Consider the following 72,089-nt stretch of genomic DNA (forward strand, 5'->3'; position numbering starts at 1 on the left):
GGCAATATTAGTATTCGTATTAATGGTCATTGTCCTCATCATGATGATAATGTATGTGAACATAGGTTACTATTAGAATGAATTATTTCTCTTCATTATGATCATCTAAACGAGAAAAAAAACTATATACAGAAGTGTATGCATGAATGATACTGTTGACAACATCGTTCCTTATTCTTCATTATTTGATATCATATTTATCGTTTTCTTCATTGATGGTCAATGAACGGTCAGCCGGCGAATTCAGTTCCGTCCTATCTGAATGCTCTGCAATGTTTTCTCCTGCTGGAAACTAATAAATGGCGTCATTTTGGCACCCGAAAGGTGATAGTTAAAGCAAACGATGCGTTGCGTTTGTTTCTACGTATTTATTTGCCTTGTATACTAGCTTTTTTCCTTACTTGCCAGCTTTATTTACGCGCCTTCGCAGCCCATGCTAGATCGCTGCCTCGGCTCGGCCAAAGCAGCGCCTCGCGGCGAAAACGCTTCCCCACTCAGTCGAGTAGTCAAATGGTCCAGCGTTTCATATCGAAGAAATCTGCTACGCTCCACGCGATCAATCTTTATTTGTGTTCAGAAATCGTCATCGGAATGGGTTTGTGTTGGAGTGAGCTGTTGTTGACTGGTTGAATTGTTATCGTCGGTTGTGTTGTTGTTGCTTTCGCGTTTCTTACTGCTGAGGTCGTCAGCTGCAGGGGAAGGCGCGACAGGATCGATGCGTACGACCTCGATCGAGTCACCGAGAAGACTGCCCAATTTTTCTTTCGCTGCGCGCAAATCGTTGGTCACACGGCACACCCCATTGATAATCAGCTCCGGCTCATGTATGTCGTGCTCGTCCTGTTCGCAGTCATTCAGTCCCGGATCGATCCACTTGGGCATGGCTGGTTTCCTGCGTGATGAAGACGTTTTAGCCTGAGCAGCGCCGTCAAGCGAGTCGCGATCGCTACCTTCTGTTGCTGTCGGCTCCTGACTATCGTCATTGTCGTTGTCATTGTCGTTTTCGTTATCGCTCTTGTGACCCCCCGTAGCCATTGATAAGTCAAGGGTGCCGTCGTCATTTGTTGACGAAGGCGAGTAACTGTTGTACGAGATGGCTGGTGGAGTCGAATTGCGAGACGTCGATCGATCGCTAGACTGCAGATCGCGTAAACGCTGGACAAGCGCTGCGCGGAAAGCAACTGGATCAAACGTATTACCTTGGTCGCGCATCGCCGGATTGAGCTCAGGTGGCCGGGGATCGTCGGGGTTGGGCGAACAGTGCTGCTTCAGCCGCATTCGATGGTTATGGAACCAATTGGTGATGGTACGCACCGAGAGGTTCAACTCCCCTGCAAGGAATTCGATCGTTGACGTTCCTGGGTAGGGATCCATGGAGAAAGCTAGACGCAGAGCCTCCTTCTGTTCATCGGTGAACAGCACCCGAGGCTTCTTGGCGGCCGGGAACGGTGAATTTGGCGAAGGGAATGGAAAACCTGGTAGGTCTATCCTGGGATAATCGGCCTCCGGGCCCCTTCGCCGTTTGTTGGCCGCAAACAGACGGAGGTCCTCGCGTCGCTCGTTCTTTAAAGCCTGCAACTTCTCCACATTGAGGGGGTCGTTTAGCCATAGCTGCATGCGTATAAAAGGCTCTCGACCCTTAATCGATAGCATATGCCAAGGCTTGGGCTTGGACAACAGTTCGCTTACGGAGCCCTGTGACAGACCTAGTACGGCCTCTCCGAAGATCTGTAATGAACATAGGCAAGTAAGCAACCAATTTAGTATTTTATGCTTATATGAATAGATTGTTTTTGGTATCTTTTTCGTATGTATATATATACTGTTGTAGTAATAGCCTACTGTTGCAATATGTATCGCAAACTATATCCGTAACCAATAGCCGATGTGTCATATGTACGGAATTATTAACAGTAATAATAATTACTTGTGTTTTACGAAGTGTTATTATTTTCCTTACCTTCTGACCAATGTTATGTGCCATCAGCGTCTCCTTGATGCGAGCGGTTATGACCTGAGTGTCGAGGTCCGTGGTAAGAGCTGCCATTTCGTAGACTGATGGCTGTAAATAAGGTACGCGATTGTTGCTAATGGCCGCATTATTCTTGTTGGGAGTGGTGTTAAGTGAGTTTAGGTTGCCAGCGTTCGCAGTTGGGGCGGCTGTAGTGGGTGTCGGTGAAGGTGAATGACTGGGTAGGGGAATCTGCCTTTGAAGCGCGGCCAATGCGACCGCGGGAGGTTGCGCAAGATTGAGGTGGACCTGCTCCTTCATGGCGGCCTGAAGGGACTCAATGGAAGAGTTCTTCGGCATGGCTTGGGCTGCCGCCGCTGCTGCGGCTGCTGCCGCCGCAGCGGCGTTATGCTCAAATGGCATGGCGGTTGAGTGGTGGCGTACAGGTGGTGCTTTTGGGATAGTGGCAGCGGTAAATCCCGAGGTGCGCATAAGTTTCTCAGGGGCAATCTTGTACTGTGATGCGACGAGCTTGTGCACGGCTTGTTCGTCCTCCAGGAAGATCTTCATACGGATAAAGGGCTCCCGACCCTTCTGAGTGAGCATGTGCCACGGTTTAGGTCTCGCGAGAAGATCAGAGACCGATCCCTGGGAGAGTCCCAGTACGCTTTCGCCGAAGAGTCTCTGCGAAATAGAGTACTGAGAAAGCTGCTCCTTGACCTTCTTAACAATCTCTTCGGTGTTTAGGTTGTTGTATTTATCGAACTGCTGCTGCGTGATGGGGGGTAACACGGCTTTGGCCTGACGTGGGTTGGGTGTTGCCAGAGCCGGCATCGCTGACTGCGTCAGGAGTGAGTTGGTAATGCTCTGCATCCGCTGCAAGGGGTTGCTGCTGCTGTCCTCGGCAGTGGATGTCTCGGGCACGCTCAAGACGGCGGGCGGGCTTTGCGCCGGATATTTTCTGGGTTGCTGCTGTTGCTGTTGAGCCTGAGCCTGCTGCTGAGCCTGTACCGCCTGCGCAGCTTGTACCATCGAGAACGCGCTTTGCTGTTGGCGCTCGAGCGCTTCCCGACCGCGCGGGTCGGCGATGGCTTGCAGGTTGAGACCATTGAATAAGGCGCCTGGTAAAGCAGCGCCGAAGCGGGCCAGTTCGTGGCCGGGCGCCAATGCCAGCGACAGTCGCGACAGCTCCTGGTGATAGATCGATAAAGCTTGTCGAACCTCTTCTTGTTTCATGTCGTAAGCTGGCGCGGGGTTACGGAAACTATCCTCGACTCGCTGACCCATTAGCTTGGCCAGTTCTTCATGATAGAACCGAGCAATGTGGTTGATATCTTGCGGTAGATCAACACCATCCTTTTCCTTGTCATCCTGTTTCTTCTTGCTGAGATTCTGAGGGCTGTCGGCATTGTCGGAGTCGGGCTCCTCCTTCTTCGGTGTCATAGGCGTGATCATTGCCTGCTGGGCCTCGGAAAGGATCTGAACGATTCGGTCCTCAGCAAGGTCTTCATGACGGAAAGCACCGACCGGGGTGGACGGCGTATCCTTCGAGCCCTTGCGTGGCACGAGTGCTTTGAGGATCATGATACAGTTCTCATCCGTGGCCCACGCATGCATTTTTCTGTATGAGTCGCGGCCTTTTTCGGTCAGCTTGTCCCACGGTTTTGGTTTCGAGAGAAGTTCGCTCACGGTGCCCTGAGACAGACCCAGAACGTACTTGGCAAAAAGCCTCTGCCCAATATTATGCACGCTGAGTAGCTCTCTGACGCATCTAGCAATGTTGCCCGTATTTAACGCTTCGGACTGATACTTGTCGACGTTCTGACGTAGGCATTCCTGGAGGCGCTCAAGACTGGCGGCGTGTTCCTCGCCGAAACGCGAGCCGGAGCCTTCGGTCCCTGACGACATGTCATCGTGTGACTTCGGTGTGGCAGGCGGACTTGACTGTCCACACGGAAGTGCCGGCTCTGAGCCTTCCCGTTTGAGCATTCGAGAGAACGTCGAGACGATCTCCTCCCCCAAGAGCGACCCAAACGCCTCAACGTTTTGTTGCAGACTTCCGCGCTCTTTAATAAACACACATACACAAACATTAAATCGTAACTATGCTATACACTGTATGTTATTGAACGGTACGCCAGCGTTTGTTTGTACTAATTGAGACAGGTGTAGCTAGAGTTTGAAATGCACGATAAACAGTATCTTCATATATTCTGCAACAATTTACTAACCATACGATAGAGGTAAATAAAAATACAATAATTAATATAAACATCTTTCGTGATCATCAAGTACTTTTCGAAGAGAAAGTCTTCGGAGTACTCGTTAAAATATTAAATGTAATTTTTAATGTAATACTTTAACTTTATGCAACACGCTTATTATTATTCTTTCCTCTGTAGAATTCTCTCTAATAATACTCACATATATAAAACGCATTGAAGATAGGATACCACCTAACGTTCTATAGCTAATCTCGTTATCTTCCCCTTATCGTTTATGAGCTTACCATTTTCTTCGGCTTTATCGTCAACTAAGCTGTCGTGTAACCGCGGTGACTCTGCGCTGTCACGTTCACTTTTGACGTTGTTACTACAGCTGTTTTCTTGCAGCTGCTGCCGCTGCTGCTGCTGCTGCTGTTGTATTTGTTGCAATTGATCAACAGCAGCAGTGCCATTATGCAACTTCCGTAGTTGCGTCTTCAAATCATCATAGTCCTTTTGTCGCTCGAGTTGCTCTTCGAGCTGCTGGATTGTGCGGCTCTTCTCTTTGACCAGCCGCTCGAGCTGTGAGATCTGTTTAGCGCTGGATTCGCGCAGCGCCTCGACAGTAGCCTGTAAACGGCGGATGTCGTCGAGCAATTGGGCTACCTCGCGATGTTCCAACGATGGCGTCGAGGGCGTCGTTGGCCGCGAACAGGGGCCCTCCATCACAGCAGCTGAGTAATCTCGAAGGCGTACGGACTCCCTTTGGGCAGGCGGGGCACGCTATAACGTATACAGACAACAAGTCTCTGTTAGTTGAAATCATAAACACAAATGTGACCTCAATGCCTATTAATATTATTGTCTAGTGAAAGATTTAAGTTAGCAGAGGTAACGAACTTAGATCGCTACGTAAAAATAGTTATTTCCAAGTTATAGCCAACTTGCTATATATGTATAGTAAGAGTGTTCCTGCTACAGTCTCTGACAAGGATCGTCTCTCTTGTTTAGTTGCAGAGTTTTAAACGCTTATTGCGTATCGTCTAAGACGGACTCAAGTGCGATTAGTTCTGATCCAGCCCGTTCGTTTTGAATTTGCACACGCTTTACTGTTGTGCTGCTTAAAGCAATGAGCCCAATTCAAGAATATAAGTGCGGCAATGCAACTGACGAATGCATCGGTAATCTAGGCTATCCCTTTTTATCGGCTGATACGATTTGCCCCGTTGTCCGCAGCTGCTGGGTGCTTGAGATGAGGTGATATGTATAGTCTGACCATGCAACCGTTGACTGGCCATGTAGAACGGCAAAAAAGCTGCCACCTCTACACTTCTCTTAGCTTTCGTTCTCCGTCGCACGCGAGATCATTCGACTGACTCTGCCTTACTCAGAATTCACTTCATACGTTACAGGCGAATGCTGAGCCATCTTATGTATGTATATATATATATATATATATATATATATATACATATATATAGAAGTTGTAGGAAATGCTGCTCGCGCTCGTGCAGCTTTTCCTGTCTCTTCGATCGCTAATTCCTCCTTCTCTATGCTACCCCCTGCTTTTCACTCCGCGAACGCAAAAAAGTTCATCAGGCAAGCATGCTACGCTAACGCCCTCTAGAGGGCCTGGAGGAAGTACCCACTAGGCCGGTAGTTATCCATACAGCAGTGGAATTCACGTTCAGTACGTTCGCTACAGTTATTGGGCGGCAGTTACTGGGATGTCATTGGTACGTACTGCTACTGCTGCAGCTGTTGTTGCCATAGGCGTAAAACTACTTGGGCCAGCGTCGGTGTGTGATCGGACTAGCATCGCATTCAACGTAATGTCGGTTAGCGGGAGCCTTCTTGTTGTCGATGCGCGAAGGCCGAATTGCTTCCGCGGACACATACACACACAGATATTCACACAACACCCATTTCCTGCAGCAACGTTTCGCACAAAGCGAGCGAAGCCCTCCCAAGCGTCCCTGACTGACCCAGGGCCCTCCCATCGGGCCTGCCCTTTCTCAGAAGCACCGTACTTCCCTTTCTTCCGCAGCGGGAGGCATCCAGCTATCGCTGGGGCCCGATGGCCAATCAATGTTCGATCTTTGGCGCCTCGAGCCTTCAGGCGCTCGGTCTCCGTATCGCGATACGTACGCCGCGATCGAAGGGCCGGCACGCGCGGCGACTCCGCCCCCCGAGAAACAGCCGCCGAGGTAGGCCACGCGAAGACTTATTGCCATACCATTACAGGTATACGAGTAAACGGCTGCCTTCCATACAGTTCCCAAGAGGGCTGATCTTTTTGATGGTTCGACGGGAGCTGTTTGACGGCCTCAGGGAAAGCGACAAACACGTTAGCCGAGAGGCCGCAACAGGTGTCTTCGTTCAGTTGGTGTTGCACAGAAAGTTGTTGTCGAAACAGTCATGTTGGTACAAAGGAGCAATCATTTTGGTGTCAGAAAAAAAATTGACAGTTTTTTGGATAAGGTTAAGAGGGATAAAGTTTAGAGAGAAGACAGAAGAAAATTATTGTGGGCTTTAAATAATACATTGAATGTCAACTAAAGTATTTTCCAATATTCGCACAGGGCTTGTATTGCGTAACAAGTGTTCATGTCTTTGCGGTCTTGTCAATAATGATTAGAAGTACAGCTGACTGGTATCCTAGGACTGGTATCCTTCTTCTCTTTTATTGATTTGAGTTCGGCCCACAAGTTCGCTTGAAATATCGGCTATCTAAGCTCAATTCGAGGTCGGCCACGGTAACAATAACGTTGAAGGTTTAGGATAACGCTTGAAACAATGGCGGCGTCATCGTTTTGTTTATCCAGTGACCTTGAATTGTTGTTTGGGCTCCAACTATCATGCCATAGCCCCCTTTTTTCGTGTCTTTTTAATAGAATTGGATCAAACTATTGCCTTAGAAAGCTATATGTGGGCGTTCATGTATCTCATCTATTCTACCGAGTCCGATCTGAGGTAATTGACTATTGTTGTGGATGACAAGCGACCAACGACGTATTTTGAATAATCGACCATTTTTTTCGACGGTTCCCCCGGTCGATATAGTAGCCAGCTAGAAATCAATGGAGGCAGAGAGCCGCTGCTCGTAAACCAGGCCGCACAGGACAAAAGAGTCGAAGTAAAAGCGACAGTGCGTAGGAATAGAAGCGCGTTACAGGAAAGACAGGCACTTTACTCTTTGTAGGGTACACCACCTAAATTAGGATGTCCTCTCACGTTTTATTCCTAACACTTAAATAAAAACAAATCTTTCAATGATTTTTTTTCCACATGTACTCTAAGTGTAATTTTTTTTTATTTACAGTGATATTTATTCAATATAAGTACCCTTCACCACGGTTACAGATTCGACTCGAAAACGACTGACTCACTAACCTTTTTTAACTCAACTCGCAAACAACTATTTAAGGGTAACGGTGTGTCAAACGACATTACTGAATATAAACCTGTAGGAGTTTTGCTTAAATACGCCATATGCAAAAAATTCTTGCTAAGAGTCTCAAAAGTGCCACGGCTCAAAACGGTCGCTAAATACAAAATGTCCACAAAGACACAACAGGTCTCAAAAAGACTAACCGTTGGAGTTTACCTGGACACTTGACAATTATTATGTTCCTCTCCGAAACCACCATTGGTTCCTGTATCAGCAATTCAGATGTCAGACAAAAATAGCCTTTTGAGCCATTCTCATGAGTTTTTCGAACTCTTTAGTTCTAAAACCTATTAAGAATTCTGCGATTTCCCTCACGAAAATTTTCCTCGGATACCTCAGAAGCCGCATGACAGCTAGGAACCATATAAATAATTTCGATTTGAAGTAAAAGAAGAATGTATTGACTTTGGTCGAGGCTCGTTCAGCGCGAAAAGATTGGATATTTTGCTCACCCTTTGTACCTGTATAAAGACACTCACAAACGGAACACGATCAAGCAGACAGTCACCTATATACTGCCATGAGATATTCAGTTCAACCGTACAAACAGCGGCTAGGCCTTCCTCTTGTTGCGACGGTCGCATATACACACATACGTACAACCACAGACGACGAAGGCGTTCCGAAAGCTATTATATTGTCCAGGTTTCATGGAACGATCGATCTCCACCACGTTAAGCTACCCGTTCCCTGCAAATGGTCTCGTGTCCCTTGTTCCCCGCCCCATATTTTCTACACCGAATTTTCCCGAAGAAATATACAGTAAATGTTATCGCACAACGATCGTTGCAAATTCCAAATAAGATAAACATGCTTACTAACGATTTTTGACGTTTGCTCGTTGTCACCGCCACAAAAAACAGCGTTGTCCAGACATATGGCACAGTCGACGAAAGGACTAGGGGCCCTTAGCTAGTATCTAACAACACGGGTTAATCGAAACTGGTCTGCGCAATCATTTTTCACGCTATGTATATGGCAAAAAAGATTCTCTCTCTACGAAAATCTAATTATTGAGATGGACATGATTAGCAGTGCCCGATAATATTCAGCTATAATGTACTCCTTACCCTATCCATATAGCGAGGGTCGTATCAAATGAGAAGGTGCGTTGTCTAACCGGAAGGTGTGGTGATCTTAACTAGTGTATTTTACATAACATTTTAATTAACGAAAAGAGATATTTTTGGCTTTTAATATTTTCTTTACTTACTTACTTCTGTTCTTACTACAAGACGTTTTGTTATCATTGACCAGCGCCAGGAAAAGCCAGTGATAGGCGGTGTTGATCTATCGCGATGACTTTTTACCGGTCGATGCTAGTCTTATTTTGAAAGACAAAAGCAAGAACTAGAGTGACAACAATGCCCGCTTAGCGATGGCAACGGCTGGGTCTTACTGCCGTTACCACAATCGCATACTAAAAACACCATAGGAGAATCACGACTCTGTGCCCGCTATTTCTGTTGGGTGATGCCGTTCCTGTTGTTGCTGCTGCTGCTACTGATGATGATGATGATGATGACGTGTTTGTCACAGGGCAAAATCGAGTAACGCCATCGAAGAGATCGCCATCTGTGGCCGCCGTGATTTGCCGCCACCGCCAGCCTGGCCTCATCAAAGCCCAGTCGGTAAGTAAATAACCTTTGCTGCCTTTCTGGGCGACGCTGAGGGAACAGGGAGTATTTGCTTGCTTGTATCCCGTAGCAGTAGCAACAAAAGCAGCAGTGGCGTTCGTTGCATCGCCATCGTATCGAGATTTGTTCTTGGCTGGCCGTAGTAGCGCAGGCGCTGCTGCCGACGGCGAACTCTGGTAACTGGCCGGTGCTCGATGCCGAGATGGCCACAAGAATCGCGGACGCGAGTGGTGATCGTCACTCGGTGTTCAGCGACGTTCAGCGTTTCGGTTCAGTGTTTTTTGTCGTAGAGATTCGGCGGTCTCACTCACCCCGGTCGGTCCCCCGATACAGCAGTTGCGGTAAGAGGCCTACCAGCGAAATCCGACGCCGAGTGAAGAATTAATATTGGCAACGACAACAGCTAGAGCGAACTCGACGCAAAGCAACGGTGCAAAGGTCTCCAAAATGAGATAGAGATCAATAGAAAAAACATCGCGACGCCACGCATCAGCATTTAACTCCCCATCCGTCCCCCATAAACCTGCCTATATCGACGTCGTCGGCCGCGTCTATATAGACTGGCGTCGTTGACGGCGCCCTGGAACGCTACCGCAGGCGGCATCTGCCTCTACTATTGTTATTTTTGCTTTGATTCCTGCAATGCGAGACGTAAGAGGCAATGAGCCTAAGAGTGCCTAATTAATTTAGAACGAATTAAGTAATTGAGGACGCACTGAAATGTTTTTTTTTCTCGAACATCGCTCTCACATAATAGAATAGCAGTCAGCTGCATACGCGTGTGATGAAATCTTTAACAGCACATTCCTCCGTATTCATGGCTGAACCGCATTCAATTCTCTCCCTTCCGCTTGTCTTTGGAAAAATGATCATTGGAACTATGCTACAGTACCTATATAACGATTTAGTTTGACATAAACGAGCATTTAGCGCGGCCATGCCCAACTCGCATTAACAGTATTAAACAGCGATATTCCTTTCACATTCCTTGTCTTTACGAATTGGCGCCTGGTCCTATTAGTCAGAACAACAATGGTAGGACAGCAGCAGCTTTCAACTAGCTGCACACGAGAGGCCTCCAAAAAACGACACACTTTCCCACCTCGATTCGCTTGACGTTCCCTTTAAAGTGCCCCTTTAGCATGCAAGCCTCCGTGCTCATACAAGATGCACCGCATCGCTCTCCTATTACAGACCGGCGATTGGCGATTTATTAAATTTGAAAGCAGCAACCTCTTACTACACCCCTTTACACCGTTCTTCCTGGCCCCCGTGTCTTCCGCGACGACTGCGAACTAAAAGAACTGCGGCCCATGCTTCTTGTATGGTAGGAAGATGTATGGAGATTTTCCTTGTTCGATATTTGACTCGTTAGCCTGCTCTGGTATAGACATGCACCATAGGATCACCCGGTGCTGCTGGTTGACTGGAAGAACCATCTTGCTGCTTGATCCTATTTGCTTCTCGACCACCAGCTCCGGCCATCACCCATCTGGCTGAAGCCTACGGCCTACCACATGACTAGGAACGTTTGCGTAAGTTCGTTCCTTGCCATCAGCGCCCCCAAAGCCAACCCTCGTCCACTCAACCAATCCAGTCTTGCTCTGTTCGATCCTGCTAGCACCATCGCTACAAGATGGTTAGTGGTTCGTACGTTTTTTCCTTTCATGCCTGCTTCGTGGCTGCCTGCCGGCCGAGCTGTGGGGCATCGGCGTCTACTAGAATTAAAAGAATGTTCCTTCTCCATTCTTTGTTTTTTTTTCGTCTCTTTCAAAGCTCTTTATGCCCCTGGGTAATAATATTAAACACTCTTTGCATGCCTTACGTCTATGGCAGTGGCTTTCAGTGCAAGGCTTACGGAGCAAGAAGGGCAAATGCAGTAGATGCAGCGTCGAATAACCCCGAACATACAGCTTTTTCGTAGGACAGCACTCGCACATATTTAAAGTCGCAGTGGTCGCTAAGCTAGCCAGTAGAGATTTTCACACTGATTAAGCGGCGTTAATAATACCAACTAGTATAAGGAAAAATAATTGTTCTAGTCCTTAAACATGCATTTTGCTGTTTTTGAAACATGATTCCACCATGGCCATTTGATTTCTTTAAGCGGCTATGAAGTTTCGATTCTCGACTTTTCTAGCTTTTCCTCAGTTCCTCTCAATTTCGGTCCGTCCACAACGATCGCAAATCCATGGATTCTGCCAATGCCCCCAGTCTCACCATTTGACGAGCAACGATTGTAGTATTTCGAACTATGTTACGCGTGTTTTGCTATGATCTTTCTTCCCCCTGATACCCCACCCCCACACAATTCTGATCGTTTTAAACGATCTTGTAATATTTATTATCCTTCGTCTTCAAGGCGCGTTCTTCCTTCAGCTTCGTTGTCGTCGTCCACTTCTGTGTGTAACTGTGTGCGCCTGTATATGAGTGCTAGCGTATCATCTTTGTCTTCTACTTTTTCCCTCTTGCCCCGCTAAAGCCATGATATGTATCGGAGCATTCGGCGACTGGCACGCGCGCGCGCGAACTAGCATGGTTCGCCGCTGTGGTGGCGGCGGCGGCGTCGGTTACGGTGATTGTTAATTGCCGATAATCGCTAAACAGAGCTAGGCCGCTGCGTAAGATTTGTTTCGGTTCTCGCAGCGGATATATCGTCGTTCAGTGTTGATGCTGTCTATTGGCAGATACGTTATGAGCAAGGTGTACACATGCGGACATCTGTATAGACGTACGCACATATCTCTCGGATATATATGTATATATATGAGTGTTTCTATTTGCGCGTTATTAAGAATAATACAGTGTAGCTAACGATCAGATTGTCAGATTGAGCGGATAGTTCGACTTCGCCGTCATCAGCAGGAGTCGACGCGAAACGACGCGCACGCCCGCCCGCCCGCCCGCCCGCTACAGCAAGCAGGCAGACAGCCACGGCAGGCTTCTGCCGTTGTTGTTGCTGCTGCCGATGATTTGGATGGTACTTTGGCTAAAGGCAATGCTGCGGCTACTGCAGTCATAGTCATAGACGCTAGCTGAGCGGGGCGCACCCAGCCCCGGCAAGTTACCTCCTGAACGCTGCTGTTGCCGCCAGCGCCGCCGCCCTGGTCACGAAATGGCTTGACCTCAGCGCCGCCATTACACTCCACTATTACTAATACAACTTCTATTCATTGGATCCATCCATCTATAGATGTATCTGCTAGTCGCTTAAGACCACGAAATGGCCAAAAGAAGTAGGCTACAGTAAAGGGATAGAGGAACCAGAGGAAATCGACAAAGGGAGTGAAGACGTCGTTCATTAACGGACCGCCGCTTCCCAACGGCGCACAAATATGCTCCCTTACGCACGATGCTTAGGCGCAACAAACCGTGCGGTGTCTCGTTCGTACAGGGATTCTCACAGACACCCATGGGCAGTTTCTGCCTGACAGGCGCGTAAGAGTTGGAAGCCTTACACGGCAAGCGAAGTGGACGTCAGATGCTTTGACACCGCTCCGAAGAAGCAGGAAATAAAAAAAAACGTACGTGATAGGACGTGACAGATACTCTAGCATATCGCAAATGTACATGATCATAAGCATATGCACTTAGCGTTGTTAATCGAGTTATCTGTACGTGCATACGTAACGAGCATCTGAACTATTACCATGTTCATCGTTATCATCGGACCGAATTTACCGAGGTCAGCTATTACCTTATGAGAATAGTTAAAGTAATACATAGAGCTGACCGCTGGCTGCCCATGCCCATGACCGACATTACGCGACGGCTACAACAACATAGATCGGTAAGACAGCTCATGTACGCGCACGGGGCGCCTAACTTTTTCTCTGACGGTGGTAGTAAGGGCGGCCGCCGAATTGGTCGTTGTGATCATCCGCTTGTCGCCGTCGTTTTGCTGCTGCTGCTGCTATTGCTGCAGTACTCGTATAGATAGTATGAATAGCTCAGAGTAGAAGCATCGGCAAAGTGGACTTCTTCGTCCGCCCCCACTGAAATAACAGTCGTCTCGGTAGAGGTTTAGAAAGGTGGGTCTGAGGCAGCAGAATTCTTTTTTTTTTTTCTTCTACAAATTACATTAAAATACAGCGTTGCGGTAGCAGTAGCGGAGGAATGAGCAGTGAGCAAAGATGAGGAAGATAAGGCAATTGCTATTGAACAGCTAAACGATAGATTGCCGGGGCATTGAACACTGACCGACTGCTGCCGCCAGCGCTACAGAGAAGGGTCATGTGGTCGGCTCGGTTACGTTGTTGTTCAGCTGGAATCGATCGAAAACTGCTTTCCTCTTGGCCGCCGTGACAGCTCTCCTTTACGCATGAACCACTTCATGAGCTTAGCCGGAGATTCAATGCTGTTTCGAGTAGAAGAACTCTATATATAAGCCTGTGTGCCTACCGCTGACTTGGGTAGCTACACCGTTTTGTACAGGACAACCTGTGCATTTGTTGTTGCCGTTATAGTTTTTGTTGTTGCGGTTGATGTCGTTACTAACGCTAGTGTTGCTGTTATCTACATCGATAATTTCTTTTCCATGCCCTTCTTAACAGCTCTAATGTTTCTCATTAGCAGCTTTAATGATTTGGCGTTTGCTAGACGATATCGACGTACGGGAGAATTGACCAGCCGACGGACGGATGGACGACCATACGAGCCGGTCATCTGTGGCAAGAGCGCATTTTACGAAACGACAGCATCCGTAAATCCGGAGACTGAAAGCGAAAAAGAAACGCATTCTCTTGTGGAAATTCTACAAGTTTCAAGCCAAATATAAGATCATTGTTTACAACTAGATAGAATTTGGTATTACAGGATTTTACGGCATCACTACCGACGTCTCAATGACTTTTGTCGTTTTGCGGCCGTGCACAATTGGCGAGTGCATGCGTACGTACGTACGTACATAAGTCTATTAGAGAGTCTATTAGCTATCGTGACAATGTTGCGCAAAAAATCATACATAGATTTATTGACAGATAACAATCGTCATACTTACTTGATTTTTTTAGGGGCGTTTTGGGTAAATAATTTTTATATGACATTCCCTATTTTATTCCGCCTAGTTACCAATCACTGTATTAAGGTGTGCGTGTGCATGAAAAGTGAATTTTCCTAAGGTTTAATTGGGCAAGCTCATACTACAGATGTATATCAACAAGCGTCTCATAGTGGCAAACGCGTTCGAAGTCATGACAATTTATGTTGCTGACGTCTGTCGCTTGGCTCAATATAATAGGCCCGCAAGCTGATGGTACACTTGCTGAGCGTGTCCGGTTCGGATTGGCAAATCAATTCAGCGATGGCACGTCCGGCCCAGAATACATGAGCACAGTTAGCTATAGCTATTACGATCACTTATTTTGGCTAGTAATTCGTTTTCACCGTAGCAGAATCTGACGCTGTTACACAGCACGCACGTTGGGCTGGGATGGGATGGGATGGGATGGGACTCGATCTGCGAAAAGAGGGCCAGGCATCTGAAGCCCTCCTTTGAGTGCGTGGGAGCCAAGGGAGGATCCTGATTAACGACGATGCCCTAATAGGATTCAAATCGGTATTTCGTCAAATAGACAAGAGAGCTAACAAGTTAGAGCCAGTGAGCGCTGCAAGAAGAGTGAACAGCTCCAGATGGACAGACTACTAGTCGATACGACCATTAGTATCAACCGAATCGCTAAGAACTACGGATCACGCCGGAACCAAAAGGGAGAGATAAAACGAGATCTGCTACATGAAAACAATAGCAGCTGCGTGCACATCGGTCCCATCCCGTCAGTGCCGCCATTGCTCATCTGAGGAGGGGTTGGATAATTTCAGTTTATTTAATTTCTTTTTCACGTTTTATGAAGGAAGCTCCGCATATATCGATGGATTTGCCTCTCTGCACTGACGTACACAGATAATATAATCAATACAACAAATATTAAAGTATTTATATTCAATTGCTTTGGGAGTGTGGGCGGCGATATCGACCGTCCTTGACAGAGGACGATTTGCAAGATTTACGCTCAACATCTAAACGTGCTCGTACGCTGATACGACACCCCTTGCAAGTCAAATCAATATTCATCTCTGTTTTTAGTTGACATTGCCCCAGCCTGAAATCCAGTCCTTGAGCAGTATTATAGATATAATCTGGATGTTCTGCCCCCGAACTTTACGAATATAAACAAATTAGCGGAAGTCATAATTTCGTCCTCTGCTCTCGGTAAACTGCACGATCAGCCTAACGCACGTGCGCCTAAAACCTGCCAGCGCATATTTTTTTCTAGAATTTCTCAGTGTCGTTCATGACGCTGACTAGTGCATACGGAATGGTTCACCGGTGCAGTGCATTTGTATACTATTGCCGTACACAAAGTGGCCGGCCAATACAGCGGTGAACAAAGACCTAGCTCATTTCGCGTTGGTGTGCCGTAGGGCAGCACCGCTGGCCAATCGATCGGTCAACTGGTGCCGACTTGTTCAGCAAACGATGCCTGTCTCAAAATGCTTCTTCTTTGTTCAAACGCCGGCAGAGCAGTAAACAGAAACGTACCATAACACAGTTCGACGTCGACCGTCAGGCAGGCCGGCGGTCCATGCTGGCCTAACGGATGACAGGCGAAGAGTGCGATTCGAACGGCTGCCAAGACGGCGCGAAGTCACCAAGGAACGCCTCGATAGCCATAGATGCCATTTATGGAAAGGTACCTGTATCACCATATGCCTCAGCCACGGGTCTGGCTTTTTTTGTTTCGACGACGATGTTAAAATGGTATCATTTCGTTGGCCCATCAAAAAATCGCCGACAACAACACCTTCTCTAGCTGCTGCGGCAGCTGCCCGTCAATCGGCGAATCTTTCACTATAGATCTATACTCCAATGCACTTCCTTACATTTTCCTGCGTCGTAGGGCAACAGTGAAACACAAGGGGAAGCAGGGCAGGCAATCCGAAGAGAAAGGTAAAATATAAAATAAAATCTTGCATTATTATCATCAATACCATCAGCATCAGCTCGACTATAAAGCCGATAAAATTTCGTTCGACAACGACGTCAATGGCAATAATGGTCTCGACAACGGTACGACGAGGAGAACGATGGCTTGTTGACGGAGCAGAAGCGAAAAATGTTGACCGCGCACGACGATCCAGCCGACGATAGCCGATGACGCCCGACGACTGATGGAAATAGCGCGCGAATCCAAAAAGACAATGCTGCGCTATTGACTTTTCAGCCGTTTCGAGAACCTGCGTTTCATGCACCGTGCACCGGGTCGAACCAGTGACGGGGTGGAAGGACCAGCGATTTCACTAGCGTCCGAAGAAGTCGACTGACTCGGACGGCCATCTCCACCTGCTGCGGCGACTGCTCGAACCAAAGCTGCCATCTTGCGTTGGCTTCTTCTTCTTCTGCGGAATCAGTGCGAGAAGGGGTTCGAGAACGCTTCGTCATATCCGCCGTCCCTGTGCGGCCCGCCGTTGATCGTTGCCATTGGCGGTAGCGACGCGTACAGGAGCAGCGTCGATTTTTCCGCAGTAGACTCACACCGTATTGATACTTATCGCGTTGGATATTACGGCCGCTCGATACTTGCGGACGCGATAACAATATCATGATTGCATTCATCGTGGCCATTCGTATTGCCTATTGCCAGTAGTCAATAGGCGGCGGCAATTGTGCATACTGAACCGTAAATACTGCGCAAGTAGCATATCAGAAGCAATCATGCAGACAGTTGAAAACAATCGGGACAAAATGACGGCGAAGTCAAAAGCGATGCCTATATGTAAAATGTGTCTAAATTCTTTTGGCCCATTTCAAAACACATTATACATATGTTATTGTTATACATACAAATTACGTGCTAAAGTCCCGATAGTGGAGTTTTTTTTTGTTCGCTTTGTCTTCTTCTTTTTCTCCTTTTCTTTTCCTCTGTGTTTTCGATCGTGTCAAACGTCACCGGCGCAGTCATGGACGCTATCACTGCCAATACCGCCAAGGCTGTCGAAGCAGGGCGGTCAGTTCCTTGAAATGGCCAAATTCATTTGTGGGCCATTGTATATATATATATATATATATATATACAATGTGTGTCATACGTAGCAACCAGCAGGCCAAGCTGACCGGTGCGCGCCCGACAGACGGACAAATGTAAGGGCTCGAAAAACTGAAGTTGCTGTGAACGCAGCGGCTGCACCAGCAAAACAAGCCGCCGCCCAGGGTGCCACCACAGCTTCAATGGTAAGTGAAGCGCCACGAGAAACTGATGTTTCGTAAGACTCGGCCTGGCTGGTTTCGACTTCGTATGTGAATATCTACGTACGGCTGCACGTAGTAATGTTTTTTTCAAAAAGAAGAACGACAAGAGCCAATCAACCATCATCCAAATGTATGATCCGATCCAAACGCCTCTTGCTGTACGCACAAAATCACAAATCAAAGACTCCAAAAACAACAGAACGTATAGCACGAGATCAATCTGCCTCGAAGAATACATTGTAGGATTACACTGCAAGTTACCCGAACTAGAGGTTGCGACTGTTGAACAAGAAAAACTTCACGGTAGGTATTTAATTAAAAAAAAACACAATGTTTTCCAAAGATCCCGTGAGTAGTGAAGTCTTCAAAAATACGTAGTAAAAAAAGATACTTTCACGTAGGCGTGAAATAGATGTCTCAGGTTATTCTGTAGGGTAAATGTTGAAGGAGCCAAGTAGAACGTACGTGCTACATAATCCATCGTTAATACTGTACATTGTAGAAGATTCGCAATTTTTAAAAAAAAAAACACACAATGTGGTTTTAACGACGAAGGAAACGAACAAATAATGTCTGAATTAGTTCACGGTATCTGGTGATAAGGACATTATGAAGTGAAGCAGCGAAAACCTCTTGCCTGCCAATAACCAAAATTGTGACAGCTGAGCACAATTCACACATTTGTGTATGATGTTTACGATACCATGGAACCATGTCTTAAAGGCAAACCAAATCCGTCTAAATCGAGCGAACAAATCGTTGGTTAAACGAAATCACCGGCAAATGTTTAGCGGTGGACGCTAGAAAAATCAAAGAAGCTCCCAGACTGACCATTACATAGCTTTCTTCTTCTGCTGCTTCTGTGCTGTTTACTTGTATGGTGCGTGCCTTATCTAGGCACCTATACTCTGACTCTAGCCAGGCCTCGCTCTTGGCTGCTCGTTACCTGTAGAAAAATCAGTCGTTTTCTAGGAAACTGTCCTGGCCTTCACCACACGAGTAGATGGCGAAGGGAAAGGGGTTTAATGTTTTAACGCCTCTGTATCGGTGTATTCGTGCAGAGAGCAGCACTGTAGATTTATCAGAGACCAGGTTTTTTCCCTATACGATGGCACCTTGGGCCCAAGCCGTCAGACTCTTTCACATCACACTTCTAAGCTACCTTCCCTCTTGATGCTCAATATGTGTAATAAACGCAGAGGCAGTTGCAGTTATTATTATTTGGGAATATGGTGTTCTTTTGCTACTAGTGCCATCCAGGGTGTCAGCCTCCACTGTTATCAAAGCATACCATAATTCTGTAACGACTGTTTTTGCCCCTATGTTACGCTCGCACAGGCGCCTGCGATTCCTAATGCTTACCAACAATTGTTTACCCTTTACTCTTCGAAAAAGTGTTAAATCTTCTTGATCGACAATCCTGCCATAGATTTACTTTGACAGTGTGTCAGCCATTGGAAGCTCGACGGGAGCAGTCCACAAGCGAAAGACTGAACGCTGAGGAACTATGGTTCGGGTGGACACACTTCCTCAGCTTCCTCTCATAGTGGCTGGGGTTACAGTTGTATGTTGTACTATCACAATCAGCGCCAATAAGCAGTTGCAACTGCTCGCAGCTGACGGCAGCGGTGTTCCTGCCGTAACCATCACCATTAAAAGAGGCCACCCGTGGCAACAATAACAGCAGGAAAATCAGCAGACAAAGCCAATATGCAGCACTATCTATTATGGTCTCATAGATTTGTCCGAGCGACACTGGCATGGAGGTCGCCTGCCTGCCTGCCTGCCTGCGCGACCGGCAACTCCCCAGTGAAATCGAGTTACGACCCTTTTCGGGCTCTTGCTTGAATCTGTCCTTCTCGATAGTTGCTCGTGCATCTCTGAGCCGATTCGGACACAGAGTTTCACCGATGCTAAAACCAACCTCCCCCAGACTTGTAGGTCTCCACGAACGATACTGGAGCTGGTTCTTGGCAACGCTGGGGCGCATGGGGTGCAAGTTGCAACTATTGGCATTGCGTCCAATGACAAGTGGCCCGCGAGCCAATAGTTAGAAGCGTCTCTGAGTCACCCATTCCCATTATACTGATGAGAATAACGGTAAGAATAGTACCAGCGGAAGCAAAAGCTACAGGAGATATAGGATACGGAGTCAATATGGAGACAGTCAACGTCGACAAGCTATAATTACTGGGTCGCTACAGCTGATTATCTCATAGAAAACATAAGCAACTGTAAGAACATTACTGCCTTGTACCTGTCTGGCGTCTCGGCAGAGAAGCAGGCATTGATTTATAAGCTGAGTGAAGACTCAATCTAAGTAATGACCTATGATAAAAAAAAGCACACCAAAGAAGAGTAAAAATGTTGTGACCCGCAGATTGCAGTATTGCACCGTACAATACGTACCTCATTAGGGCTACCTACACCGAATAGCGAAACGTACGATGGTTCGACTAACGGCAGCAGCAGCAGCAGCAGCAGCTCTATCAATAGGACATTTCCGACAAGATGCCAACAAGGGGAAACGGGCAAACATTTAAAAACTAGGCGAACTTTACAGTCTGCCGTACGCTTTCATTTTCCTAAAAAAAAAAACCAGACGCACACACGCGCCCCTCAGAAGATAATGAAGAGAAGGAAAAAGCTTCGGCTGCATTGCTGCTGTCAGAAGCAAACACAGTTAACTGGCGCTGTACCAGTGAACTTCGACCATCAATAACTACTTATTTAGTAGCGACCAGTCGGTCAATGTCTTCAGCGGACCGCTAATCTAGTGCATAGATATAATTCCCTATCCAAGAATTGTTTGGTATCAAATAAATAACCATATAGAACCAGTGATAGCTAGTACAGTCAATCATGAAAATATATTATAATTCATATTATTGATGCAAACCAGTTCGCCGCAAGACCGGACAGTTTCTGCCTGTGCAATAAAAGGGCCTTCAAATCAACAAACGATAGCCCGCCTTTATCGGCTACTAGCCTACAATGTGCGGTCATGATGTGGATCCGCCAGTGAAGCAGAACGCTTGCAAGGTGTAAAAAAGACAGTCCACCCCATAAAAACAGCTCAATTTCAACTTTTTAACTTCCCTACTACCATATTTTTCTGACAAAGTCAAATAAGGTTTTGTTTCTGCTTTTCGCCCACACGTAATTAGCCAATGTATATATATATAACAAACTAATAATTATCTCAAGTGGCAATAGCCCGTAATAAACAGGCCATTTTGGGGTAACGATTACGCGTAAGTGTAGTGGAAAATTGGTCGACCGCAAGTAGTTTTTAATCGTATACAGACTCTTATTCTATTTAACTTGCAAATTACCTTCCCAGATGATTGTTTGCTATACCAACATTGAACGGAATTACTTTTCCACAAAAAAAGATGCTTTTCAAAATTTTTCGAAATTGTCCATTAATAGAGTCGATTGCATAGGACCAGGCGTAGCTAACTTAGCAGTGGTTATTGATACCGAACGGCGCCATTACAGAAAAATAATATCCACAGGAGCAAAAGGCAAAAAGTCAGATGTATTTCGGCGTATTAATGGCCGACAGATGACAGCATTAGCAATATTTAGTCGAAGACTATAACTGCTACTAAATTTTTCAACGACAGCTGCTACCCAAACGGGCGGCGTTCGTATTCGGAGGCTCTGAGCTTACCCCCGAAGCCCAGGACGGCTTCAACACAGTGCAACATCATTATCGGCATCATTCTCTTCGCGGACGCCCCCGTTCGAACGGCAAGTTCATGGGCGCGACTGCAGCGCAGACTTCAGATTGTCAGTGGACGTTGAATACTGGGTAGTCGCATTTATGTGGAAAGGCACCATAGTAACAATTAAACTTGCTCTGCGACGGAAACAGCAAAATGATCGAGAATTGACTGCCTTCAGTGAGATATCTCGCGAACCTATTGGCATAGTTGAGCCCAACAGCGTTAGTGTTATTTACCCCCACAGGCCCGACACAAACTTGGTCCTATCAACGGCAAATAGCGCACAACAGGACACAGCCTGGCGTTGATGTCACCACTACCGTATCAAACTGGCACCAATATTTTCGCCAGCAAAATGCTTTTTATTTCTAGTAGTGCCATGAGACGCTTGGTAGCGATAGCAATTCAGTACATCAAAAGTGGTAATTCTTCTGTCATTCATAGCAACTCTGGTTTCACTAATAAAAAAAAAATAATTTATTCATGCTTATAGCGTTATGGCGGCCCGCGGCTAAAGATGGGTCGACATCCCCAATGTACGCTTTTTATTTACATTTCTCTCTGTACGATAAAAACAAACGATGTCATAAACCAACTCATCAACGGGTTGTCTTTACAAATAGTATATTGAAGATGGCCACTTAAATGTTGGCCAACCATCGTGTCTGCCCCTCGATGTAGGGTCGACTCTACCGCGAACCACTGTTGATCAAAGGGAGCGACAGTAATGAGACATCGAAAAACTAGGGAAGTTAGCGGATAACATTGGTGAGGAACAACTGGCAGGCGATATATATTGCTCACTGCCATATGTGTGTATGTCCTTTTCAAGACAGTTGCTTGTCTGCCAACGGTACGTTGGCCTATCGGCGCTCACTTGAAGTAGCTTTCAACAGAACTCAAATCTCGTTAGGGTGTGGAGGATTCTGTCATCTACAAAGGGCCGTTCATGGTGAGTAAGGACTAAGAAGACGCACATTAAAAGCAGGTGCTGCCCCCGTGGGCAAGCCGAAGGGACTATGCCTTGACAGAGCATTCTAAACAGTTCGTCCGATCCTACTAAACAAACAAAGGCGATTTTTAAGGGACAGCTGCAGACGCCATAAGACCCGCAATATGAATAGGGTAAAGTACAACCATTTCAAATACATACATCCGCCAGATATAATACGGTGTACAATGCGAACAAACATTGCGGGTACGAAAGATTGATGCCACAACGGAGCGCCCATGCAAGGAATAGTGTTATATCTAAGAAATTTAGATTGACTTCACTGTGATATTGCCGGATTGAATACGGGAGAGAAATAATCGCTATGGAATCGTAGATAGTTTACGGCAATATGTGTGTGTTAAGGGTTCTATCTGAAATGTGCTATGAACGCATCACCATTTTGTGTTTTCGTATGAAAATAGCCGTGTACGTACAGGCTCCGTAGAACGAGGTCACCCTCTCTCGAAGTTATCATAGTGTGTATATTGTGCGTCCCCCTAAATAAGGACACAGTTCTGATTGAGTTAAACTTTTCACTTAATAGAAGTGATAGTTATAAATAATGATGTCTATCAATTATCTTTCGTATGTTGTCATCCGCTTAGGAATTACTCGAAGATTCGAACAGACAACGAAATAAAGACGCTCGTGCGCGTATACGGGACGAAGTCATCCAGAGGAAAAAAAAAAGTACAATTTGTTCATGATTAGAAAAGTTTGACATCATCATATTTCGATGTTGTCGATGCCGTGGCATCACCCTACCCGAAGAAGCCTTTTCGTGAGTAATGATGGTCCTTTCAGCATCATGCATCCACATATGCTAGATGATATTTCACCCTTCGAGCAATTGCCTCCATTGCTATTATAGGGATACACGGAAGACTATAGGTAGCGACTTCCCTTGCTTAACCCCATCGCATCGTATCGCCAGAGTATTCTTCTTCAGCACCATCTCTCCTTACCCCTGCCAAACCCTTGACATTATGCTAGCCCGCCAAGCCCCGTGACCACCCCCGAAAACTTTCTCTATTCAGCTCCAACGCGCTTGCTAAGCCTAACTCCCGTCAGCACATACAAACACATAATATACATATTCATGTATATATATATATATATATACACCCCTGCAAAACTGACTAGCATCTTGGACCATGGCTGATAGCTGGCGCATCGCGCTTTCTTGCTTTCGTTTCGCGATACGACAATGCTTCACGATGCCAATGTTGTAACACCATTTGCCGCCTGGCATGCTTGTGCCGTCTCAGCCGACACAGGCGTCTCCTCCAGCGCATCAACAGCAGCGTGACACCCCCGTTGATGTCTATCCTCCTTTTACCCTCGAGCCACCTTTCTACCTCGATCCCTTTGGTTGGTTTGTTCATGTACCGGGTCGCTGCTGCTTTGTTTTTTTTTGGTCCTCTGATCGGTCGGCCTCGTTCGTAGTAGCCCCGTTATGCGATACACAGTGGGAAGCGGCGGCGATAGTTGCGCCAGTGGAGGCCGGCCGGGCGGCCGGCCGACCAGTCACCTAGTGCCGCCGCGGTGTACAGCATACAACTAGGCCATCATGCTCTCGTAAGAGTTCTCTATGAAGTCTCCCTTGCCGCGAAGAGATTCAAACGCCGCAGCGCTTGAATCCTTTGAATCTATACGACACAGGGTTGGTCTCTCTCGCCTCGTTTGGTCTTCTCGCTCGACCAGCTTTTCCTTACTCACTGTGTCTCTAGTACACCTTCTCCAAAAGCGATCTTCATCGGTAGAACTGCTGGTGATAGCAGCGCAAGCAACGTAGCCAGTTGCAAGAGGCTACACAGACTACAGCTGAGCGGTCCGCTCACAGGCTGTAACTACAACGGTACCCCAGCCGTAACATTCAGCAGCGGCAGGAGCATTCAGCATCATCATCGGCATCATTACCATCATCGGCTTCGTCCGTATCAGTTACTACTTTCGCTTGTATTGCGTTCGTAAGCATTGCGCGGGTTGCATTGCATTGCATCTAGCCAGAGTACGCAAGCAATGCGACAGAGAGAGAGGAGGGGTAGGAGGAAGATTGGAAAGAATGAAGCACAACGAAAAGTAAAAAGCTCTCGTTGTTTCTTTTTGCTGCTGGAGATCTTCGACGATGCTGAAGCGCCGATCTCTCGCGGCTAGATCAGTCATATCAATGCTTTGCCAGATCTAGAGCAGCTCTGTACAGCGTTCTCGCCCTTCGCCTCCACCCATTCATTCCTATACACCGCGCGCGCCCGCGCGCGCGCGCGCGTAAGGGACGCCGCTAGTGGTCTAGCTCTGCTGTTTCGACATAAATTGCGCTTTAGACCCCCTCTCCTCTTTTAGCGCCTCTTGCTGGCACGATCCCTCAGTCGTTTCAACCCTCTCGTTCTCCGTGTCGCCCCGCACGCTCAACCTCTCGCAAACCCTCGCCTTCGATCTGTTTCGCACTCACTCTCGTTTTCTTACTATATTTCTTTAACTTTCAATCTATCGAGCTTGCTTGCTGTATCGTGCGCACGCTCTCCTTTTCCTCTCGCTATTTGTCTGCTACTCTCGGCTTGTCTCTCCCAAAAAACCCCACTCTTACTTGCCGCTGCTGCCTTTTCTATCGTTCGCCAGAGACCCGACGCTTCTACTCACTCGCACACCGACCGTGACTAAACCTTTCCTCCATCACTAGCGCTGTCGCAGTGTCGCGAAGTAGATGCCGAAGAGGGCACCAGTGACGTCGTGGTAAATAGCACATGATAACAACGACATGATATAAATAATACAACCTTGGATAAGGAGACGATACTTTTTTATGGAATGAACAAACAGATAATTGGATAAACGGTTGTACACACAGTGGCAGAATAGTTATTTATTACTAGTCACATCTTCGCCGCATTTCTAGCTGCTTGGTTGTCAACAGTCTGGTGAGACATATTCTAACAGATCGCTCTCGTCTATTTTTCTATACGGCTATATTATCAAACGGCGCTAGGTGCTATCAAAAATTAAAGTAACTCAGTCGACAGTCAGTGGTACCAAGGAAATGCAAGCTTGCGTCACTGCGTTATGGTTTTTTTTTTCTGCTTTGCCCTCTCGCGTAGCCTTGTCGGGTAAAAATGTTAGTCACACGTAAAGTACTGTGCATAGATGCAGCAGTGATCGATCGCAGTGTCGACTCAAAACGTTGGTGTCAATGACTATGACAAAGGGCTGTTCGCTCTACGGACCATCGCTACACCCTGGTCCGGCCAACATCGAGCATCGACATTACCATTGTCAGCGGTCACCACCTGACACCTGACGGAGGTTCGGCTGCAACCACGCCGGCGCTATCGCTCGTCATCTTTTCGAGACCGTTCCTGAATGGGCGATGCCTCGAATCCGTCAACGCGTCACACTTAGTGGTGTCTAGATAGTGACTGCCAGTAGCGATCCGTCGTTATCGCCGTAAACGCTGCGGATGGCCTCGCGTCACACCAATAGCCCGTTCGTAGTACTCTGCTGTTTGCAGTTGTTACGTTATGGATGCCGCCCCTGTCGCTGCCGTGTACGACCACGCAATGCCCATAAAGGCCATCACCGGAAGACGCTGGCTACGTTGCCATTCATTTTAACGCTGAGACCAGTAGTAGCTTTTCTTTCTCTCGTCTCCGCTGCCGTCACCTCATTTAGTAACGAAGTAGAACGTACATTTCGATGGCGTATTGGCAATGTTCCTCAGTGCTACATGGTGCATGGCTACCGCAATCGATTTGATAACAGCGGCGGTAGCAGTAGCAAACATGACCGACAGCCAACGCTAACGATACTGAAGATCTAAATAGAATTAACTGCTAGCAATAGATTTCAACGTACGATATATTTAGGCAAATAGTGTTATGCTCGAAACGTAACATCGAAGTCTCTTCGTGCATGCATGCCTATGATCAATCATTTTGATCCATGCTGCATGCAATTTAATAGATTTAGTCACAAACCCTTCTCTGTCCTTTTCTTTCTTTGTGCCTATAGATAACAGGGATGGTTTTCCCTAGCGACTTTCTGTAACGGCCCTTTGCCCTTCCGACTTTTTCGCGCTCAAATTTGCGATTGTTTTATAAGTGAGAACTGAGCGACCAGCGCCGAATGACCGAATCAGGTGGTCAGTTCAACAGAGCATTTGCCCTGCCGTTGTGCTATGCCCGTTTGTATTCGGAATAGCCAGTCAGATTGATAATAATCACCCCAGTCAGTGTCTACACCGAACACCACCGAAGACTATCAACCAAAATGCGCCTGAGACAGGGAGAACCTACAAAGCATCGAAGGGACAACGAAAAGAATTCGATCTGCGCTTTATGTCGAGCTGCGGCCGTCGACAGCGCGTTTAGATGACAAACAAATGACGTTATACAACATAGAGTATAATAGACGAGAGGCCTGTTTGGTCCTGCGTTGGTTGGTTGGCGTCTGTCGAACTCTGAACACTATCGTACCACATACGTCCAATCTGTTTCCTTCCTAACTCTCCCTTAGCTATTGCTTTCTGTGTCCCTTTTACAGGTCCTCTTTTACCTATTCATCCTTTGAAAAAGATACGGATTCAGGCCCCGAACAGAAAACCTTGCAGTACGTTTGCTGATCCGTCGAAAAGCGCCTACCCTGATTTGCCCCACATGTTTGCCCCGGCTGCCTTGTAAGTCTCGAGGCGGTAGTAACCACCGCTGTTTCTGGGTATTGGATGCCCTCGACACCAGGCGCCAGGACACGTATTGCCATTTCATTGGCTCGATATCGACCGGTAAAGGAATACCATTCAGCAAGGCTACTCTGTCCTGTCGGGATAGATCCACCTCCAATAGAACATAGCCATAGACGACATCGCCACCCGCTACATATCCAAGCCAACACCTGCTGACACAACCGTGCTTACAGAATCCAGTTTCCAGACACATCGAAAATGCGCGCGGTCTGAAGGGGACAATAGAAACTGAAAGCGATGGAACAATCTCACCTATATACAATACAGCCAAACCAAAGCCGACTGATTCGTACACATACACGCATTACACGGCCGCGCACAATACCTTCCTTCGCAAACACCGCCTCGTGCTGCTCCTCAACAACATCTTCGACCTCCATCGAACTTCGAGAGGGTGAAACGAAGGTAATTCGCAGCATACGGGGTATCTTCGCAAGCGCCCACCGCTACACAATTGGCACAATAACAATACACTAGGCAGACAATGTAAGAAATAGGGGCTCGCGCCACGAGGTAGAGCGTCCGTCTGCTTTCCTGTCTTCCGCGCAGTTAAGGAAAGAAAGGCTCTTGTTGGGTTACTCGTACACCGGCATTCGCTCTATCAAAGCAGCTGCTGCTGCTGCTGCTGCTACTACTGCAAGAACGACTGTTATCGCTGTCTCAACCCTATCCCCTTGTGCCCCGCACCGCCGCATGCCCTCTTGCTGACGTTGCCAATATGCACGGCCAAACAGCGACTCAATAGGATCCGATATTTAATTTATTTCTTCGATACAACACAAAGCCAACAGCAGCGAACATACAGTATGATTTTCATCGTACAACCTAATGCCTGGTAGGCAGCTACTTACCAGATGAACGAAACGACTGCCACAAGCCAAACATAGTCCCCTCGCAATGCACAACAACGTCGAGGGCAATGTAAGCGGCAGCAAGTCATCTTGCTCCATCGGCGGCCATGCTTTGGCTCTCCCTGTTTCTCCCACGCGCGCGCACTCCTTTCTGCTCTTTAAGACTCTCGTCCCTATCCGCTTTCTTAACGAAGAGACAGAGAGAAAAAAGGAAGGAAAGCACGAAAGGGAAGAAGAGACGAATTGAGCAAAGCTGGGCGAGCGACCATAGAAGATGAAATTGCCAATCAGCCGTTACTGGAGATTGGCAATCCGAATGGCTGTTTTGCTTTAGCGGCTAGACTCAGCCGGTTCGGTCTCAACAATAGCCAGTTGTAGGCATACTTCTGGATTCCATGTCTGCGGTATTCAATTGTATGTTGACGAGACGCGTGGCACGTTCAAGATAGGCAAGCCCATGGGTACGCTACTAGGGCATCCCCTTCGGTCCCTTGCGTGGTACCCCATAAGCCCCCAAAAATATGCGGCAAGAAAGGCGAAAGATGGCGGTAAAGCAGAACGAGCTGTTGTTGAGGGGGGACCGGCCGAACGTAATCGGCAATCGACTTACTTTTTGCCTATTTACTGCTTGCTGTATTGTGCGTTGAGCGATGCTTCCGGTGTGCTTGTTTCGGCTTATGGCCTGCTCGCAGTGATAGCTCTTACCGGTTTCAGTAATTTAGCTTGGTACCATTTAGCAGAACGGGTGAATATGACATTTCTGACCAACGTACGCTGTACGTAGACGTGCACAACAACACTCTCTAGCTTCGTGCCACGATTTTGTTACACAGTCTGTAGTCATTAATATAATATCGATTGCATCGGTTCTAATAATGCTAAGCTTGGTATAAGCAGATATTTATTTACATGTTTGTGGTTCGGCCGATCTTAGGGCGCATCGTGTTGACTTGAGTGGTTTGATGTTAACGAAAAAAAAAAGTGCGTAATGTAATATTGTAATGAGACAGCGTAAAAAAGAAGCTCAACAACTAGGATGGCTCAAAGAAAAATAAAAAAAAAAAACGCGGCCTCCTCATTCAGCAGGCGCCGGACCACGCCAATGGCCATGCATTACCAGTGACAATAAGCTCTTTCCACGCATCCAACGAAGATCAGTAGCAAAAAGTTTTTATCTGTTGAGGCTGGATGCTGAGGGAGGGCGGTAGCATGTTGTGTCTATACCTTTCTGTATAAATATCCACAATCCATCTCTTAGCTGGTCACAGCACGTGCGGCAAAAACGTTCCGTTTTGTACGATCGTGAGCGAGCGCCATTGAGCACCGGTGTACGCCTGTTGATTCGCTTCTCTCAAACAGAAGCAAAGGTGGAGTTATGCCACTAGTGCTCTCGCTGCTGCGGGGCCGCTCACGAGACACTACGGTCAGTATTCTATGTTCCGCATTAAACGAAATGTTTTCTTTTTAGAGACAGATGCCCGTCTGCATTGCTCGGCTTCCTGTTTCATGTCTAGCTTTGATCAGCGTCGCCACCCAGCATTCACGCAGCTCTAAGGATATCCAATAAACCGTCACAAAGAATAGGAGTGAAGATTGGCTGCACTCCGCCATTAGCCTACTCTTCTGTAGCTGTGTGTTCTTCGCATCGATGTTAGTGCTGCACCGTGTTGACGACCAACGGTGTTGTCTACTGTTTCTGCTGCAGAAACTTAACCGGATTTTGCAAAAAGGAGATGGACCGATTTCTGTATCGCGGAACCACAATCTGAGCCTTGCGCAGCACTGGTGCCAGTGATTGCAACAGGGCTACCGTTATTTCACTATTATTATCAGTACTACTATGAGCGGTACTCGCCGATTAGTATCGATAGCGACGGCGGTCCCGTTTCTTAGTTGAAGGGTCATTTTGCTAGCCGACGCCCTCAACGAAACACAGCCATAGGCGGCAGATGCGTTGACGCGCGACGCCCAGCTCATCAATGCGCCATCGGTGCCGCTGCTGCATTTGCGTCCGATCCACCGTCCAATAGTCGCACAATACGCTCCCGCTGCAAAAGCCTATGGAGCTTATAGGCGAAGGGGCATGGCTGCCAAGCGATTGAAGTGGAGTCTTTAGCAATCGCAGTTTTCGCAGCAGATCCATGGCGGCCGCAAGGGACCGCTTACGCTGAGCGGCAGGCGTGCGGCGCGGTAATCGCCACAGAACTCCGTCGATGAAGACGGACGTAGCTTAAGACAGTTCCGTTAAACCAGCAATATTAGTAAATCAGTCAGCAGGAACTTGAGCGGTATCGCCAACGCCATAGACCCAACAAAGTAACCAGTTAAAAGGTAAGTTGCATATATACACATATAGGTCACTCTAAAGAATAATGGACAATTTCGATGTTCACTCACTCACTCGTGGTCTAATTCGTTTCTCGTGTCTACATTAAACTATAATGCTATCTAGTTAATTATTAAATCTGGTTAATGAATATTAGAAGAGGCTAAGTTTACTTCCACTATCAATAGCTACCATATTTCGTGTGTTCGAGGCAGTCTCGCCATGGTCAAAACAGTGCGTTCATCACAATTTTACGTTCTTCTAGCCTTATCGTTGCTAGAGATTACTGCACACCTCTTCAGCGAACCTAAACAATCTAATGAGTCACTGTAAGTTTACCGGGGGTCAGCGTGACCTAACTAGCAAATGGTGGAATAAAAATGGTTGTAGATACTGTTTCGATGGGCCGTATGCAATAGCGGTAGCAATAGCGTGCTATTAAGAAACAGCTCGCCAGACATTCGACAACGGACACCCACTGCTGGCTTTCCAGTATCCACTATGCTAGTGACTGCCAAAGCCTAATGAAATCGTTGTAATAGCATCATGATATGGGCCAATCCGGTCAACACTATATTGGTAGTACCATTGTCTTATTGCGCAAAACGCAACTATAGTTCACCCCTTGAAGGAACAACGACTACGAGCAGCAGCGGGAACGTAACGATATTGAATGGGCTCGGGCAGGGGGGCGGACGAAGCCATGCCAGCGCCCCCGCTTCTCCTGTGCTGCGAAACGACGCCATCACGCTGGCCGAGCTGACTCTGCCACCGGGAGTGTCCTCTGCCAGTTACACCCAGTTAGAAATAGATGTACATGCTTGCTTGTTCATAGCGTTGCATTCATCCAGTTCACCCTCGATATCCCTCCATCAGCGAAGTTGGATTGTTACACTCGCAAGCAGGCAAACAGACAGAGAGCCAGCGAGTGAGCGAGACCAAATGGAGGGTAGGGGCTGCAACTCAGCGTCAAGCAAACGTTCGACCAGTTTTTTGAATTTAAATCCAATGGATATGAAGCGATGCGCGCCGAGACGATGGGTACAATGGCATTACATTCAGGTAGTAACTGCCTCAATTGCCGCTCCTTCCGCCGATGTTGCTGATGCCAACGTGATGCCCAAACGAGAACACAGTGCGTCGGTTTGTTGTTGTTGTTGTGCCTTAGAGAAAAAGCTAAACGAAGAGGGAAAAGCGTTGGTGAGCTGGAGCTCGTCAAATTTACTTCTTCCAAGCTCGACTACTCATCCAAACTATGAGTTATACTGTATCTGTCCCCTAGCGGCGCTATCTTCGTATATCTTTTGCTCTCCCCTTCTTTGTCTGTGCCCGATGATTCTTTCGATTACTTCCTCAACGGCAGTGAAGCAGAGGCACTAGCTGTCGCTAACCCTACATTCATCGACATCAGAGCGTTCGTAGTTACACCAAACACGCGGCCGTGCATTGGATAGTACTTGTTGTACCAGTTGTATTCGAAGCCGTAGAGAAGTAGAAGTCGATGTAGGCGTACTGGAACATAGAGCCCCGGCCTGGATCGGCCGTGTTCCATCATATCGCCTACATACACCTAGGCACTTTATACAGATGTATGAAGGTAGTACCTACTGCTCTTGAGCAGGGAGCAGTGACGCGGTATTAACAGCGCCAGATAGCCGTATGTACATGCATAGCCAGTTAAAATTGTACTGTTCTAACGAAACTACCCTGTTCTCGATACCAACAGGCTGGTGTTCTTGATAGGCAACTAACCGCTTTCGGCTGACTTATCGGTGGCAGTATCAGGATCGACGTGGCAGCTCGCAGAGTCGTGAACATATAGAATGCATCTATTCGGCAATAGGCTGCACTTCGAAGGCGAATGGAACGGTAGCAGACAAGAGCGTGGTAGATGGGATGTAGGGACGTCGCGTGGCAACATTATCCAATACGGTGCGACTTTCCAATAGTAGTGATAATAGAAACCCAACGTATCGATCATCATTACACATTTTCACTGGCAGGCCTGATCGCTCGTCGTTGAGAGCCGTTGTTTTCAGATAGCATCACTTCCACACCCGGCTCGTCGCAGTCGCCGTGTCAAACGCTCTCCTTCTCCCTTCCTCTCCCCCCCCTCTCTCTCTCTCTCTCTCGCAAAACGAAGTGTATATTGTCGTTTCACATATGGTCATATGCTAGCTGGTTGGTTTGGATGCGCAAATTTCGTATGGAGCCTCGTGCGTAGCGAAGGTGCACCAGAGATGTCCTTTAGCAACCTGTTGTTTGAACGGAATGAGCAAAACCGTGTCATGATGTACCGAATAAAAATGGCCATTTCCGAAGGGGAGAACGTAATATCAACGTCTGGAACGACATATAAGAGGCTGAATGTACTATGCATATAGCATAGAGTCTAGAGAAAAAAAACACTGAAATTATACCATCCGTTTTGTACTATTTCGAAAGGTGTCGTACATATGTGTGGGTGTATCTATAGGCTGTCAGCGCCAGGAGTAGGCTACTGTTGTTTGGGTTTTTGAAAATTTGAGAGGAGTGTGCTGGCATTCAGGTTTGTATTTAGAAGTCGACCCAACGCAGTCGAACCTGACTGAGTGCGAGAAAGAAAAATGCCGAAAACGAAGCGATCTGACGGCTTTGGGCGGTGGCGGCTGGAGTAGACAGTTAGTTGGCCCCTGCTCGACGGTCCCCGCCCGGGCTGACTCTATTCTATCGTTAAACCGCCATCACTACCGCCGCTGCTGCTTTGGTTGACTGGCACAAGTCGAAGCTCGCTGCTGAAATAAAGCTTTATGAAGATCGGGAGAAGGCTAGAAAATCACACTGCAGCAAAGTCGACCTGCACTGTCGACGTCGCTCTCACGCACAAACCACCGACAGACAAAAAGCGGGATCCCGTAGCTGAGATCTTTATAAAGATTGACAGCAGGACAAGGGGAAGAGCACAGGCCGCGCCGCCTTTGATGCCCATCTGCTCCAACAACAACAGCGGCTGGCGTACGCCGCCGCCTTTTTTTTTTTCGAGTGCAATGCTGCAACTGCATAAAGCACAACGCGTATCCGCTTGTTGGGGCGTGTGAATACTGCCAGAGTGACCCTGTTACCCGTTGCTCGTTCGCTTCCACCGGCAAGTGATGAAAACGGAAAGCAGCTGTGAAACCGCTGACACTTCTAAGCCAAACGCTAAATCCAACAGTATATGGAAATCAATAACTATTAGTCTAAATACAGTTGTGCTATATCACAGTACAATCGTACTACGATATTTCCGGAATCTGTCTGTCAATATTACTTCCCAGACTGTTGTGACGGAATTGAGTAAATAATTAGGAAGGCAGATTTGTGAAAAATGTTACGTGAAAACACGTGTATTCAATCAGGTTTATTGTATCCCTGCAATAACCTGACTGCTGATTTCAAACGAATCGTAAACAGTGAGAAAGTTTCCGTTGTTGATGGACCTTTTCCCCTGACGCTTTATCTATCAAAGAGCCTGACGCTTGTCCCATTTATTTCTGTAGCCGGCTGCTACTCGCATAAATTCAACTGTGTCTCTACGCTACTCTTGTGAGGCTAAAAATGTCATAGTACCTCTCAAATTGCGGTTTTCATTTTTGTTGTTTTACTGCCCGGCTTGCTCGTGCCCCATCTTCATCCAGCGGCTCTTCCTTCTACGGGTCCGGGACTCACGCCCGTAGTAAGCCCACACCGAACGGCTTAACTCGACGCATGGCGTATGCGCCTCAGCATATATCCTTACAGATTGGTAGAAAATTAGTAAAAACGTCGTCTATCTCCAGTCTGCCGCGCAGCCGTCCCATTCCCATCCTTGCGCGACACTACAATTGTTCCCAAAGCCTAGGATACCAGCAAATCTTCGGGGTAAGTGCTCGGTCGGCCGTGGCAAGCTCGAAGAATTCTTGCCATTTTATTATCAATAGAACTCCTTGTAGTCGCGGTCGTAGCTCTACTGTGTAGTATGTAAGCAAATGAATGTAGTATTGGTGGCCCTAGCGAGCGACAGCCCCAGCAGCGCACCAGTAGTAATAGCACTATTTAAGACGCGTATTCCTTTCTTTGTTCTTATTGAAAATAAAATCTAAGGACAACGTGCCCTACGTCTGATTTCAGGGCTCAGCAGGAGAGAGGAACACACGGCCGGAGCAGGCGACGCAAACGAGGTAGCGGCCGAAGTACGAGAAGACAGAGTGCGCGCTCTATACACATACAGTTTTGGCAGTCCGCTGATTCTTGGTCGTTCTCACTCTTTTTCTTCTTTCTTTCCTGCTACTTTCCTTCTACAGCCGTGGCTGGCAGACGGTGCGCATCGTGTGAATCCTGGTAGATATCGGGGGCGGGGGAGGATATGCCAGGGGCAGTGGGAATACTTGGCAGGACCTCAGTTTCTAACGTATTCTGAAGCCCCTTCTGTAACCCGTGTTTGACCCAACCTTTCGCAACCCCTCAACTAAGAAGAGCTGCTACAGACTGTCGTTTGATGCTGCGACGACGCTTAGGGTTGGTACGATCTTCTTCATTGGACCCGAAGCTGGAGCAGCCTCTTGAGGCAACTCCATCCACTTTCATAGTGCGTAATGGGCTTAGAGTGGCGCTTGATCATACACAGGATACAGTCGGCAAGGTTCCAACAGCGAGCCGGTAAAACCTCCGTAACCAGACATTTGGACGGATGGATATTATTCTCGTACTGGATGACGACGAAGCCTGCTCGGTGGAGTTAGTTAACGGCTTCGAATGCCGCGCGCTTTGAATACTGAAGACGTTCTTCGATGACTCTATGGTGATGCTCATTGGTACAGTTTAGGTTTCCAGTTCAGACTGATATATAATACATGCAGAGAATTTAGCGTCCCTATGACTTTTCTTATTCTACGATGATACAGTATGTGTACATATGTACACTTCATAATATTAGTTGAATTTTAAGGCTTGCCATGGCTGAGCTTGAAGCATGTTTTCTTCTTTTTCCGATTTGCCCCTGCCAGAAGGCCGCGTCAAAAACAACGTCTACTAACAATAGACTAAACAGAAAGAGAAAAGTGGATCCCTGAATCGTTCTTCTATGTAGCACAAATTTACGAGTTTCGTGAAAACGAAACAACGATTGAACCACCAGAAGAGCATATATACGCGCTTACTCATCCATTTGCTCTATTCGTCGATACTAGATAATTTCTTTCCTTCTGTAGAAATCAGACTAACCGCGATCAGCTATTGACACAGCTCAGAGCGCAGTTTCACATATTCAACGCTGATATATAGTGGGCGTACAGCTCAGATCTTCCTGATGGCATATACTATTATCTTCTTTTCGGTAGCAATCTGCATCGAGAGCTGAAAAGCCGAAATCTTTGCCGAAGAACTTGCGCGACGACCTCATCGTCTTTGCTTCTGCCGACACCGGTCGAATTGAAACAACACTAATGTTTACATTGGCTTCGTTCCGGCGTGAGGGAAGCGGTTATTCTTAAACGCCAGATGTTTTTGTGACATTACGACCAAAGAGACTACTTCATACGATGCAAAATTGTAAAATATTTGCTTCTAGCGATGCCTTCGTTGATGATAAAGCTGGCCAGCCAAAAGCTATGGCCTTAGCGAGAGTCGGCCAGTCAATGTTGGGCGTTGTTCCGTCTTGTCACAGGCGGCCATAAATCTGTGCTCTACAATGGATTAGCGGTATACTGTTATGAGGTAAAAGTGACACATTAAGGCTGTTGATGCGTTTTTCTCACAGATATTATACATATGACAGGCGTCACCAGTAGCCGAGTATTTGACGAACATCATTAAAAAAAAGAAAAACAAAAAAACAACATGTCTTTCTTTTTTGTATTTTTATAATTCCCTAATCAAAAACTATGGTATACTTATAGTCCCTCTGTATTAAAGCTGCATTTTCCAAAGTTAGCTTTAAGAGGCGTATTACATCGTTGCGCGTATCGTGCTATATTTAACCTTCGACTCAAACCTAACCAGTATGTATTAGAGAACGGACTAATCGTACGTACAATGCTGTTTGTTGTTATTTTTCTTCACTCATATTTCGGACCTTGCTCCTTATTGCCGGTCGCGCCTTTGCCTGTTTTCCTTTCATTTAGGAAGCGTTCGTTTGAGTTCGTTCTCGCCAGAAGTGAAACGTTGGCGACGGCTCGAACGTAGCAAGACGCTTTGCCTAGTTGCATGCGAAGCAGCGAATGGTGGATTTGGATTTGTACTTTGTCTTCTCGCTACGCTAACCCCCGAAGTCCTTGCCCTTCAACCCTCACATTCCGCTGCTCCCTTGCTATCTCGTCGCCGAATTTTGCCTCGGATTCGCTCGCACTCACATTCAGCGCCAAAAAGAGGCAACCTTCAACGAAGCAAAAGAGAAACCCCCTCAGGTTTCTTTGATTCCTACCGCTTCAATGCTGCTACGAGCCCTCTGCTTTTGTACAGTGCCGTCATGGCTGATCCCTCATCGCCCTTCATCCAGCCGATGTTGCCGATGCATGGATGCACGATGTTTCTAACATGTCCCAGCCCTCCGTTGCACTGCTCGTCAAATCTAAGGATGCCACCTTTGAGCGGTCTGTGCTGCTTGTCGCCGATTAGTTGCCAGGACTTCGAGCGCCGATGTTCTCGCTTTGCCTTCTGTTGCACAGTCGAAGTACGCACTTCGTGTTACCACTAATACCGACGAAAAATACTTTGGCATAAGAGCGCGATGCTACCGGTCCGTGCCTCGAAACGTAGAGGCGGCGGCGCTAAAGGCTGCCCTTATCCTTGTCGGGTTTGGTAGCCTCGGTTTGCCCTTCTGTCTGTATTTTGTTCCACAAACCCTGTCATTCCCTCTCCCTCACTCGCTTTCCGTTTTTCGGATTTCTAACAAAGAACAACTCCTTAGTAGGAAACATACAAGAAGATAAGAAAATGACAACGGCAACAACAACCGCTACGATAAAGACGCCGAGTGCGGCGAATGAAGCTAACGGTAGCCCGACAAACCAGCCATTTGTTTTAGTTTTTTCCAATGGTGGAGGCCTCGCAAAAGAATCAGAAACACCTGTAGTCACAACAACATCATCTGCGGCGACGTCGGCAAGCGATGAGGAGCAACACCGTATAAGTGGTCACTGTGAATGAATTGCACAATAGGACAAGCGAGCAAAAAGAGGATAAAAGAATGAAAGCTTAGGGATTGATGCAACCGTATTCAGTCTAAATTGAGTGCTGCTACGGCAGCAATCGCAGCTATAACATGAGTACGTATTTCAAAGACCTTCGCCATACAGTTATGCATCGCAAAACGTAATTTCTGACTATCCATTCGATGTCCGAAAGCGAACCACGAGTGATACGGCCCTGGCAACTTCGCGAAGTGTGGCGAGAACCAAAATGAGCACGCAACATCGCTTCAAACAACTACAAAATTGTCCCTTAGTACAATTACTCTGTGCTTATTATAAACATAGCCTCTTCAACAACTTTGCCGAAATGTTGCTAACGAAGCGCCAAAGGTAAAGTCCAATTTATAACATTATTGGAATATAACACGTAAACACTACGAAACAGTACGCTTAGGTGTGCGTGTATATTAGTGAGTATGACTGTAGAAATTTGTTAATGCCTACGTCAATTTATAGGATTCATTCGTAACTGTTAGATGATCTCATTACTACTGATCCTAATTGATCATTTGACCTAAACCATATAACCATACCTTTATAAATTCAAAAGAAGCGGCAGTTTTAGCTTTAGGCACTCTCGTAGCCTAATTGGCACAACGCCGATTTCTACACTAAGAGAACTAAACTAGTTATAAGCCCTATATAGTAATAGTGGTCCGATGGCTCCCCTTGCGCCAGCGTTCACCAGCACCATAAGGCGCCCCCAAAAACGAAAAAGGGTGCTGCTCTGTGTGAGAGGATGTAACGCGTCCTGCTCAATGAAGACAACTGTCCTTGCACCATCGAGGCGTCACCCGCTAGTCCAGCGATGGCCGACTAATACGATGGTCCAGTTGTAGCAGGAGCCGTTGCTTGGTCGACTCAGGCCCCTTCGGCGTATATCCCCTCTTCCCCAGTCCACTGGGTTAGGCTGTCTCTCCGAACATTCGAACTAGCGGCAAGGACAGGGGATGAAGGTATGGGGAAACGGACCCTGGCATAGGCCAGCTCCTCCTGTTCTCTGGTTCCCAACGAGTTGCTGCTGCCGCCGCTGCATCGAATTCTCCTTCATTCTCCTTGTCGCTTTACTATGTGTACTAGCGATAGCGGTCGTGGCGATGAGGATTCGAAAGAACGCGATGGTAAAGCGATGACGACGCGATGCGATGCCAATGCAGTGCTGGGTCGAACTAACCAACCAACGAGCGAACGAAGGCAAATCCAAAGACATCGAGAATTGCATCGGGGAGGGAGACCAATGGTGAGGCTGCCTTCCTTGCCTCGCTTTGCTAGAACTAAAACTGCTTCGACCACTGCTGCCACCAAGTCCGCGACTACTCCTCAATGGATCAGCTGTGCTGCTGTTGAAGACTATGGGCTCGTTCGTCGGCGGACTCATTCTCGAAGCGGATCACGAGCCAAGACCGAGTGAACGAGCAAGCGCCTGCCTGGCTGGAGGGCCGACTTGCCGCTCTACCGGCCAACAGCGCCAGGGTGTTCTCAACTATTCGAACCGCTGGTCCCCTCTCCGTTAACACACACAAACCCCACTAGACCCTACTAGTCTCGATGGCTTGCGCGCCCCCACCGGCCTCCCTTCTCGCCCTCGTTTTCTCCCCCTCTCTCTATTTCTCTATGCAGTTTTGTTCCCGAGACAGAAGAAGCTAAGACTGAGCGACTAGCACAGGGACGCCACATCAGTACCATTGCAATTGCTTCGACTAATACTATAACGGCGGATAGGGTTAAGGCTATAGGCTATAGCTAATGCCTGCTTTCACCCCCATAGCTGTATGCTGCCCTGCGAATGGTACTGCTTTATTCTACTGCATTTAGACAGCAACTGGCAGCGCGTCGTGGCCGGTGTCGTCGTCCATAGAGTTTCGCGCTGTAGCTCTCCAATAGCGTCGAGTTTAGCGGTAACGGCGGCCGCAGCAGCGTAGGTCAGCGGCAGTCAGCACAGACGCGTGAGTCATAGGCGATAACCAATACGAAAGGGTTGCGTCCCCCAAGATTCTCCCGAAGCGGATGGCAAGCTGCTAGGTTGGACTCGCCCCTTCGCCCAAACTAAGACCCTGAAGAACTCCACACAGCTCCCGATTGGTCCCCCTGGTCGCTTGTTAGTGTGGGAAGAGAATTTTTAGCCTTCAGAGAGTTGAGGTGGGCGAGTAAGCAAGCCGGCATCAGTGGCTGGTATCACTACGATTAGTACGCTAGCTGAAGCTTGTCAGGGCTTTCCCTCTCTGACAGCTTTCAATGCTTTTGGCTCCTGCTGCTGCTTCAGTGATGGCGATCTGCTGTCACTCATACAGACAGTTAGAATAGACAGACAGACAGACAGATAGACAATCCTAGCAAATACACGCAATACTGTTATTTTATGCAAAACGGACCCACTTGTTCCGCCGTAGGTACATACCGTGTTCTATGGAAATTGTACTGGTGTGAACGTGTGTAACAAGCATGCTCAAAGACGGCGTACGGTATATTTTCGTGATAATAAACACATGTGTATATATACTGTGTGATACTAACCTGAGTGGAACGATGATCTAGGTCAATCATGAGCATCGCAACTTCATAGCTCGAACGCTGAATTGCCCTAAAATGAGTCAAACAAAAGTATGGAATAGAATATTATGTTAGGATATATATATATATATTTTTTTTCAAAAAAGCAAATAAAAAACGTTCTGGCGTATGCTATTAGACTGATACATACGTACAGCTCAAAAAAGGAAAGCTTTAGTGTGTAATTTCGTATAGCCAGTTATGGTCGTTTCACACCATTCCAGCTGCTTGTCCAGCTATTGATTAGCGTCATAAATGTAATCAACATTCGGCAAGTTGGCTTAAAACTGATAGCCTTTCTTTTAGCTAAACTCAGTTAGTTCGCACTCTAAGGACTTCTCTGTGGCATCTTTTCATAAGTCCTTAGTTTCCGCTGTCTGCAGTAGCACTAACGATTAGGACAAGTAAAGGCAACAATTACAGCTACCGTAACAACGAAGCCAACGACGGCTTATGCCCTTATGGTTGTCGGGGGACACAAATTTCCATTGTGTGCGGACGTCATTTGCTGGAAAAGAGTTCGAGTCGCCGTGGACGCTGCACGCCGGGTGTTAAAGTTACTCGACGTTAGTGTGATCACGGGTGTTATTTGCGTAGTGGCGACTATACGAGTTTTACTGCTGATTCTACCCTCATGTAACACCATGTAGGGTCTCAGACTGTAATAGTTGTCCGGGTTGCGACAACTGATAGCTGCTTGTCTCCCAGAGCTAAAGATGGGTTAGCGCATAGTAGAACCCCGCGCGGCAGTCTGTCCTTGTCGTAGTGGTTTTACAGCGGCCGCAACAAACGAGTATCTACATCGTTACGTAGTGCATAGCACAAGCCGCCGGCATCGCATCTGCGTAGGAGCCTGCTGTAGCAATTGCAAGCCGAGCAGCAAAAGTACGATACAATGATCTATCATGAATAGCCAAGTAATGAAGGTTTTTGCCCTCCATTGCAGACGGCGGTAGTGGCAGCAGCAGCAACCGAGAGAGGGGCCTGATGATAATATATCGACGACGAGGTCTCCGCTGCTGCCCCCGTCGCCACAGACTGTGACGACGTGGCGTCCAACGGGCACTAACCATCCCAACTGGCGTTCCCCTTCAGCGGTTGCTTCTCAGGGGGGCCGAGATGCTAACCAGGGAATTTCGCCTGGTCTAGTGGGGGCGGCGGAGGGGAGAAACAGGAGATGAAGGAGGGGAAGTCGCGACGGGATAAAAAGATAAATGAATAATAATTACATTATTATTATTATTTTTATAAGCTGTATGATTACGCTGGTCGGTCGGTCGGTCGGTCGGTTGCACGCTAACGAAACTAGTCGATGGACATGGAGACATGAGAGCTCGCTAAAACGAAGCGAGAATGTAGAGGGCGCAATATCCCAATGGATGAGGTGAACAGGGAAACAGCAGGATTTCGGGGGCTTCCGGGGTCAGATTCTCAGCGTCTTTCTCGCAGATGATCGTTGCCTTTCCGGCCTTTCTGTACGAAGCTTCTTGCTGTCGCGTCGCTACTGCTACAAATCCGGCTGCTTCTGCTCATCGTGGACTAGCGGTGCTGCGGCCGTCTGCGGCGACAGCAGCGCCAAAGGCGTCATCGTCGCTCGGCTGCTTCCTCTCCTCTCTACGAACATTAATGACGGACAAATGATCAAATTAATGATGGGTTTTGTCGTCCTAGCCTTCTCCTTATATACACGTTTGCCTATATATGCTTGCTGGTGCCTCAACGAAGGAAAGTTATAGGACCAGAAGCTCTCGGCATCGGTGACGGCGGCTGCTGCTGCTGCTGTTGTAGATAGACATGAACATGGCTATCGTCACACCGCTCTGTTTTCTTTAGCCTGCCCCGCAGTACAGGTCCTTAATGTCAAAGAACAGAGCGCTACGGAGACGATGTTAAGGTCCAAATGGACGAGGCTGCTGCCAACGGCTGCAAAAATTCTGTGTGCTACTCCTCGTTCTCGCTGTGCAAGCAAACAGAATGAAAAAGCGACTGACGCAATAAGAACGCCAAAGAGAGACATCAGAAAAGGATCCCTGGGTAGTTATCATGTGCGTGACTACTTTAGTCTAGCATATACTCATCACAGAATGACGGGTTACGTATCCTCGTGAGCGCATAACCCGAAACAATTCTGTGGGTCCGACCCACACACGGCTTTTTGTCTCAGAGGACCGCTGCTCGCACGCGCCACTGGCTGGACTGATGGTACAGAGAAAAATGTTTACTAATATATACACACACACACACATATATATATAGCTAGTTGCAGGTAGCATATGCGTAATATATAGGCAAACATATATTTAACCGTATTATAAATAAAAATTATTCAGTCATATTAAATTTTATGCTCGTAGACAAGTACTAGTTGATCTACGATCTCAACTTTATGATATAACTTCTAAGCCCTTCCTTCCAATTCTTTGCTCGTGGAATATAAATCAGTCTCTACTCGATCACAGGCTGCTTTTTGCTAGCGTAGACAATGGCGTATTTAAATACATACCGATTTCCTCTGGTGCGCTTGCTGACTGCTCTGTTGCGCCCATTTGTTATGACTGAGGCCAAACGAAGCGATTTAGCTGGTGAACGACATGTATTCGATATGCTATTGGTACATCTCAGCATTTCTCATCATTTAAGACCCCTGTCGTTTTTGACGGCACTCTCTCATACATCTAGGCTCATAGTCCTATGGATTCGTCATAGACTGAAGAAACAGTAAAAGCAAGAGCAGGCGGCATCCATCTCACGTGCGCAGTGCATTACTGCCTATCGTTAGACGTGTTTACGTCATCGATTCAATATTCGTTGCATGGACAGGCGCTGACGCGACGAGGAAGGACGGGTCGGCGGAGCGATTGGGACTGGCTGGGCCTGAGGCGATGGGACGTGGCCGCCGGTGAAATTTGTGATTAAACTACCAACCAGCTAGATGATTTCGACGAACCTGTGACGCTGATGCACTGCGGGAGTCTATTCACATCGGATGTAAGCGGATTTGAATGTCCGTCGGCATGTCGATAAGTAAAACATCGGCCAATAAGCTATGTAGCACGGCTGGTGGTGCAAGGTGAGAGCATAGGAAAATTGATTCGAGTGAATAAGTGAGGATAACTCGACTCGATTTACCATTCGTTCAATATGAAACAGTCAGCGTCATCGGAAGCGCCTCAGTTACGACGGAGCAGGCTATATGATGGTTCTATATCTCTAATTTAATCATAGCAATGGTGCAGCTGTAACCAGTGGATGGCAAATTAAACGGCAGTAACACATTCTGTATTTTGCGTAGCACTCTGTACGTGAAGTTCGAGCGGGTTGGGTTTTTGTCGAATGCTTGCTACTTCCAGGACGGATTGCGTAACTCTTTGGCTCATCTGGGTCGGGTGATTTACTGAACATCCTGTATCTTTTTATGGGTGTGAGTTATTTGCAAGCATGATTCCCAACGGTACGAGGCCGTTACACTTGATTCTTCAATAAGTGGTCCGATTTCTTTACCGTTGCGTATCTTTCGAGATTTTCTCGTTTACGTTCAGCTTGTGCATCTGTCCTTTGATCGAGACTTCTTCCAACAGAAATCCGCGAGTAAGCACCATTCTGGCTGAATGCCAAGACTCTGCTAATAGCGATGCCGGAGAAATCTCCATGTGTCCGCAGCTACCCCCGGTGCCGCGGACGCCATCGTATTGCTATCCGAAACGTTTCAACCACCGTTTTAGTAGATTGAAGTCAGTATGCAACGAAGGCTGAACGAAGACGAGATGGTGTCCGCCCAGGCCACCCGCTAGGAAGGACAGCTCCTTGCCAAACATTGGGACAGAATTCGTTCGATGGACGGTTGGCAATACTTGATGTAGAGGCAACAAAAGCGATATAACTGCTAGGGGCAGGCCAAAACTCGACATAGCTATTTTGGCTGCTTGAATTTAACGGACTCTAGAAATAAATCCGGAACGCAACTTGTTCTTTATCGTGGCTGTTGTTGGTTTTTCAGTTTCAAATAGGCCTTTGCTAGCTGAATGCTCTCATGACCCATGGCTTAGCGGCCCGGCTTGGCCTGTTATTCAGTAAGGCTGAAACAGAAATCCAGTATGCAAGTACAAGCAAAAAACAGCCAAGCCGCTTAGGGAGTGCCGTACGATATCGACAGGACAAAGAATATGTGCACAATTTCAATTGTCTTTTTCCTTCCTCAGCGCTGTCGTCACCTTTAGCACCGTATTACATGTCCATGCGTCTGACTCGACACTCTGCTCAGCTGCATCTCGCCTAGCTTTTCTGGCTCGACTTGCAGTCACTATGCACAACAAACCATGGTACAATATAGGTTTGTATAAAAGCTGATAAAGCTGAGCGAGTGCCACTATCTCCGCTACGGGAGGATCGCGAAATCGAGAAGAGGAGAGCGCTAAGAAGAGCGAAGCTTGTGCCACCGAACCTTACCACGAGTCACGGCTGGGTCATCGTTGCACCGGCTCAATCCGCGTGGTTTGGTGGGGCGGCCGAAATCGGCGGTCCCACCGGCCACAGCACGGCTCCTTGTTGCTTTTGGCTGGCAGCGATCTGAACAACCCCACGAACTAACGACCGACTGATCACCAGAATCGACGAAGTGCAGGATTACACAGCGCTAGTTGTTTCTGATGCCGTATGGCCTGTACGACCAGCGTCATACTAGTGGGAGTAGTGGACAACTGGCGCAAGTAGCAGCGGAGCGAACATCCAGCGGCGCCCGCAAATACAGCTACAGAACTCGCCCGACGAATGACTAGCAAAGTAAGGGAGCGGTAGGAAAGGAGAGTATGAGGGACAGTCCGCTAATATTCAGCGGCTCGCGGTTGTTACTATCGCCGCTGCTGGTGCTGCAGCCGACATCACCGTGATCGCTCAGACGCCCCCGTTGAGAACGAGATGGAATGGACAAAACGACGAGCGCCCTCTGCTGACCGAACTGAACTAGCGACGGAATCTCAAATCGCACGCGTAGGATACGCCAGGAAGACACGCGCAGGCAAATACATACGTCAACAATTCGTAGACATACGAGTTTTGGTGAGTATTGATGTGGGGCCTTCGACCACACCAAGTCGAAAAGATACAGATAGATGAAGGGCTCTTCGGATACCGCACACTTTGCATAGCGAATACAAATAGAGATGAACAGTTATGGTACTAGGAACAACGGCCGTTGCGAAATCTCCATTGGAAATATGCATGTATAAGTTAGTTAAACTATACGATTATTTAATTAAGTAATACCATTTAACCGCTGTGTAATCGTACGTTTAAATCGGGGCTCCAGCACATCAGGTGAACGACCAGCTAAAAGTTGACGTTACAGCAGTAACCTAAACGGAGAAATTAACATGCTTAAACAACAGTTTCTACATACGTACGTATTATAGCCGTCAAATACGTGTTACGAAGTAGGAACATCCATGAAGAAGACGACGTCCAACGTTTGAACGTCAATTGTAGTAACATACTATAAATTAGAAAAAATATCTTTGTACAAAAATACATACAAATAATCATTTAAGAGAAGAGAAAATATACACATTCGGCCGGTGTTAACAATGGCGGCAGTAGCAAATTTCTAAATAAACCTACATCTAATCCAACCAATGCAGTCATGGTTCGTTTCGACAGTTTTTCGTTTTAACACATAATTAATTCTATTGAGTATATGTGCTTGGTTTGTTGTTTTACATGTCGTTCCTGCATCAAGCGGTTGGACACATACAGGGTTGACTCGCATGCAACATTGGCATCAGCTTCGATGACGGGCATCCATTTAATTCCATAGAGATTAGTGATTCCAGGCGTAGACTGGTATAGGCCTACTGAATAACGGGTGATCCACACTTAATGCCCTATTTCTCACAAGCTATTAACTACTTATCGCTGAACAACCTACGCTTGGTCTAGCTGTTAGTAAGCCTTCGTTGTTTAGGCAAATTTGGCGGAATGACCGCGGCCATCGGGGGCATCACGCGACCGGGTTTGGTACGCGCCGCAAACGAGGGTTTTTACACACTAACAGGCAATGGGTCGCATTGCCTCCGTTTCCCCCTGAATGCTAACCCCGCACTATTCCGTGGCCCGCGAACTAATAATAGCACAATACGAACTCCTACCAAGGGCATGCTTTTCGTTGTCTTCGTCAAAACCACGAAATATAGCTGAGGGGGACCAACGGCGGCGCCTCTCGCGAAGTCGGGAAGTTAAGGGAACTACAGGCATTATGGGCCCTGGCGGAGCGACGCAACGAAATTATGATGTTGTGCATCCACGCACCCCCTATCGTAACCTGACGATGAAGCCATCAAGCCCATACCAGCAGAGGCTGCAGGTCGACAAACCCCGGCCAACAACCTCAATGACGTGACGACGTGAACTCTGCTGATGGCCTGACAGTAAGAGCATTGGAGGAGGCACTAGTCTGAGCTGATAAAACTTTGTTTACACCTCAAGCAAGTCATCGTTCCGTTGACGGTCGTAGTGGCCTGGGCCAAGGTACCAAAGGCCATGCTCGGTCGATCTGGATGGACAAGTTTCGAGGCGATTTGACAGCGCGAGTACGACACAGTTCGTTACAAAAACAACGTTTTTTCGTCAGAGAATCAACATTAATTTCATAAATGTGGAGGCAGACACAAGCCAGTGGCACGTACTCGAGGAAACAACTCAGTGTTTATATTCCATACGAGAGCGTTCAATATCAAAAAGTTAAATATAGCATTGAAAAAATCCGTTTGGATTGACTACCCCACAATAAGCAGAGTCATAACAATTCTCACTATGATCGCCTAACACAATACTATGCAGTTGAACGCTTTTCTCCTGTACATTAAGACGGATAGCCATATAAATAAATAGTGCTTGAATACTCATGCAAGCTCTGCCAACAGTCGAGGTGCAGATAACACACTAACATTCTTGTACCAGTCAGCGGTCGTGGTCGGTTAGTGGAAGCGTTCATTTAGCTCTCGTCCCCCGCAGGTACCTATGTACATTCAAATATTATCATGATAGCTAGCAAGTGCTGTCTGAAGCTAAAGACGGAGCCTGTAACGACACGTTTCTTCGTCTGCCGCATGCACGTTACCCTGGGCGACTACGTTTATGTCTCAGAGACAGTTTCAAGTCGGCCGTGGTGGGATGCCTCTGCCAATGAATATCGCAGCAGACGACAACAACTACAGCGACTGCAACGACAACAACAATAACAACATGAAAGGAACGCCACCGACGAACGAGTCTATAGCCGCTCTATTCGACGTCTAATAGAACGTCGTCATGCACATATTTAAAAAAAAAGGAAGGAGAAAGGGAAAAGTGAGTGCACAGTGAATACACTGATTTGAAAGCACTTCGTTGCCGCTGTTTCTGTTGATGCTGTCGAATAGTGGTAAGAAACTGCTATAGACGGCAATAGCTTCCCGTGAGAGCCCCCAGCCTCCGATTCTCCGTCAGCGAAGCAGCTTAGAGTAGCGGGGTGAGGGTGGACGAGAATGAGGAGAGGCGGCAAATCTCTAAAAACTAACGATTTGCGCCTGTACCACTACTTCGACTACTCGAAGTGTTTCCACTTCGACTGTTATTTCCTGGCTGTTGAACTGCCGCCCCTCTGCGAATTTGCCCGAATGCTTCCTCTGCCCCGAGTCGCTTTCACTCCCCCTCACTTACTTGCGTCCTTTCTCTTTCATTCATTCGCTTACACACTCCGTCTCGCTGCTCTTCAAACGCTACTGCAAAGCGGAAACCTGCTTGGACACGGCAGATGGTGACATGCGATGGGACATATGTAATGGTTCATCATAACTCCGAAAAGTGTACTTTCGTCGTCATTAATCGATACGTAGCCTTTACAGTTGGTAACGGCATAATGAATGCAAGCTATGGTTATAGACTTCATAATTGCTTTAGTTGTAGCTGACCCCTTTATCACGGACAATATCATTTACCTGGGGCGTGAAGGCAGCTTCATTTCAAGATAGCTCCGGCTCGAATCATGGCTGCGTGAAGGTGCTCACGCCAAGATAGACCTTGAAGCAGGACTATCGAGGCTACTGACATCAAAGTCCAGTTGTGTTCGTAAACAAAACGTAACCGAAATTGGAAGAGGCTTAGCGTCACTGATTCAACGATACGACTGACGACAATGTTTACTGAAAGAAGTTATTTGCGGACATTATTGTTGTCCGCTCGTTATAATATGATGAAAGCTACATCTGATTTGAAATTACTGCTACAGTCGGATAGTCTGCCGGCGTACATAACTCCAGCAATAGTTTTGCATGAAAATAGTCTCCGACGGCCTCCAGAAGAAAGGACACGCTGGAGCCTTGCTTACTGCACGCTTTATTAGACAAAAGAGAAACACCCAACCAAGCCCATAACAACGTACGTTACGGGGGGTGCATGCACATCATCGAATTGTCGAGGGGCTACTTGTTTTTAAAAGCCTTAATCGTAATAGCGCTAGTATCGAAATTCTCGGCAATCTAGGAACCAGCTGTATGTACCTGAAATGTAACGTTGAGTGTGGCCTTAAATGACAACAAACTCGGAGAAGAATCAGTACGTGGGTGTGTGTTTATGTATGTATGTGTGTGTACATATACTAAGACTCTAATCTGCTCTATTGCTTGTATTGGGTCATCGAGAAAGTACTGACCGTTTCCTAGAGTCCCATTGGCATTATTTGAAAGCCGAAATTTGCTAGCACTAAGCGTGCTACAATTGCTGGAATACCCGTATTCAGACATGAAATAGAGCGCCACGAGGAATAGAGAAGCATTTTTGCTATACTTTTCAATCTTATGATGACAAAGGCCCAAGTACTGGCCAAGCCTATGGAAAAATTTTATGCTATTAATTGTCGAGATGCGTTATCTGAGGAAATGGCCTAAAGATAATTGTGTCGGCGGGAACATCCATGTGAAAGGTACTCGTTGCAGTGGTCGACAAATCACGATAAAGATTGATGAGCTTGATTAAAACCGACGCATGAGAGCTAAACATTTCCCATCAAACAACGTTAAACCGTTTGAGGAAAGCCGACGACAAAAATGTTTACGTGCTACACAGACTGACAGTAAAACGCTTTGCTCTATATCCATCTGTGAAACTTTGTGGAAACTAACGAAATAAAGCCATTTCTAAAACGGTTGATTACGAGTGATCTAAAGTAAGCCACTTACTATCATGATGTACAAATAAAAAGGAATTAGAAAAACGAGCTTCATAATCTGTGGTAAAGGTCAGGCTGACGCCAAAGAAGGTAATGCTATATATTTCGTAATTTTAGAAATAAATCGTGCACTATGGATCCCTGCTACCGCTTGTGGCAAAAAGACTGATTCGGACCTGTACTGACACCAACAGTGAAAAAAACAAAGTCATTTACGATAGCAACGTCAGACCACATACATATTGGTTACCCGACAGAACTTAGATGGGAACTTCTAACACATCCGCTGTATAGCTCGAGTTTTGCACGATTAAACTGCCATTTGTTTCGGTATCTACAGAACTTCCGTGATGGTGTTAATTTAGTCTCAATAATAGGATGCAAAAATTACTTCTCTCACAACTTTTTGCTTAGAAACCACAGAAGTTCCACAGTGATGGGCTTATCGTGTTGCCAGAAAAATCGCAGAAGGTCAACGATAAAAATGGCATATATTTTGTTTCATAATATTGTTTTAAGACATAGAAAAAGCATTTACTTCAATTTTGGCTCGAAAACGGCCAATACTTTTTCAACAGTCCAATATAACCAAACGGACTACCTGTCAGAAGTTGAGAAGCGAGGTACGGAATACCGAAACCGTGGGACGTAAGTCTGGAGCATTTTTCGTTCTGTATAGGTTTTAGCAATGCTGAGAAATCAACTCGCAATTCAGGATATAAGCAGAGCGTATGGTTCAAAGCTGACGTTATCCATCTGCTGGCGTGATATTTGTTTGTAACTGAAACCTTTTACATGTAACTATAATGATTGCCTTCAACTATTTCCAGGTAGAGCCGAACCTCTATTAAAAACACACCATATTCTACAGCCTCGCCTTCTGTGCATCGCTATGACTTTTAAATAAACAGTAAAAAATTTTGTCATGCATCAGCGTCCGTTGCTTACGCACATTTTGCTCTAATTTTTATTTTTTTATCGTTTACAACTATGGAAGTCCAATCGGCACACAGCACGTTTCATTGCTCACCAAGTAGACTATCCTCACTTTTTTCTGGTTCCCTTGACTGATCCAGCTTGCCTGCTTAAATCAACCCTTCCTTTCAAAGCCATATTTTTTCGCTCTCTGGTCGCGCCACATCGCCCTACCGAGCGACCATAGGACCTTACATGACCAACAAGGCAAGTCTCTCTCGTTCTCTCTGTACTTCATACTTCGACCTTCTTTTAGACTTCACATTCGTTCGCGTTAGACTTATACAAACTCTTCACCGAAACTCCTCACATGTCGGATCCATTGGCCACAACTACTACCGCTACGAGCTCCTACCTAATATTTCCCTCGCCGGTTGGCGATTTCTCTACAAGCGATCGCTTAGATAATATTTGAGGGCCATAATATTCAGTCAGGGCGCAGCTCGCATGTATGAACATATGTATGCAGTGAGGAAATTTTCATTTCCAACTTTTTCCCATAGGGAACACTCTACAGCAACGCCAGAGTCAGCGTCATCATTATCGGGAGCATCGCCCTAGCTTCTATGATCCACCTAACTCCTTTGTACGCCCTGCATACCCCTCGTTTGGTGTCGCTTGACGCCTTAATGCTTCTTTTACACCTCGCCCGCCACGTGTGACTGACTGTGCGGAGTATGTGGCTTATGCGTCCTAGTGAAAGGGTAACGAAGGACGAAAGCTGGACGCGCAAGAAGCCTCTCGCACGCGCTGGTCGCCGCTCTTACTATTAGATTTCGACTCGCCGAACTCCTTTTCGTAGCTAAAGAACACAACAGCGACCTCTCGATCGACTTCTTGCACTTTCTGTACCCTCCACGGCTTTCTTTCACGGCATTTTTCCCGCCATCTTTGTCATCCCCCGCCTCCTTTTCTACTGATCTAGCGTTTGCGATAAGAGATGGCCTTGAAAGAAATGACTTATGCGTATGCGAAAGGAGTGCAATAACGCAAAAGTAGCAGAGAGGCACCAGCTATCTCTAGTGACGGCGTACGAACTTGCCACAAACCCCTGAAATAGAGAAGCAGCTCTGATTGATCGACTACAAAGAAAGTCTCATACAGACAGACAGACAGACAAAGAGAGACACACGAAGGCCTGCCACCCTCTTGTTCCAAAACGCTATCCGTGGCGAGGAATTGCGGCCCTGGCCACAGGGGTGTTATTGTGCATGGGGGTGACATGGCTGTAGAAGCGCTCTCGAGAAAAACATTTTTGAGGAAAATCCACGCCTATCTCTGAAGGAAAAGATGTATCTTTGAAGATAAATGCCATGTGAGGGGAAAGGGGAGAGGCCAGCAATATGACTGTTGAGGTAACAGCAGTAGGCACCGGCGAAACGAACGCAAGAGGTCGTAGCTTCGAAGTTGAGAAATATAATCATCTCGAAAAAGCTGACTGAAAAGGAGGAAACTTCGAACAACTATTAGTTGGCTAGAAGTGTCGTGAAGCGAGTGCAAAAATGGATTCATGGAAAAAAGGGGCAAAAAAGCACTATCAAAGGTAGAATAGAATGGGAAACTTTTCAGCTCAACAAGGATGAGTAATGCAATGTTAAGTGCCTCCGTCGACATGTCGTAGTAACACATGGCCGCAGCGGCATCCCGTCTATCAACGCGTATGTACTTTCGTGGCGTCCGAGTTAGGTTACTGGAGATAGTTACATGTCTCTTACGGCTTAGGAGGTCGCGTGGAGGTGATAACAACACTGACTTGGAGTGAAATAGACAATTACCAGCGTTTCGCCCTGTAGAAGGCGTATCAATTCGCTCGCGCGCGCGCGCGCGCACGCGCGCCCATCTCCACCTTAGAAGCTATCATAACGGCATGGTCCAATCCGGATTGATTCACCTCTCCAAACACTTAATTTTGTTATGACGTTGTACTGCGGTTGTGTCCAGTCAACGATTCCTTCGAATCAACATCAGCGACCAACTCCAAATATGTTTCACCAATAGACGTAACTGCTAACTGGTGACAACAGACAGCCATCCAGCTATGTCCTCAACCGCCGTCCAATTATATCGAAATAACTAGACGTGGCGGAGCTACCCCTGAGGTGTATTTACGGATATAGAAATGAACACCCGGCGTCACTGCAGCCACTTGCACAGTTCTCCAAGCGATTGCCCTATGATTAAGAGGGGGTGCGCAGCGTTGCTTGTGGGGTGAAGGATAATGAACGCGGGGTGGAAAAACTGAGCGAAGAAGGTCTTGCCGATGGGGACAAGTAGGCAATCGTCAGGAGCAAAAGATCACGAGGGTGAACACGAGATCGCTTTGAAACGTAGTTGCCGAAGGAGTACAAGCAGTGGGTGAAACGGATTCCACATTTTACCAGCGATCTCCTATGTTGCGCTTGTAAATCGGTTCGCTGTGTTTGCCACTTTTATCATGCCAGTTGCCCCTCATCGATCAAAACTTAAGCTAAGCTCTAGGGGGTGGCCACAACCTGGTTGTTTGTTGCAACCTGATTCGAGGTTCAGCTGATAGCAATTACCGAGGCTTCTTTGCGTTTTATTTCTTTGCCACGATTCAAAAGATATCTTTTCCGGATAGACCAACATGTTACTATTCTATATTCGATGTATCGGCCAACGATATTTATACTGAAGAGACTCACCTTCCAATTCCTTGCGTTATAGACAGATTTAAAACGGCACCGCCTGTAAAAGAGCACAGACAAGACGTTACAGCCTAATACAATTCTGGTTTATTCTATTTACAACGTATTACACAATCCAGCTGATATGGTTTCTTATTATAAGCATCACTTTGCCCCAACATCGTATTTTATAGTATTTTTACCTTTGCAACTGCATACGCAGTCTCTCTATAATCGGGTCCTAACCCACTATAATTCTACTTCGTTCTGCTATAAATGTCCTTTCCGCAACGATGTTCTGTTCTCTTCAGGCGATATCAGAGCAGTGGCATCATCGCCACAGCGGTCAGCCCACCCGTGGTACAGACACAAGTAAAGCAACCGAAATGGCATTTAGTGATAGGTGTCGACGCATCGCTAGTAGAAGCAACAAAGGCACTAGTTGTAGTCTCGTTTAATGTAGGGTAATGATGATAGCAATAATACTAATAATAATATGCTATTGGACAAGTCACCGCGATCTGATCATCCTGTGAGTGCTGATACTGCCGCGCCTACTGGCGGCTTTCGCAGACGACGGCGAAGCTAAACGAATGAAAGATCCACCGACCTGGTCAGGCAGAACAAAGCAACAACTGATCGGAAGTCATTTAATGTAATTGGTAATAGCGTGCAATTGCCGGTGCAGTCGAGCCGGCTCATATTGGTGCTGTGGCAACCATAGCGGCAACAGCAGCAGACGACAAAGCCAGAGAAGGCAAAGCAAGGCCCGTACCAGCGACGGTTGGTACCATTTCGGTAGGGCCAGCTAGAATAGAGGCACCAGCACGGCCCGCGCTGGACCACCAGCGAATCTCGTTCAGCTCTCGATCGAGGCAGCCCATTTTATCCCGCTGCGAACGAACTCGAGATCACCGATGAGAAGCCATGAACGTCGGACGAGAAGCGAATCGGTCTTTGGGTAGGATATCAAAAGCGCGAACTACTGAGAACCGCAATTGAGAACCGAACCGAGTAGGCGCCCTCGTGCTGACGACCGACCGTCCGACGAAGGGATCGGTCTACCCGCTCTTCATTTATGGAGCGCAGAATAGCCTGAGAGGAAAACGGCAATGAGTAGTGGCGGCGGTACACTGGGCTTTCGAAGAGACTACAGCGCAACCCCTGGCACCAGTTTTCCTTCAAGGAGGGCGTGGGGACGAGGGAAAATGCGACATGGAATATCGCCACCATATCAAGGCTTACAGTTGAGAGGGGAGACGAGAAATGTGGGACACTGGAGCAGTGAACTAGTTGTGTCTACACTCCGTCGTCGGACAAGGGGCAATTCGTTTCTCGGCAAGGCAATCGACGGACGAGGAGGCAGATAGGAGATTTTTGAACAAATCGAAATTGAAATTCGTGTAAAATCCTACACGCTGCCTCAGTCGTTTGTTCTCACTTCATCACCATCATCGAAGCACAGTTTGCGTAGGTCGGCTCGACACAGGGTAAACGAAGAAAGAACGACAAAGGGTAGCAGCGAAACAGACATCAAAAATGAGACAGTTTTCAATGAGATAACGAAATGAATGAGCAGGCCTAAACAAGGATACAATGAAACTACACGCAGACGCGCGTACCCACAAACCACCCAGATTGAACGTTAAAGCGTAAATCGCTCATCGAATCGAATCTCCAGCGCGGCCTTCAGAAGTAACAAAATGTCCAAAGAGTACATGCTTTTGATGGGTAGATGTGTTACGTAGAGTGTTAGTAACAATAACAGCACATAAACATAGTAAAATATATACGTATTAGATTTTTTTTTTCTCTATTTGAATACGTCTACGTGCAATTGCAGCAATCGACCTAGCTACCGTGCTGGTACCGGCCCGTTCATGGGTCATTCTCCCTAATTATTAGCGAGGCAAAGTGATTTGTTTCTTACCAATATCAGCTCTAAATAGCAACTTAAATATTTATTGCGGGCAGATTCTTTCTTTTTAGGGATGAGCAGAATTGGTAGCGTCACACTGCCGAATCGCTGGGAGCCGCTTCACATCATCGATAACTTGTGGCGCCTGAGAGAATGTTTTTTGTTAGTTTTGCATTTTAAATCAGCTTTGACGACTCGGTACCGATCTGATCCGTCCGTTTCACCGAAGAGACTTTGAAATAAGTAAAGTTGATAAGAAACAAGTTTGGCCACCAAATAGCAGGGTCGAGGCGAAAGTTATTCTAATTTAAAAGAAGCCGAAATATCTTTGAGAAACATCTTTTTCTGTGAAATACGTAACTCAGATTAGTATGGTACAAGGTTCAGCTGTGATATTTTATACGATTTTCGGTATACGTCTTATCCATTATGTGTTTTCCGGCATAGGAGGTAGCCAGTTCTCGTAACATCAAACGCCATTATACTGTAATTCCGCTTCCGTTCTGCCGTATATAGTACGTATAAATGTCAATACGTATAAAAAGTTCCAACATTATTCACAAACATTCAATTTAGCGTGCGTCAGCAGAAGTGACCGAGCAAACTCATCAATGCGATACGAACGGCAAACAATACAGATATACGTAGATGTCTACGCTGGTCCCTATTACTCAATTGAGCTATATATGCACACATACATAGAATTAGCAACGGTCGAGATTTATACCGCATCGTGTGAATCACGAGGGGTATGAATCAGGTCGGCGCCACGTTGCTGCTGTCGAGAGCACACGCCTTCTGTGACCGTAATAATATAACATTCTAGTAATAGTATTAATAGTAGAGAGCAAAAGGAAGCGTTTTTACGCCAACAGATTTAGTGTCTGGCCGGCCCAGTATGCCTGTGTTATATGACGGGTCCATGTTATGTGCGTGCGTGCGTAAATGGGTTTATGCGTATGTGTGTGTTTGCTTGTCATACGTTTCATCGTTAAGAAGACCTCATTCGCCAGCCTCGTCAAAAATACGTTTGTCGGTTCCCGTATCGGCATCAGCTGTCTGCGTGTCATCTCAAATACGGTGTTCGAATGACTTTGTCGATGACCGCCAGCTGGTCATGTTAAAGGATAAGCAAAGAAACGACCAATCAGACGCTCAATCAGAACCTAAGGACTGACACTATTCGAAGACTGGCCAGTATAGACAGACATCAAAAGCATGGTACGCAGCGTTGTATGGCAGCATACTGAGTGTTGCCATGCGCCGCGTCGACGCGCCATACCGATGCTGCTTTACCACGATAGTAGCTCGTGGCAGCAATCGGTAGCCTACCGTCATGGTAGTAGCATCGATATGGCTCATTGGCATCTAAGCACTAGTGCCATCTACCTCCGCGAAGCAGAGCTTAACATCGACGTTCGTTGCTTGACGCTGATCTCATACTGACTGAGACACGACGACAGGTGAACGCTAGGCAACAAGAAGTGAAAGACGCTGGCAGAAACTACCGCAGCAGAGATGCGAACAGGCCCATAAACAGGCCGGTAGGTAGCTAATCAACAGTTAGCAAGAACGTAGATAGACCGAGTGCACTGACCAACGCCATAAACATAAACAGCAAACCACGGGGGGGGGGGGCAAAAGAAAAACCGAATCTTACCGTTTATACAATACGCTACTCGTCTATTTTTGTGTGTTCCAGATGATGTCTATCAGATTTGCGTCGGGGAACGCAACGTTACGTGGCGGTTACCAGAGAAAGCCAGATGAGTCAAGAGCATTTGGCTGACCATGTTTTACGCTGACAGGCCCAGCTGTGTTTGCGTGTGTGTTTTTGTTTATGTCTGGTACCAGACAATTAAATGTACCGAGTACCAGCATCACCCATTACCTCTTCACCACTTGCTAACATTGTTATTGGTAATAACAGCAATTGCATAAGTGGGAAAGAAAGCCCAGGAAAATACCATGTCTCGGGGTTTGCGCATGAGAGAAAACGTCCGAGATATTTCGACATCACCCAAAGAACAGTGTCGTCTGGACATTGTTCTTTTGGTGTTGAGTGAACAGTATCTAATCTACCGCAATAGTCTTGTGTACTTCATTATGCCGCTTCTTGCGCCTGCTCTAGCCCACGACTGCGACGAACCACACTGCACAAAATCACGTTTAACACCAAGTCAACATGCAAAATCAATTAGCCCAACCCTCGTTCGAGCTAATACGATGTACGTTCTAGATAATCTGAGCTTTATAAACTATAGAATATCTATTATATGCTTATAGAAACACTCATTCTGCGAAGAACACTAGATTGACTGGAAAATGACATTCTGGTTTTCATACAAACACTTGCACCCCATACTAGCGATAAAATAATGCCAAATCTAATAGCGTACGCGCACGTTGCACGTAAGCCGAATAGTAGAAAAAAAGAAAACTGCCCAAAAGTTTTAGTGGCAATATGCGGTACGCAGATCGTGTCCTCACCAGGACCATCGAGCAAATTCGACCAACATCGACCAAAGCAGGCCCCCCTGTGCTGCTCATCACATAGCTGGCTTCAACTGATAGCCATTAGGTTATCCTTATTAAACAAAAGCTGACAGAGACCCTATGGCTGGTGGTCGCTGCTCGCAAAGCTAAGTGAAGAATCCGCTTTCGCGGCCACGCCAATAACTGCACCTCACTAGAACGATTCATCGAGGATACTCATTGGCTGGTGCCACACGCATCTGGTGGAGAGTGTGCCCTTCCGAGCACATGAGTATGGTTAAGAATTAGTGAAGTCGAATGAACAGCGAGAAGAAAGGCGAAGGAGATATTGGCTATACTAGTGCCCCCCTCACGAGGATATCAAAGGTGGTACCGTCCGTTCTTGATGGTGATTCTGTGCAGCGCTGTCCCTGTTAGCAGCTGAGGCACTGACTACCCAGCCGCCGATGCTTCCATTATAGTCCCCGCACGCTTAGTGCCGTGCTGTGCTGCCGAAACCAATGGGGAAATTGACGTAAAAAACCGGCTCCACACCGACTGCTGCTACTGCCGCCGTTGCGCTCACTCCATGCTGATTAAGGTTGAAATCTGCTCCCTAGGGTAGAAGCCGAGGGGCCGCGGTAGCCCCCTGTTCCGGTCTTCGCTTTTCCACGGTGACTGCGGTCGCCCAGCAGCAACAGCTACTGCAAAGGTTCGGTTAGTGCTCATTCGGTCACCCAGACCCCATGTTTTGCTCCCCTTCCCCAACCCCGGGCAATGGCGGTAGCGGCAGCTTCGTTTCCAACTCGTTCGACTCGTTAAGGACAGTGTGTGTCTGTATGTGTGCACCTCTTCTCAGCGAGGGCTAGTCATAGTGGGGAGATGGGGTAAGAAAGTCGAGAGAGAAGAAACGAGAGCGAATCTTAGCTAGAAAGTCAGGGAAATGTGTGCCTCGCGGGCAAGGTAGGAACGTTTAGGACACTAGCAGGCCCATAGCGATATAGTGGATGAGCGAATGTCGACAAATGAAACAAAAGGACAGAGCGAGGATACCAACAAAATTACAGCCTTGTGCAGATAATAATCGGTAATGGTTAATACGATTACTCTGCTTTACAATTCCAGAGTCTCCTTTGAAACATAGAGGCTAATTCGTCTTTTTATAATCCTTCCAAGTAGATTTTCCTTTCGGTAACGGTGCTTCAGCCTAGAGCAATCACAGTATCGGCGTCTGCCGATGCTAGTATTCCCAACGGTCTGAAAGTTAATGCAGACGCACATGTCCAAACAGATGACCTACAACAGGTCTAACAACGAGAATAGGAACAGCAGCGAATGCTACAGATGGAAAATGGCGGCGAAGAAAAAATATATTGATTAAAATATTCTATCTCCAATACCAGTCTGTATGGTAGAAGAAAGAACATCACCCGGCAATAGTTATTCTATAAAAATCGTTGTAGCACTACCGTGTTTAGCTTCGCGTCGTAACGGCAGAATTCTTGCGAATGACTGCTTCGCTACAAGGGCAAACGGCAACTTTCTAGTTGCAGCTCAGCCATCGATGGTAGTAATTATCGTCTCGTTTGACAAAGAAGGCGATATAGTCCACCGTCTAGTGTAAGGCAGCAGCTAGCTGCTTCGTTTATGTTCTAGGTAAAACGAAAGCCCCAAACCGGGTATGATTTTGGAAGCGTTGGAACAGAATCTGCTAGCAATCGTATCTAGCTAGTATTTTATATTGCCTCCTTCCACCTACCCCCGGACCCCCCTCCGCCCGACAGTCAATTGTGCTGTCGAGTTGTTCAACCTATTCTCGCTAGCTCCGCTGCTACTGCGACTGTTGCTGTTGTTGTTCAGCCATACGCACTTACGTCGGACGTAACACAGAATAGTTCGTTCAGTTTTGCCCCTTACAAATTTCCAATAGCGACCGATCAATAAACCGGGTGACTGAGTGCTAGCTCAATGAAAGTACTGAATGAAGAAGCAATCAAGTACACAATATTCTGGTGACGCGCTCGTTCTTTTGTCGTTTGCAGCTGGCAAGTAGTCCAATCTTTGGCCGCTGCAATCGACGCCGGTGCTGGCACCTGTCAATAGACATAATTATGGTACTACTATAATATTCGCGTGTATTTATTGGATCGGGTTTATAGCGCCCCCACGTTTGCCTGATCTTGAGCGACGAGAAATAATGTGGACATTGTGAGATCGGGTACGGGAACAATGACGAATAGCAGTAGAAGCAAATGACTGTGATATTTGTTTCGAAGTGTTGATCGGACCGTTTCCGGTGATCTTTATGCTGTTCCTATTGTTATTTCCGTGGCCTTGCTGGGCCGGCTGGTGCTATCCAAAACAGTGAGCAACGAAATTCAAAAACACCCGAATCGAACTATTTCACTGTAGAACTATATTACATACTTACCTTGTGGCGTATGATGTTTAGGATGAAACCGTGTTGGGCTATGTAACCCGGATAGGGTAGTGGTATCCTGAAAGGCAGGAAAATATGAGAACACAAATTGATAACATGAAGATAATCCGTTTGCGAAACAAGACAAAGAGTAGAGAAAAATCTTATACATACTATACGGTCTGCGTCGATCCAGATAGTCTGATCTGCATAGATAATATATTACAAAAACTGAAATAACGATCTCCTACAATTTATGCCAACGTCTGTCTCTCAATGATAACACTACAAGAAGCCGCATGGCTCCTTCGACAAGCATCGCTTTAGCCTATCTCATACAAGATTTCTATTGTGAAATGTTTCCTTCGATTGTTTTACCTAACTCTGTGCCATTCATTTGTTACATATGTATCCCAGGTAGAAGCAGTTTTCATCCTGTCACTCGACAATCGGTGGAAAACGAACTCAGCCCACAGAAAAAGACCGTGGTAGCAGTAACCATTGTAGCACTGTAAAAATCATTACTTGTATGTAGAAACGACACCGCGTGTTATCTTCGATTTCTGCGCTGACATACAATCCGCACGAGCACGATATGCCACACCAGGGCACACTGACAGATATCGAACCCGACGTGCACACTCAAATTCGAATCGATCGACGCTGAACAGCCAGACACAAAAACGTACGGCAAATCACTGACATAAGGATTCTTTCATGCATTCCCTGTGCAACGTACTGTGTGTGGCGTTGGAGCATTACTTTTCCGTCCTTCGCAAACGACTCGCGTCATAGGCGCTACTGGGTCACACCATAGGTAATCTGCTGCCTGCGGAAAATAGTGCGACTTTATATTACAGATCCAATATAGCTGATCGAAACGGCGCTAGCGGAAACTGGCGGCGTCTAAAGTATATGGTAGCGGCTACAGCCGCTACGGCGACATATAGATCATATGCTTACGATATCGAAGGTACCAATTGAAGTGATGCAAAGACGTGCGTATAAAACACAAACACATGGGCATACAACGAGGCTGCATAAGCATATAGAATCAGTCAGGTGTAACAACGCTGCCCACCTAGAGAATGGCTGGTGGACGAAAGATTCCTTGCAGTGGTTATCGTTCAGGTTAAAGGATTCCCGTTGCAGTGGCGGCCAAACTGCGGCCACAAGTTTACCCTTCAGCTGAAGGAGGAGAGCGGACGATGACGCCACAGCCTACGGGAAGGTATGCGCGCGAGGAAACCACTCCTATCCATCATTAAGTGAAAAAAGGAATAACCTACGGGAAGCAGTTAAACGGAAACCCTGCCGGTGAGGTAAGCGGAGGAGATCTAAGAAGTCGTAGATACAACTCAACTATAATAAACTTCTTTTGGCCCAGGTCGAATTCGATCAGCAAATAGTAATACTACTCTGCGAGCTGCAGTGGCACGTTCTTTGCGATGTTGCTGTTTATTCCTGCATGACAGATCACAGCAGGCTACCACCGCATACGTTGGATCTAGTGAATGTATGGTGAATCCGATACCTGGTCAGAATACGCCATAAAATGACGTATAACAGGAGACAGAGGCTGTTTTAAGAAAAAATAGAAGACTACCGTGCTTTTTTTTCTGTTCGAATTCCAAGTCCCCTCTAGCTTCACACTCACAAGCCATCTCGTCTTTTAACTTCGCCACGTTCAATCATACTAGGACACACGTTCTTCAGACCTCTCGGCTCTATCAGTTCACCTACATCTGCAGCATCCCCACTAGAATTTCTGTCTGCCGCTTGATAAGATCGTTGCGTTCGCTCACACGTCTACACATACGCGCGCACACATTTCACACTCCATGGTTTGTAATGTGGCGTTCCGCCTGACTCTGGATTTAGCCGGTTCTTTACTCTCGTAGATCGGCCCCGGTATATCCGCCGATCAATCAATTAATAATGTGTTGATCTGCTGCCGTCATCCACATTTACCACTCTCGCTTTCTTTCTCTCTCCCTCCCTCTTTGTCTCTGTCTCTCCGTCTTTCAGTTTCTCCTTAGCTCCTTTTCCTTTTCATTCTTGACGCGCTCGTTTTCCCTGTGCGTCTTCTTCATAATTCGCATCACCGACACCCACCGCCATTTGCCGCGCCTGATGAAGAACCGACCGACCGACCGACCGACCGACTCGCAACCACTTTCTCTTGTGGCGTTTGACTCAGCTTCTTTGCCGCAGCGTTTGTCCCAGCTGACACTGGTGCGGAATACTGGCATATAATCGCTATCGGTGAAGTCGCCAGAGAACACAGAGGACGTAGTACGGCAGCCTCCTAGCCGGTGCTGTGGTTCTACGGCGCCTTGGCGATGCCCGTGCGACCGGCTAATAAATTTAAATTAGTCCGGGCTGCTTCTGCTAGAAGCAGCCGGCCCAGCGTACGGGTCGCACTAAGGCTGTCGCGCTACGATCTATTTAACAATGAAGATGATGGCTGCTGCTGGTGCTGTTCTGATGATGAATATGACTGCGGTCGCAGAGGAACTGGTAAGGGGTGGATATGGAACGAGATATACGATGACACGATCGAGAGCAGCGGCAGCGAAAAGACCCGAAAGGCGTACAGTACGGACGGCTGAGCGAAAAATGGCGTCATGTCTTTTGCCGCCTTTGGCTGCTCTATTAGCTAGCTGCGGCTCATCTTTAATCCTCTTTAAGAGGTCTGTTGTTCTGACCAAAAGGGGACCGCTAACAACCTGGTCTACCATGGTTATGGTGTGAGTGGTACGGCCGAGGCTGTCATGCCGCTGCCGCTGCCGCTGTACTTAGGTTTATTCATCCATCGTCAGTTCGTTTCATTATTTCTACTCGGACGGACGAAAAAGCGTCCGCGAAAAGGCGACAATATGTTTCCAACAACACGATCAATGTTGGTTTCATTTCACTCCGGAACGTTTGTCCAGAGGGAGAAACGCTACTATGTTATAGGCGAGAGCTAACGCTTGTAGTGTCCAGCGCCTCGATTCCCTAAACAACTCGTCGTCTACGGGTTATTGCGAACTGACGATGATATGGCGCGAGTTTTACAGCGTGAAAAAAAAGCGAGTCTATCCCACCGTTAAACCATCCGTCATCAGTACTTGAGTAGAACAATTTCCTAACGTCCACGAGAAAGAAATTGTCGAGGCGATCGCGGACGTTTGTTGGACCAGCCGACCACCGACCCAATGAATTCAAACGTCGTTTGATATCGCCAGACAACACCAAAGTTTACGTGTGACACGCGTCCTAGTACGCCCTGAGTGCGGTCGTTCATGGGACCTATTTGCTCGACGCATATCCACCTTCGATGGTGTAGCGTGGACGAAACCGTGCGCTTAGCAACAGTTTAATCGGTCGGAGATAAACAGCGTGTCTAGGTGTATAGCGGATAGGCGCTTTGCTAATGTCGCAGCGGCAACAAGACCCAACAGAGCTGATCCCGGCAGTGTTTCTCCTGCGTTTCGTTGCCGTACAGAGTGAAAACCATTTGTTAGCAATTAAGATGGATGTTTGTTTCATAATTTTTGCTTGTTATCACTTAACTCATCGCCGTCATCATGCGGCAGCTTTCATCTGATGATGGCTGTTTTGGTTTGTTCTCGCTATAGACGGAGGAATTGGTCTCGTAGATATTTTTATTTTACGCTACTTAGCTTCCATCTTGCCGTTGTTTCAATCCTCTTTCTCTAACGAACGATGGATGGCCAGTGGTAATGACGGACACAGCGACAGTGATGGCATCGAAGGCTCCTACACAGACTCGGTTGTACTATTGCAATAATCTTTTAGATTGCCTAGCTCCTGCATGTAGCTAGCTGTTGATCTCTTTTTCTATTTCTAGAACTCACTTTATGTTTTACGTTAAATACACTACCGACACGGAAATAGGGTAGGTTCAATAACTTGAATGAAAAACTTGGCGTGACCCAGATGTCGAATTATGAAGGGAACGGATTAAAAAAAATTCTAAAAAAAAATTGGATCTTCTTTTTTTATTCAGGGAGGGAAGCTCGACTGAGGGCGGAATACATCTAACGGACCGATTTTATCAACCGCTTTTCAAATTGTTCTGTTTCTTTTGTTATCTTTCTTTTCTATGCACACACGCTGGACAGCAAGACGAGTTGTCCTGCATCCCTTCATCTGCCTAATTTTTGCTGTTCTACATACATGAATACCGAAATAATAGAATCGGGCGATCGCATCTCGCATACATGTCAGCACATGCGATGTGGTAAACCTCCCGGAGACCAACCGGCTGTTGAAGCCCGCTAAACAGAGCCTGTATCACCACCAGCGTCGCGACCAAGATCTCTTGTCGTGGGTCATCTATATGAACGTCAAAACGGCTAACTTCATCCTTTTTTCGTCCTCCTTTGCATTTTACTTGACTTAGTTTTCATCCCAGTCTCCGTAGGTGGAAGCGAAAGAGAGAGAGAAGGTTATAGGAGCCATCCGTCGTCCGCTGCCCCCACAGTTTGAGTAAGTCAACAGCAGCGACTCGCAACAACGTTCATTTCTTGGGAGGGGGATGAGCCTGTCGTTATGCCTACTCGTCCTTCGTACTATTCTAAGATGAAAGCGCCAGCCTTTCTTCCAAGGTTTATGCTGCGGCCAAGGGACATCGATGGATAAGGATTCATCCGTTCTATGGGTTTCAGAATGGTGGTAATCTTGATCGCGGGGGTCGTGGTGGTAGACGTTCGGTCGTTTGTGCAATTCCGTGACAGCCGTTTGGTAATTCGGCAAAGCAACATTCGAACCAATGCTATCCAGCCAGCGTTGGTCATGACGTTCTACTCATCTCTTCGGGTCCACGGCGATGACTAGCTGGCCCGCCCAGTCCTTCTACAGCAAGCAGCGGCCACAGGCTATAGCGCTGCCTGTCGTGGCGCAGGCCCAAGCCTGTGTCGACGTTACTTCAGCTTCATGCTTATTTGAATATTTGGATTTAGGGGTCATTTGTCGTCTTTTGAGCACAAGCCTTTGCTGCCTTACCGCCGTAGCCGTCAGCGTTCCCACTTCGTTCTCCGTTCTCGCTGTTCTTGTGCCTGTGCTCTTGCGCTGCGTGCTACGTTCGGTTGGACCAGACGACCCAGCGAGTAAGCGACCGGACCAAGGCTTTCTTCCTGTGCTTCGTTGGTACTAGGAGAAGCTCTGCGTCTGAGTCGCAGTCTGTCCGGCGCTTACCATTCTCCCTCTCGTTTCTTGTCTCCGCTTCTCCGCGTCCACACCGCCTCAGCTATGCTGCTACTGCTGGTACTGCCGGTAGGGCTAGCGGCCGGCGGCAGCCGTTCGGGTGAACGAAATTCAAGATTTATCGCTGTCTCAAATCGCTCGCTATCCTGTGCATTTCGTCGCTTTCCTTATTCCCTTCGCCCCTATCCCCGGCATAGCTACCCTTTCTACAGCCTTTGCCCCCATTCCCTTTCAAAGCCTGCCCCGACGCCAGTTGCTTTGCTTTGGCTTAATGTTTGGGTTGCCCGGCTTGTTTTTCTCGGTGGTTTTCGATAAAGAATGCAGGCTTTTTTTTTTCTTACTAAAAGTCACCAACGCTCAACGGCCAGCAAGGCAGATTTCTTGTTGCCACAGCATCGCAACAACCGTTTCGCTGGCGGAAGAAACAGGAGAGATACTTAGACCGTTTGAACGAGCAGATTCCGGGGTGATGGAATCCGCCGAGTTTTAACCGAAATAACGGCAAAGTTAAAGTTATACTTACTGGCTAAAATAGATATCGTCACATAATCTAGCAACCTTACTAGCATTTGTTGTGGCTAATCAGTCCCTTGATCACCCCTCAGCTTGACTTGAACGTTCTCATTGAGCCGCTAGGCTATTGGCTTTCCAACAATAGCAGGTCTGTGAAACGACCACCCTGTGCATACTAATTAATAGCAAAAAGCGAAGTCATATTGGAACTCATAAGACTAGTTTCTACGCGGAAAAAAAGAAAGAAATGATGGCTAATACACGAAGTATTAGCAAGCGAAGAGCTCGATCCGTTGATGATATATCCTTCTGTTCTAGAAAAGGTAAATAAATAAAAAGTATCTATCAGTAAACTGGACGCCGTCGCCAGTGTTGCTAACGTTTCGTCAACGCTAGTAACTGATGCTGATCCTTCATGCGCGATCTTCGATGATATTCAGCTAAGTTAGCTACCCGTCACTTGGTGAGCGCTTTGTTGAATTATCGGTTGACCAAAAAGCATGAGGAAAACCTTTCGACCACATATATTACCGATATTCAAGATGTCCTGTCTGGCTCTGAACACAGAAAATAAGAGTGAGTTACTTGAAAAAGATCAAAGAATTCGAGCTCAATCAGCTATTGATCGTTGCGTGCGCGGTACGCTTCAACAATGGCATCGAAATCAACGTAGGGTGTCTCCGTCGGAAACCAGTACTGGCCAGCCGGTCCAGTAAAAGACGTTCTGCAACCCAACGAAGGCCAGATTCATCGTTCGCAAAACTAAAACATCAATTTAAATTGGTTCAATCATGGCCTGTAATTTCCTTGTGCTTCAATTAGTATTCAGACGTTACACAGTGTTTACATAATGCGATATTCTGCAGTAGCTGATGTAAAACTCGAAACAAGAACAACATGAATTTTAGAGATTTAATGGGTAAATCAGGCCTTTCCCGGCACGTAACTCACAGTAACAGCTGCATCAGCAGCCCTATCGGGATTCCCAGCGCAAAATGATCGTTCTTACCATTTAGATCTTGGGAAAAAAACGCTCGTAATTTATCTCGCTTTCATTTTAGTTCCTATTCGTACGCCATAGTGCACCTTGTCAGTTTCGTCGAGTCGATCCCCTCCTGATAATTGACAAGATAAATAAGCAGTGCTGAAACAACTAGTACGTGAATCGGTATTATGTTTTGCTGCGGTACAGCGGATAAAACAGTACAAAGACCAGCTGCATGTGCTAACTGCGATAGAAAACGAACAACCCGTTATCTCGTGAGGTTCGTGGTAGTCGAACCCCTACTTCCCTTAGCTTTCATCCTCTCCACTCCCCTCGCAGTCGACGCTCAACGTTCCACGAGCAGCTAAAGGGGTTGCCAGCTATGGAAGGCAACCCGAGCATCGTCTACTCATCTGAAATCGAGAATCGACCAGTCGACACGGAGCTGGCCGGTTCGTTGTTATCTGCTTGGCCTTATCTTGTAGAACGCCTGCTGCCGCTGCTACTTTAGGCTTATCGCCAGTCATCGTCAACAACCGCTGAAACCAGCGGCTGAAAGTGAACTGGGTAGAAGGGCAGTTTATATATAGAATTCTTTACGACACGCAGGAGAGATCGAAAAAGGATGAAACCCCAATGAAAAAGAGAGAAAAATGGGAACAAGATGTCCGAACTCAGGGCCCAGACCAGAGCAAGCCATCCAAAGGACAACAAAGAACACGCACAAAGACGACGCTCGAAGGGAGCGAGATGTATTGGTAAGAGATTTATCGGTAGAGATTGGTACTGGCGCAAGCATTGGCCAGACGCAAGTCAACCACCGGTTTTGATGAATTCTGATTAATTTACAGTTTTTACTGTGTACTAACCGTCGAATGAACGTGCATGAAGGGTGTATGCGGGAGCGTGCGTACGCTCGAAGTAAAGCTTCAATAGCTATATTTTTCATAGTGTGCAGTACGTTGGCTGTAGAATAGCACTTTTGTTTATGCGTTTCCTGTGAAATGTGACTATTGTTTAGCCGCCAATGAAAGTTGCGATTATAAAATGTATGAGTTATGTTAAACTCAAAGAAAATCAGACAACTTTCCTCAGGCCAATGCAGAACTCTTCTTACATGTGCTGTCCTGGTTATGGTCAGGCCGTCTGTCTGAGTTTGTGCGGTTCGAATCAAACTAGGAAAACGCGCCTTCTCTACCTGCAAATTTCTGCTAGCGTCTTCAAACAGCGGTGAATATTGCCGCTAGCGTAAATCGACTCAAAATATATCATGCTAGCGGAGCGTATTCGAACGAGCGAAAGGGTAGGTCTCGCAGACGCGCCGAAGCTCATCCGAAAGCATCGCACATTTTGGCACATAACTAACAGCACAGTAGTGACCAGTGCTCCTATTCGTTGAGATATAGTTTAGGAGCAATGAAACAGCCATCTGGATCGACCAGATCTGCTAATGTCAGCGCAATAGATGATGATTCCGCGCCTGTCTCCCTGTTTCTCGCGCTGGCTATTTCTCGTAGGTCGCTCTTAGAGCAAATAATTCTCAAATGTTCAATGATTCAACACATAGACGCACGCAGACGCACATGCACGCAAAGCCAGACATAAAACACCCGTAGACCCGCAGCCGGACGTATGGCGGACACGACGCTGCCACACTAACGAAAAAGCCAACGAACTGATAGAAGTAGATTAATTTAAAGCGGCAATAGTAGCGGCGCCCGTGAACGATTTGGCGAACTAGCAGAACTAGCACCGTTGCCGCTGATTTGAAGAGGAACAACTTCGACGTCCAAGTTGATCTCAACTCGATCCTATGAGACTCAATCAACTCAACTAGATTCAATGCGCGGAGTACATCACACAAAAGAACACTCTCAGCCCAAGCGACCCCGCAAAACACAGACAAAACGAGATATGAACGTATAGTATAGAGACAGACAACATGATCGCAGGAAACTCATGCCCAGCTTATAAAGAGAAGTTGGCAGGACAAGCGAAATATTGTATTAAGAAGAGGTACCGAGACAGATGGTTAGATGGCCTGATGATGGCTGGCCTGGCCGGTTATAAATACTCAATCGCCTCAACAAGTTGGGTTTCGGGGCCCGTCAAAGTCGACGTGTGTGGCAACATTTAGCTGCTAGCTATATAGTACTAGCGGTGACAATAGCTCAGTAGAAAACGCTGCAGCGCCAGCGGCCTGATCGAAACTGTCGACGTCTGACTTCAGGCTCGTGTAGTGGTCAGTAGAAATTAGATGGATTTCTTCGAAGCTATGATAAAGCAGGATAAACTAGAATTGACTGGTTAGTTAAATGTGACTGACTGACTGACTGACTGCGAAAAACATTAGAGCAAAAATGCTAATCAATCAGTGACGGGTAGACAAGAGGAGGACGGAAGGCCACGAAATGGCCTCGTTTTGTGCTGCGTTGGGAAGCAGAAGTACAATGTAATGGGACAAGCTTCGGTGCACCAGCAGAGGAAGACACCGAACAATGTTTTTGAAGGAGTATCTACCTAGTTAGGTATCTTTAAGAGAGACGGTTCTGAATTTCTTCTCCTCTGAAGCCAGCAACTCACATACCCTAATCGTTTATCGATTTTTTTTGGGGTCAGTTTTAAGCCCACTACCTTCAAGAGGGCTAACCAAAAAAGTGATAGGAACCAGCGATGAGCTATCAGCGTTCTTTGGGATCTATTTTGGTCGGCCATATGGATGTTCCTCTAGCTGAATAAATACCATATAAAGCCGATACAGACGTAAATGTAAGTAGAAATGAATACTAAAAGGATGGTGGCGTTGGGTCGCTGCGTGTGGTTCGTTTCCCGGTTTGCGTTCTGCGCCTCCTGTCCTTCGTTCGGTCATTGGGTTGTCTGCTTGCCTGGGTAGCTCAGTGGTTTTATATTTGCTAAATGTACTCCAAAGTGCCTGCCACTAGCGTTTGACTTGGCTAGTAGTGAAGTTAGTATTTGAATGCGGTAACTGCAGTCAGCTACGCCAGTGACGTGGGTGTAGTGGCGATGGAAGTAGTGGAGATTCAAAGCCGAACAAACGAAGCGGGAACGTAGCCAATAACTAAGTTATGGCTAGGCAGAGCCAACGAGAAGAGACTTTCTTTACAGATACACGGCGGCATAACACGACGTACAACCACGCCTATACACAGGGCGGTCTGTCTGAATGAGTTCTGGGGGTCGACTGAAAACGGGTTTTTGCTCCCTTCGTCAGGGGTCGATGGTGAAATAGGATTGGCGAGACACCGAGACTATGATTCAAGCGGCGACTAGTGCAACTACTACTGCTAAAACTGCTGCTGCAGCTGCCACTACTACAACGAAGAACAGGCCATAGACAGGAAAGCAGTAGCATCAACCAAAGCTTCTGCCTGTTTCGTTCGACCTCAATCCTGAGCACCATTTCTCCATAGCGCGTAACCTCTCAATGCCGTTGGGGGACCAGGCGAGCTTAAACCACCCACGGCTGACTTCGCGTCGCCGCCGCATCTTGCGTCCGGTGCTCGTCCATCGGATCGCTGCCTCTACACAGGGGCAAAGCCAGGCCGGCCAAGACGAACAGGGTTGCGCATCATTGACCCTCGTCAGAGATCCCAGACTACCAACTACGGCTGCTTCTGCTGCTGCTGCTGCTGCTCCTGTAGGTGCTGTAGCTGTACTGGACGGTGCGGCCGAAACGGCAAGAGCACGAATCCGTGTAGGGTTCATCTGAAGGGAGTGCGACGTAAAGTCGAGAATAGTGTTAGTTCTTGTAGTTGTCGAGATGCACAGCGCGGGAGGAATAAACGGAAAGAAGGAGGACAAGAATAAGCTGCTATGTATCCGTTAATGGTGGTGCTGCTTCCGTTGTTGTTGTGCCGGCGACGAAACCATCATCGCTTTTTTTCTGATTCATATGAGTTTATACTGTAATAAATATATGGAAAACGCTGGGATATTGCAGGTTTGTTCTCCGATCAAACTGTCACTTTAAATTGGAAAGCGCGGGCAATCCCGCTTGACAGAATCTAACATAATGTTCAGTCGCTTGGATCACAACGCGCAGATACAACGAATGGCAAGAAGGAAAAAGAAATGGACCGCAAAGAAATAGCATAACAAGGCTGAAGGGGAACTGCATAAGGGCCCCAAGTAGCCAAGCGCTACAGGCGATGCAACGTATTGACGGTCGACACCAGTCACTGCCGCCGCTGCCGCCGGGCTGAACTAATGCTACCGTGGAGTCTTTGAGAGGTTCTTTTTGTTGTTGTTGATGCTTTTGTCGTTATTCGACGTCGTCCCACCAATCATTCAGCCAACCTCAGCTTAGCCATTTCTAAGCTCCAGCCAACTCGAGGATCTTATTCGCCCCCATCTGCCTGTCTCTTTCCTGTGCTGCCCTACCACCTATCGGAACCCCCTTTACCGTTCACAATAGTCAATAAAAATTTGAAATTTGATTCCCCATGAACCGATGCTCTGTTCTGCTTCTTCGTTTCCGAACACTGACTAGCGCCGATTTAACTTACAACGGTGGAAGTGGCGTAACCGGTTCTTCCCTAGCGAAGCATGCTGGAGTTATTTTGCAACACTCGCTCACAACCAACTGACGGTAACCCGACGAAATGTTAGTTGGTCCGTGGTAATATACAGCTCTTTGCGGTTAGCGATCAGGCGGTTGTCTGCATGTCCTACAAGATCGACAAGCGTAGTCAAATAAAATTCCACCGATAGCAGGCCACATCGCTGGCTGCAGCTCGCAGCGCCCTCGTCTCTGCCCTCCGGTGGAGTGACTGCCTCGAAACTTCTATTTTCTTATCCATATACATATTGGCAATAGTAATCGTGCCATTATATAATAGATCTATAGCGCATGGCCTATTGCGACTCGTCATTGTCATGTGTGAGAAGCTGCTCGCTGACCGACTGCTGCCTCTGTGTTCGACGAATCAGTTGAAAAAAATGACAGTGTTGTGGTACCTGTGCGGGAGAACCGTCATACGTCACTTGTGACAAACACGCACAAATAGACAGACCGACAAACAGGCACGAACGATGGGGACGGCTAATGTGGCGATGGTGGTGGTCGGATACGGGGACGATTTGCAAGACGTTTGGCTCTTGCATAACAGAAGGAAACAGCGAATAAACGACGAACGATGAAGTGCCGCGATAGAATGCCGACTGTGGTCCCACTGCTGCCACGCAACACTCCAACGCAGCGACGGCAGAAGTAACGCTAAGATTCTGGGGCGATGACGACTACCGCAAACGTACTTTTATGACGGTAAATCACCAATCTTACTGTCGCCGCTGCTACTAGCCATGCTCCTTGCCACCTAAGAAACCGTTCTAGCACAGTGAAATGGCTGTAGTTGAGAAAACTATGTTGATGTTAGCGACTGGACGAAAGGTGACAGAGAACTGTGCAGCTTCCGGCAACGGCCAGGTCTCCGCCAATCGTCATTAATAGAAGGCAAGTCCGCCGGAACGTTGCATAGGCCCAGCCGAAAACAGTATCAGACAAGTAGAAGTAGACCACCAAAGACGCTGTTGTCTGTTGCCTCTCATTTGACTTCGCCAACGCCGCTTCACAACACTACTTCTGATGATGGAAGCTGCAGATTTGAAGGACACCGAAACATTGGCAAACCCCCGGCCCTTTGTTGCCGTTTGTTCTATTCAATAAACTTACTTATTGACTATTGATGACTACCATTTGGTGAATGGGTCGGTCGACGGATTCCCGTGGCCGGTTTGACAAGACACCTCACTTGCAGAAGGCAGCCATGCTGTCTGCCAAGCGAAAGAAAAACTTGGCAAGTTTAACCAATTCCCACTATTTGCCTCTGTTTCTCGCCCTCATTCACTTTCTGTTGTTTAA

The 72,089-nt window shown here is 47.0% G+C and overlaps 1 protein-coding gene and 1 long non-coding RNA gene across 2 annotated transcripts in view; both read right to left on the minus strand.

Annotated features, from left to right (window-relative positions):
- Positions 1-34: 34 nt before the first annotated feature.
- ct (homeobox protein, cut) lies at positions 35-39,888 on the minus strand. Its single transcript, XM_022846813.2, has 4 exons — positions 39,830-39,888; positions 4,461-4,938; positions 1,961-4,017; positions 35-1,728 (listed from the first exon to the last, which is right to left on the minus strand). Exons 1-4 carry the CDS (start codon positions 39,863-39,865, stop codon positions 574-576), a joined length of 3,726 nt encoding a protein of 1,241 aa, XP_022702548.1. The 5' UTR covers positions 39,866-39,888; the 3' UTR covers positions 35-573.
- A 12,786-nt stretch (positions 39,889-52,674) lies between these two features.
- LOC147752438 (uncharacterized) overlaps positions 52,675-72,089 on the minus strand; it is an 82,417-nt gene continuing 63,002 nt past the window's right edge. Inside the window, exons 2-3 of the long non-coding RNA XR_015314057.1 lie at positions 59,509-59,575; positions 52,675-52,745 (exon numbers count right to left, since the gene is read on the minus strand). This is a non-coding gene — a long non-coding RNA (uncharacterized LOC147752438). The remainder of the gene's footprint in view (positions 52,746-59,508; positions 59,576-72,089) is intronic.

The sequence above is a fragment of the Varroa jacobsoni genome, unplaced genomic scaffold (genome assembly GCF_002532875.2).
Source record: "Varroa jacobsoni isolate VJ856 unplaced genomic scaffold, vjacob_1.0 scaffold_1255, whole genome shotgun sequence".
NCBI classification, from domain to species: domain Eukaryota; kingdom Metazoa; phylum Arthropoda; class Arachnida; order Mesostigmata; family Varroidae; genus Varroa; species Varroa jacobsoni.

Bases quoted from the DNA above. Each gene is read 5' to 3' on its own strand.
- ct (XM_022846813.2), bottom strand. From the start codon at position 39,865: ATGCTCATGATTGACCTAGATCATCGTTCCACTCAG. The intron at 4,939-39,829 runs GTTAGTATCACA...TATACGTTATAG, and splicing joins TAGATCATCGTTCCACTCAG to CGTGCCCCGCCTGCCCAAAG. The intron at 4,018-4,460 runs GTAAGCTCATAA...TGTTTATTAAAG, and splicing joins CGATAAAGCCGAAGAAAATG to AGCGCGGAAGTCTGCAACAA.